At 32.4% G+C, this 67867-nt stretch overlaps 3 protein-coding genes and 1 non-coding gene across 6 annotated transcripts; 2 read left to right on the forward strand and 2 right to left on the reverse strand.

The window, feature by feature from the left end:
- Positions 1-5247: 5247 nt before the first annotated feature.
- On the reverse strand, positions 5248-11886 carry Gk1 (Glycerol kinase 1). 2 transcript variants are annotated; one of them, XM_013324121.1, is made up of 9 exons: positions 11748-11886; positions 10709-11038; positions 9685-9858; positions 9327-9474; positions 8747-8898; positions 7552-7800; positions 7046-7215; positions 6430-6565; positions 5248-5708 (listed from the first exon to the last, which is right to left on the reverse strand). In XM_013324121.1, the coding sequence occupies exons 2-9, from the start codon at positions 10967-10969 to the stop codon at positions 5436-5438; spliced, it is 1563 nt and encodes a 520-aa protein (XP_013179575.1). In that variant the 5' UTR covers positions 10970-11038; positions 11748-11886; the 3' UTR covers positions 5248-5435. The 2 variants fall into 2 exon arrangements, with proteins under 2 accessions (XP_013179575.1, XP_013179574.1); XM_013324120.1 differs by lacking the exon at positions 11748-11886 and having other exon boundaries at positions 10709-11435.
- Positions 11887-12655: 769 nt separating this feature from the next.
- Cyp305b1 (cytochrome P450 Cyp305B1) lies at positions 12656-28432 on the forward strand. Of its 2 annotated transcripts, none has more exons than XM_013324185.1 (8): positions 12656-12865; positions 21645-21899; positions 22329-22547; positions 23245-23426; positions 24026-24122; positions 25098-25275; positions 27088-27347; positions 28123-28432. In XM_013324185.1, exons 2-8 carry the CDS (start codon positions 21773-21775, stop codon positions 28305-28307), a joined length of 1248 nt encoding a protein of 415 aa, XP_013179639.1. In that variant the 5' UTR covers positions 12656-12865; positions 21645-21772; the 3' UTR covers positions 28308-28432. The 2 variants fall into 2 exon arrangements, with proteins under 2 accessions (XP_013179639.1, XP_013179638.1); XM_013324184.1 differs by lacking the exon at positions 12656-12865 and adding an exon at positions 18623-18826.
- Positions 28433-30551: 2119 nt separating this feature from the next.
- Positions 30552-56959, forward strand: LOC106126168 (sodium-dependent nutrient amino acid transporter 1). The gene is made up of 13 exons (XM_013323656.1): positions 30552-30709; positions 33250-33322; positions 33690-33810; positions 34257-34429; positions 34769-34947; positions 35504-35618; positions 36352-36483; positions 38818-39141; positions 41263-41382; positions 49985-50179; positions 50408-50551; positions 50915-51043; positions 56642-56959. The coding sequence occupies exons 2-13, from the start codon at positions 33272-33274 to the stop codon at positions 56801-56803; spliced, it is 1845 nt and encodes a 614-aa protein (XP_013179110.1). The 5' UTR covers positions 30552-30709; positions 33250-33271; the 3' UTR covers positions 56804-56959.
- On the reverse strand, positions 53311-53382 carry TRNAD-GUC (transfer RNA aspartic acid (anticodon GUC)). Its single transcript has one exon. It is a non-coding gene; the product is annotated as a tRNA-Asp (tRNA).
- Positions 56960-67867: the final 10908 nt, after the last annotated feature.

A 67867-nucleotide genomic window follows, 5' to 3' on the forward strand; every position in this document is an offset into this window, starting at 1 on the left:
ATTTTTAACCAATTTAATTTGCGCATCGTACTTTTTTTATAAGAGAAGGGGGCAAACGAGCAGCTTGAACACCAGGGTGTTCAAAGACGCCCATGGACATCAGCAATACCAGAGGAACCGCAGATGTGCATGATTGTTAAAATAACAAATCTTTAACCTATTGGTTAATTTTAATTATTAATAACTAACATCTATATACCATGAACAAAATCTGAGATGTCTTGAGAAATTAAATATTCAAGCAAAAATTGAATATTCAATTTCTCTTGAGCTTCAATTCCGATACTAAAGTTAGAATCGCTACTCTTGCAAATTAATAATTCTTTAAACAGAACTTAGCTTGTTCAACTTCTTATATTTATATGGTTTGTATTTCTAAAGACAAAAATAGCAAATGAGCCTTAAATAAGTCGTGTATCTTGCATTTTAATTATTAAAATTATTAAATAAGGACCTAACTACAATCGAGCCCAGATAAACGAAATCTGGATAAGTGAGAAACCTCTATAAGCGATAGTCATTGTCCCAACCCCATAAGGGAGAAACTCAGGTTAGAGAGAAACCTCTATAAGTGAGAATAACATCGCGGTATCTTGAATTATTGCTCACCCAGGTTCGAATGTATTAGAAAAAATCAAAGTATTTTTATTTAATAGAATACTTGTAATAATTTTATATCATAAGAAAATATACAAAATAGAGTGCATAAACGATTATTAAATAAAAGTTCAAACATAAAACGCAATCACGGTGGTACATTAACCGACAGGGGCAAATTAGGTCGGGACAGAACCGACATGCCATCGGGGGGATAAACAAACGTTCGAGCAGTCAATCAACAAAGCCACGATGGGAGGACTAATGGAAAATGATAATGCAGCGATGGCGTACAGCGGACGCACTGTGATTGTACACATTCGCCTTTAATGTCGTATGATTAAACATGAAGTGAGGACTTTATCAAATTTTGGCACGCGTTTACTCGCCAGGGTTGGGGCGGATGTTGTTTGAACGGCGCGCATGGAGTCTCCGCTTCCAGATAGAGCCGTCAATACGTCAAGCTGGCAACCCTGAGTGATTGCTCGATAAACAAGTTGTACTAAAAAATGTAGTACCATACTTTGTCTTTGCTAATATAGAAGCGATAGCGCTAAAACTTACCGTAGAATTCCACTGTCGTGGCACTTGTATTGTCCCAGTGTGAGTAGGTAATTTTAACTTTTGTTTATGTTACTCTGTGTTATAATTGGAACTTAAAGTTTAATTTATTTTCTTGTAGTTAATGAAGGCGAGAATAACGGTATCATTTTACTCATTAACATTGCATTTGAAAATGACAACTAACATTGAATCTTACTTTATTCAAAGCTAAAAAAGAACTCTGACAAGACGATTGTTTCGTTGCTAATCCATTATATTATTCATCGGAGTTTATATTACGCTATTATCTAGTTAGACTCTTGGAATAATATATGTCTCAAGAGGAATAACCGCTCAACAAAGAAATACTCTGCCAAGTTTTCTGCAAATTGGTCATCTACCACTTAAATTGAAGTCTTATTTCGGACCATAGGATGGCGTGTCACGCAGTCACGTCATGGCGCTCAGGGAACTGGGGACAATGAATTTGACCGAAAATAAGGAATACAAACAACAAGGTATGAATATGAATTTGGATATGGATGCGTTAAATAAATCTACTAATAATAAAAGCATCAATATAAAGATTCGGTTTATGTCAGTGTTGCAATTTACATTTTTTCTTTCCTGTTATCAATTTTTGGAGTTTACGTCTAGTTTTTTATTTATTCGAATAAGATGGATAAATCCTTTTAGATATGATGCGCTAGGAAATAGTTGAAATGGAGAAAAGAAATACATGCATTTTTATTTATCTCCTCCGCCTGATATTGGTACCAGTACGTAACGCATCCTTAATATATTTTCTTGCTGCCGATGTCCACTTTTCAAACGTATTCCATGAAGGAAAATACGCGTGAATAGACTCAAAGACCAATACTCATCCTACCCCCTTGTTCTTTTGCATATTTTTACACGCAGAACCGTTTCTGACTTTGAAATTTCGTGTATTTTCACATTATTACTAAACATAACTGATACTTTTCATGTTTACGGCGATGTTTAAAATCGAATTCTTGCCTTGAATTGAAAAGCTCAGAATGTTTTTTTTTTATATTTTAAACTTTACTAGGGCTATCAAAAGGGTAGTGATATGTCACATCCATTAAGTTTCGTGCTCATCTGTAGCATTCACATGGGCCGCGCAAGATGCGACGGCCCTCTGCTCCGCCATCCGTCAGACTGTCGGACCTGCGCCACTACACGGCAATGCACTTAACTTCACGCCGACCGTACATGTGTCTACTGAGGGGACTCCTACTTGTTAATAGTTATGAAGGGCCACGCGGAGTGGTCATCCCGCAACAGACAACCAATTATGAGCACCATCATGACAGATTGCGGCGATTTGAGCGTTTGACTATTAAATGGCCGGACTTGCCTGCATTGCCATATCAATTTAATTGTTCGTATTTAATAAGTTTTAACATTACTTGCTTTTGGGCTTTTGTTTATAAGTTTAGTCACTATAAGTTAATAAAACATAAGTGTAAGTATGATATACATATCTGTAATTGTCTTTTTATTTCCTCTCCGACAAAAAAGGCAGAATATATTTCGGATAAAGGCGCGGTGCGGTGACGCCTTGCTTAGTCCATATCTCTATAGTCAAAGTTAAGAGCCAATGCCGGGACTCGTACAGAAACAAATTTAGTTTCATTTCACTTGTTGATTGTATTGGAGTAAAGTGACGTTTATTATTTACGTAATAAAGAATATAAAAAATAGCCACTTCCTACTTCAGTTAAAAAGAAAAAAATCTTGTTAAATACTTTAAACTTTTTAGTAGAAAAAGTCTGAGTGCACTTTCTTCTTTATTACTTTTCGAATACCGTTACATTTAATTCATTTTGAATTTAATATTTTATGTTATGAATATGATTAGTTCAATTCAATGACATTAAATCTTTAATATTCTCCATAATTCTTAATATCGGTAGTTGTCATGTTGAAATTCCTACGTCTCTAGGCTCCAATATCCGCAATGCTCGACGTCTAGACAAAAGCGATTAAGCCGCATCCCTGCATGTGACGTCGTCTCAAATATTATTAGTAATCGATCCAAAGAACGGCTATGTTCACTCCATGATAAATACTGTCACACCTTAAAGTTTAGTGTTTACTGTACACACTTTACTAATATTATAAATTTGAATGTTTGGTGAGAACGTATCGTCAGAACAGTTGCATGGATCTCGCTGAAATTTGGTTTAGATGTAGTACATAGCCTGTAGGAACACATAGGCTGCTATATTTTTAACTACGCGTGGACAGATTCATAGGCGACAGCATGTTTAATAAAAGATTGACTCCCTAACCGTGGGTTACTGAGACTAAAATATGCGCTTAAAACATATTCTTGTCTCTGTTTTGTCAAACATAATGACAAGGATGACGATATGTTTTATACGGAGATTTTGGTCTCTGAAAAAAGAATAAAGGTTTTACTTATAGTCGGGTTTAACAAACACCTAGATATAAAATATTTGCACTTTGCATTACTAATTTAATTAGATTAATAATAAAAACACATTATACGGTTAAATAAAATATTTATTTTATAACATTTCAATCATAAGTAATAAGTTTCCAATCACAATACGCTTTAAGTACATCCTAAACAAAGCTGAACTATCATACATTATGTAAATTACACTATACACATAATATAAATGACCACATTGCCCCAATTCCAAAAAAAAAAGAAATAAAAAATAAAAATTGATACATAGGCCTATCATTCTTTTGCTATAAAATAAAAAGTAACTTAAAAATAGACGTAGGAGTAATATATCCTCTTTAAAGTAATGTTTCTATTCCAGGGTTGCCATCTACAAGTGGTCCCGATACCAAAAATTGAACCTAATTAGTCGCGACAGGCTAACACGCGCGTTTAACCGCGCAGTGGAAAAGTAGTCTAAATATTGTATGTTGACTATAACTTAAAGCTATGTAAACATAGAAAAACTATGACTAAGTTTTGTAGATAAATCTATAAATTTTTATATTGCACTTAAATATTATTAAACAAATTAGTTAACGATCTAAAAACGTTAATTCGAAAATTACATTTAACAATTTTGTACATTTTTAGAATATATGTTACATTTCCATTTTTTATAAAGATTAATTGACAATATCTAATAAATATAAGTATTTATCATCATCAGCTCACTACACGTCCCCACCGAGGGGCTCGGAGCCTACCGAAAGTTATAGATGATTAGGCCATAGTCAACCACGTTGGCCAAGTGCGGGTTGACTTCACACATATCTTTGAATTTCTTCTCAGATATGTGCAGGTTGCATCACGATGTTTTCCTTTTGTATTTGTATAATTATTTCCTTTCCAAATGTACATATGTAAATCGGAAATCGAAAAACATATTGGTACACGGCGGGATTCGAACTCAAACCTACAGATTGCAAGTCAAGTGCTTGAATCCTGAGCCACTGATGTTTAACGAATAACGTTTGTATTTATATAAATTATATGCTTTTATTACTTTTAAAAAAGCTACAAGAACAAACGCACTTTCTTATAGTGTCTATTTAAGAAAGATTAGTTTGGCAACTGACGCCTATAAAATATCGAATTAATTTTATATGAGGACTAACGTTGTATTTAATGGACGGTCGTCATATTGTCGGAGTGTCCGCGCATCACGAACAACTATGAACTATCGAGAATTGGTCCTGTAATAAAATAAATCGAAATAAATGGGTACTATAATTTAGGTATATTATAAATTTTTGAATTTATTACAGTCTATGTATCGCACAATTAATTAAAAAAAACCTAAATACACTTTTTTTTTATTTGTCAATATCTAAATTTGTGGTTAAATATTTTATTTTTATTGTTATTCAAAAACGCACAATTTTCGATTGCAAGTTCTATGAGAACAAGTATCGTAAATAGAAAATTTTCATAATCGATTTTAATCAACCCATCTCTAGTGAAATGTCAAATGAATTGTCAAACTTAATCTATCTTAAATAGACACACTATAGTAGATTATTTTAGAGAAGCATACGAATAAAAATAGTTGAAAAATATAACTATATTTTTTCAAATAGTACAAACTACGTACTATTAGAAATATATAAAAATTGTTTTATTAAAATTGTACAAAGATTTAAGGTAAGATAGATTGAAAGATTATTAAATTCAAGATTATGCATTGTTAAACTCTCATAAGCACTTTACATCTTAATTATTATTTTAGAAAATATTAAAAATGATTAAATTATAAAATTTACAATAGAAAAAAAAAAGCAAAGAATCTCCATAATTAATTTTGATCCCATCCAAGAGATCGATCGACAGCCATTATCCATTGTTTGTATCTCATATCGCGTTCATCTTCGGTAATACGAGGATTGTATGTAATACCAACATTCATGGGTATAGATTCACCATGTTTTGCACCATCGATGCCCCAATATGCAACTAACGCGGCCCCTAAAGCCGTACTCTCAGCGAAACCAGCTTTGATTACCTCTATACCTATTAAATCAGCTTGCATCTGCATGACCAAGGCATTCGATGTCATCCCACCATCAACCTTGAATCGAATTATACATTTATAATTATATAATTAAAATCACAAGGTCAATTGAAAGTTTGCACATGGCAATACTAACATAATATAACATTGTAGACCAAAATCTCTGTATAAAACATATCGTCATTCTTGTAACTATCATTCACAAAACACAGTTAACAATATATTTTAAACAGAGATTTTGGTCTCACAAACCAAGTAATATCTTGTAATACTAAATTATGACAGCTCACTAGCGCCCCTCTGTCAAAGTCAATTTATTTTCTTTTATGTAATTTTTGATGTCTAAGTAGGTTTTATATATATTCCGACAGAACTAACACTGGTAGTAGCGTCTCTCACCGGTTTAAATATCCTTGTTTAACTTAAGACGATCAGAAAGAACAGTTGTTAAACTTTGCGTATTATTGTTTGTCAAACAACTATTTGGAGCGGTCAAACTAAGAAATATGACTATGAGCTATGATCTCAATAAATGGATAGGCAATTGCTTAAAAAAGACATTTTACTTCGTTCCGATTTTAACGCGCCTGTTACTGTTACGTGTCAGTTAATTATATCTGTATTATTAGTTCGAATTCTGACCACCGTTACAAACCGCTACTACCATCAGCGTCAAAATGGCGATAATCAAATAGACACAGAATACTAAGTCTTACAGCCAGTCTATTTATAGAGGTCAGAGCTATGAGAGTAAAATAAATTGAATAAAATGTGTTACCTTAAGCAACTGAAGAGGAATTCCGCAGTCCTCATTCATAGCATCCAAAATATCTCGCACTTGGAAACAAACTGCTTCAAGAGCTGCTTTAATTATATGATGTGAATTTGTGTCTTTAGTTATACCGCAAATAACCCTGGAAATAGTAAAATATATTTGTAATATATTGTCTTTCCGTCGACTCCGTCCGCGCGGTATTAAAAAAAATCTTAATAAGTAGCCTATGTTTTTTTCCAGACTATGTTCTAAGTCTGTGCCAAATTTCATCAAGATCCGTTGACCCATTCCGGAGATATCTTTAAACAAACTTCCATCGATCCATCTAAACTTTCGCATTTATAATACTAGTCAGAATTAAGATTACATTTATGTGCTCTTTACTTCGCTATATAATACTAAGTTTCTTAGTTAATCAGAGTTAAGAGCATTGTAAATCTCTCCGGCACACTTTTTGAACATATTCCAACATTTCACTAAGTTTAATGTTGAAAACTTAAGAAAGTTTAATAATAATCATGTCCATTAGATCGCAATGCACAATCTTACGCGAGCAAAATTCAATAGAATTTTATTCTTTTAAATAATTCATTTAAATAACAACAAAAAGATCTCTTACCCTCTTGCATCTTGCCTCCAATGAGGCGCATATAAACCACTGAATGCTGGAACAAATATAACACTGCCATTTTCTGTTGCCATTTCAGCGAGAGTCTGAGACTCCTTGGCATCTTCTATCAGACCAATGTTGTCTTTGAGCCAGCCTAAAGCCGCACCGGCTACTGCTACCTGGAATAACATTTTAGATTTACCTAATTTTTTTTTTTATTATATAAACAAACTGTGTGGTATTAAAAGAAAAACTTAATTAGTAGCCTATTTGTTCTTCCTGTTCTACATCTATTAGAAATTTCAGCGAGATTCATACAACCATTCTGGAGATACCTTCTAACATCCATCTATCTAAAATTTCGCATTTCTAATATTAGTAAGACGTTAAACTCAAAAAAGACGTCAATCTTCAGTCAGACCATATGTTAAGCATTCTCTTTGAAATAAAAAAAAGATATCTCCCTTATATGGGAAAGTGTTTCTTGTGAAATACAAAAACAATCTTTAACATACCGATCCTTCTAAAGCATATGCGGGTTGACTTTTACTTCCCAATTGATATGCTACTGTAGTGAGTAAACCCCGACTTGAATTTACTCGGATATCTCCTGTATTGTATAAAACAAAGCATCCTGTACCATAAGTTGCCTTGGCTTGTCCTTTTTCTAAACACATCTGACCGACTAAGGCGGCTTGTTGATCACCGAGACATCCAGATATTGGTATACCCTGTAAGGGTCCATTTGCTATGTATCCATAAATCTGTGAACAAAGTTCAAATTAATTAATTTGTTTTTTTTTTATTTCTATAATTTGTAACTATTAAACAAAATGAGTTGTTTTTTTTCCAAATGTAGTTATCATTATCATTGAATTTTGGGACACACTGTATATATTGTATTTAAATTCAATGTATATATTGTGGAAATTAGCCTACCAAAACCAAAAATCACTGAATCTCTTCTAGCGATCATGATTATATGAATAGTAAACAAAAATGTTTACATTTTGTAAGTAAACAACTCGCAACACTAAAGGAATCCTACTAAAGTTACTAAGACTCCGGAAGTAACAGCCGATCTCCGAACCCTTGCTACAAAAGTCAGAAATCATGATATCTGTCATTTGACGAGGTCTTCAGAAGCAACACTTAATACAATAGTTAGTAAATACATGTAAATGACAACAGATAACATAAATAGTAAAAGAGTATATAATTAGTTTTACAAACAGGATATAATTACATCTTATCTCAATTGTGCATTGTACAACAGCGTGTAAGTAATTAAAAGTTCAAAGTACATTTGTTTCTCATTGATAATATAAAAGCATAAAGTAAATATAGTCTTGCAGTTTAGATAATGGAGAGATGAAATAAACAAGGTATTATTTTAATACAATATCTTTGTTCAAGTATTTAAATCAAAATGAGAACTTTTTTAAATTTTTTTGAAAATTATATATTTTTGAAAATTATATACTCCGTTAACTAAAAACAGACAACATAGCAGAGCTCTATGCTGTATAGAAGTGACAATAACTTTAGATAAACCACATGATCACCCGTCAGTTCTATACATTTTTGAAGTTCTTTATGGAATCGCTTTGGAGCGAATTCACTTTGTCTAGCCCCGCAGTACTTCAGCTGTCATATTTTACTTAACTACTATTTGAAAACGGAAAATATGCATAAAAATAGCAAATGTACCTCAGAACTGGATTTGATCTCTGGTAGAACTGATTTTGACACTTCAAAGAATTTGAGCAATAACGCGTCCCACTCCAAAGTTTCAATGTTCATCAACATTGTTCTTGATGCATTACTGACATCGGTAACATGTTTCCCACCATTTGCCCCTCCTGTAAATCAAACATTATACTAAAATAACTAAAAATATTTTATGATTATCATAAAGTAAACAAAAGTATCAGTGGTAGGCACAAACAATAATAACAGGCATGAAATGGAAGCCTAATTTTAGTCTTTTTCCCTTCCCTCCCTTTTCTTATTAGGAAAGAACGAGAAGAGGGAAGTGGATTTGACAGAGGGGAGAATGCATAAGTGGGAATCTTCTCTTTCTGTGCGTCCCCTCGTTTAAGGATAGGTAATACATCTACAATTATGGAAGTCCGTGGGCAGTGTATAATTCACTATTTGGGCGAATTGTGGTGGTCAAAATTAGACCTAAATGTTTTCCTTATAAACGTTTATGACTATTAATAGTAACTTCATAATAATAATTGCTGTTTACTTCTTAAAACTAGTAAGCTGGTAAAACATTATGTACCTGTTAAATTCCATATGATCCAAGTGTCCACAGTACCAAAGCAACAACTTCCTTTCTTCATAGCATTGTTAACTACATCAACCTTGTCACTAAGCCAACGGAGTTTAACTGCGCTGAAGTAGGGTGATAGAGGAAGACCACATAATGGCTGAAACCGATGATTTAAATCTGCATTGAAATACCATTCCAAAAATTTACTAAACAAAACTATAACAAGCATTGTAATTAGTAATAAAGTGTTTATAAAAAAATGAAAAAATATTGTATTTCTTGAATATCTTGACTACACAATTTAAAATAGTACATGCTCCATCTTACAAAAAGAAACACTCTATATCTAAATAAATAATAATATTACCTTCAAATAGTTCTTGTTTCTAGTTTTATTCGGTACATTGTCTAATAATTTATCTATTGTGGTTGTTGTTCTCATATCTAACCAAACTATGGCATTATGCAATGGCTTTCCTGTTTCTCTATCCCATACAATGGTTGTTTCTCTTTGGTTTGTTACACCTACAGCTACTATATCCTGGAATAATAAACACATAAATAATACTAAAATATTATTAAACCTATCATTGATATTAAAAAAAATAGCTATTAGATTTTCTATATCATTAACAAAAATAAAATTATATTCCTTTAATAAACAAGTCTTTTTTTATTGTACTTGTTCTTATTTACCAGTGTGTACCCAAATAGTACATTAAATTTTAATTGAATGTCCATGAAGTTATGGTAATTTATACAAATGAGAAATTTATCAAACACACAAGCAGCAAGTGACAATACAGGGTCAAAAAGGAAAAAAAGTACACTATTTTATTTACTTTGTTTTAATTATAAAAATAATATTCATGTCCATTGGCTCTATACATACAATTGAATAAAGATTGTCTTGTTTAATACAAACATATATGAATACAGTTGAACCCAGAAAAGGCGGAAACCTCTATAAACAATAGTCCTGACGGACAACAACTAAGGATTTTGTGGTCCACTCTTCCTTATCCAGGTCCAACTGTATATTAGTGTAAAATGAATTGTGACTATGTATACCATGTCTATGAAATAATTGGTTATGTAACCACAACAAACATGCTTATTTTTCTGATTATATAATAAGGAAATTCAACCTAATGTAGTGAATAAAAAAATATGTTTATATGCATTATGTTTTTGTTAACAACATTAATATCAGATGCTGTTGATAGATTTGAAAACTAATGAAACTTAATTAGAAGCTATAAAGAACATTCATTTTGTGAGACTGCAGAATTGAATTATCCACAAGATACAAAGGCAAACAAAGATACATCGACACTAATAAACTATAGTACAATATAGTGGTAATTAAATTAAAAGATATATAAACTCACCTTAGGACTTCCACCCAGAAGAACTAATTTTTCAACGGCTTTTTCAATACAGGTTGTCACAACCTCTAAAATATCGAGGGGGTCTTGTTCAACCCATCCTTCTTGAGGAAAGTGTTGTGTTAATTCCTTCTGGTGTAGAGCTATTACTTCAGATGAATTGGCTTTAAATATTATAAATCGTGCACTAGATGTTCCTTCATCAATAGCACCAACTAAAGGGCCAAATTTTCCAAAACCCTGTGTCATGTTGGTGTTACTCATTTCTTATTAAGGTCCTTTGTCTTAAGCCGTTGATCGATTATTTGCAAACTATTGTGTATTTTGCATAGCCTATTGTAAACAAAACAAATACGTTACGTATACGTTCACAGACTTGAAAATTGCGGACCAAGGTGAAGTTAGCACAGGAAACAAAACTCTTGTGAACACGCGTGATAAGTGATAACAATCAAATTAGATTTTATTTTTTTTAAGTTTAATTTTGTCGATAAACCATTGATAAATTTATTCGCTAAATTCTATTTTTTTAATAAGCACTACACAATATTGTTTCGTTCGTTTTAAAAAATTAATTCTATTTTGGATTAATGACTTTGTAATTACGAAGCGGTACTGCCGTACACAAACACGACCACTACACTACACAAGTGAAGTGCAATTAATTTCAATGATGATGAAATGAAAATACTCAGATTAAATAACTTCACGCTATTTCATCTCTGTGAACTATAATCAAGTATCGATACTAGACGAGTGGAAATCAGCTCTGAAGTTCAGGCCACATATACTTGAATCGTTCAGCTGTGGCTCAACAACTATATTGGCCACGCACGGCTCGTTGTGAAACAATATAACTATGTGAATCGACGAGCCTCGAGCCGAGTAACTCACAATTCGCAATTTGAAACTATGCAGGTACAAATTCAGCTTAACTACGGTCAGATTTACACATGTGAACCGTGAGCTGATCTGCAAGTCATCAATTTTATTCGAGACTAATCGATGTGCATTTGCCGATGTAAATAAAATATGTACCTACCGATTAGGAATACTCGTCAAAATTGGTTCAGTCGTTTAGGCGCTAGGCTCTCATAATGCACACAAATATACATACATAAAGACAAACTTTCTGTACAAGATCTTGACAATGTCATTCATTGCCGTTGATAAGGGGGTACTAATGAGCTGTCATAATTTAGTGTAACTTATGCCCACCAGTAGGGTTTGTCAAAAAGCATTTGCTTCGAGGCGATTTCTTAGCGAACTTCAAAAATGTATAGAGCTGGCAGACTGACTTTCGATAAGTCATGTGATTGACGCGTGTCAGTTACATACATTTTTGAAATTCGTTATAGAATCGCTTCGAGGCGAATGCTCTTTGTTTAACATCCACAGTTAGGATAGCCTTGTCGGTTTGTATTATATTATAATATATTTTATCATTTTATTAGATTTGAAGCTGTTTGTGTCAGACAGACCAATTGTCTGGTTCTTAAGTTGCCAAAGAACTAGAGTTGTCACGTCGGGCAGAAGAGTGCTGTTGTTCGCGACGTGCTAAATCAAATGATTGGTAATAATAATAATAAACTCATTTAATCCATTCAGTAGGCAATCAAACATTTAATAGATATAACAACTTTACACCAGGTAGTCTGACTAAAAATAAAAGTTTTAAACAAGTCCCAAAATGTCTGCTTCATACTCTTGTGAATGCTAGCAAATTCAATAATATAGGTATTTACCCTACCCATTTACACAGTTTCTTAGGTATATAAAAAAACAGTATAGGCCACCCGTTTCTAATTTACTTAGACAATTCGAGGGACCGACAAACCGACAGACACATGGTCGACCGAATTAATTCATAAAATAACGTACTAAATTACGACACTTTATGGGCTGCCATTTTCTATGCAGCCCATAAAGTTAAAAAATAAAAAGCGTTTCAAACATGGCGGCCGCCCCTGGCGTCGAAATTGAATACCAACGTTGCTGAATCAGCTGAGGGTCGAAACTCGCCAGTTGTAGCGTACCGTATTGGCATCGTGTTCATTTTGCGTCGAGTCGCAGTGCTGTTTGTATCATCGTCGCGTTTTTAAATACAACACGTGGTTTGATATAAACGAGACTATGTGTTGACATGGAGTAAGCCTACTGGTAAGTAGTTATTTTTGAATATTAATTTGGATCAATTAACTGATAAATTGTAGAATAACTAACTTCACAAGTTGCTGATTATTCAAAATTGGACTTTATGGGGTGCTGTTAAGACAATGAATTGTTTGAGTAGTCTTACTGTTAAATAAGTACGTTTTGTATGTAGACACGTAGGGTTTGAACATACACGAGTGCACGATAAAGAATAAAAGCCAAATAGCACAAAAATTAAGAATAAAAGCACTAAGTACGTAGGTACCTACTTATTTAATAATTTGTTATTGCCATTTATTTTGGTTTTAATAACATATTTTTTTAAACCTAAATAGTTTTTGGAATTTCTTATAATGTATGTAATTATCTAGTAAATACCTGTAAATATTTGTAAACGTAATTAGGTACGTTTATCGAATAAGTAATTTATAATCTTAATCGCTACAGATAGAGATTATTTTTATCCTAATAAACGTTTGACTCGTTTGAAGCGCTAGTTTACCCCACTTGCAATTTGATAAAACACAACACACGCTGCATAGAACACATTAGAGACTGGACGTAAAGGGACGCGGGGGAGGGCCATACCCTTACGCCCGCTTACATCTAACCGCTGTGAACCCCGGAACCCACTCGTGAAGAACAATATTATTCTCGCATCTCATCACCGGAACGGCTCAACGGATCTTGATGAAATTGCGCACAAATACATAGTCTGGAAGAACACATTTTTTTAATTCGATGTGCACGGCTTCGCGTGTGACAGCTCGTATTATATAAGTTAAGAATCATCTTGTATAAACAAAGTCGATGAGCAAGCTAATAGTTGGAATTGATAATCAAGTAAATTATAGAAAATGTAGATGTTTTGAGATTAGTATGTAATAATAGCAGTTTTATTTTAACCAAAAAAGTATTAATGCAGCAAGTACCAACCAATCATCATCCTTCATGGATAGGACACAACATGGGAGTAGAAGAAATAAAACTTCATTGTGAAAAAAACATTAGAATTCAAAGGAGTTAAAAATATATTGGAGAAGACGACGTACATAATCTTGTGGCTATATTGCCTGGGAGATAAAGTTTTTAAAACTACAGAAGGTAGACGGAAGGAAGCCCCAGGGGGTGACAAATAAAGTCCTAAAATCGTGTTTTTTCGTTCGCCACTTAGTCTCACGGGGTAATCAAACCTTTAATGGTATGGCAAGTTACTGGACTTCCTTTTTTTACAGGTACTACATCGCCACCAAGCAATTAGTCGCCTTATGTGAATCGTGAAACTCGAATTATCCTTTACAAATAAATACGTGTGAACGAAAACCATGTTTTTAATTTACATTCTTCTAATATTAATATTCCCTTATACCAATGTGGCAAATGAGCAAGTAAGCAGATCACCTGGTGTTATGTGTCTAGTGTTGCACACAGCACAGAGTCGTTGCCTCCCAAAATAGGTTACTTTCTTATGTTATACACACTTTACTAAAAAGTATGTGATAATATTGACGACAACTGTTTCAGTTTTGAAATATCATAGGTGGCTAATATCCCATTCGTTTTGGATAAATAACTCAAAGCGCCATCTTTTGGCAAACGTCCCAATTCATATGCTTCCCTGTATTCCCGTTGCGATACGAATACTGTAAATATTCCAGCGAAATTCCGTTAGAGGTCTCTGCCTGTGTGACTTGAAATTTTACACATTGGTTTTTGTTACTATGTCCCAAGAAAAGATTTTACGAAATTCATCCCCTTAAAGTGTAAAGACGTGGTCCAATCTGTATAAAATAACGATATTTCTACATAATACTACTACCAAAATGAAATAATCGTTTTTTAGAGCAAATTGAAAATTGAGATAAATGGTTTTCAGCAGAAAATTAACTACGTGTTTCAGGATTTTTTTGAAATTTATCATATAACAGTTCAAATAGGGTGTGGTTCCACTGTTGAACTCCACGTGGATGATGTATTCAGCTCCAATCAGCCTGTTTTGTCCTAAATGTAATGTTTAAGAACAAACGGATTACAAAAGAGGGTATGTTTTAAATTACCTCTTTCCTTAATAAACATTTCCCTTCAACTGTATAGCTGAAAACTGATTTTTTTTAGTATAAACGTCGATGACACTTTACTTATTATAACGCAGTAATTTTTTCAATTCTTTCGTAAATCAAACTAATGGATTGTTACGACCTTCCAGCCTTTTTGTCAAATCTGTTGAATAAAACCTTGACGTAAGCAAGAACTAGAACAGTTTGTTTTTGCTGTTTGTAATTTCGAATTCTAAAATGTTCGTGCAGATAATTTCTTTGATAAAGCATTACTAATAGTTTTAGCAGTAAATATATTAAGATAACCACTGCTTCCATTACGAACAAAGATAGACAGAACGTATTATCATATGGTATTTGACGTAGATAAGAATTTACTTATTTAAATTACAGACGAATATGTTTACTACAACAGCACAAGAATGATTGGTTAATTTTATAAAATGTACCAACATGTATGAAAAACTTTTTGGAATGTTCACATACATTAAATTATAATATGAGGAAATATTTTATTAAATCGTAACGAGGTCGTATCACACCACACTCCGTTGGGTAAAAATAACTTATTTACATATATACAGTGTTGTAGTTTTATGACCTTTTACCACTTTTACAATATTCTCAACCCACACAGAAGATATTCGCATAAAATGTTTATTTAAGTATACGCGAATGGTAAATAAATTAATATTATAAAGCTTGTATAACTCGTGTTCTTGAAAACATCTCGTAATACACATTTAACGCATGTTCCGAGAAATAAAATATTAACAGTTGTTGCTGGTTTTGCTACGGCTGTTAATATTTAATATGAAAAACAACGGTACTCATCGCAACAATTGAGGAGATAAAAGTCTTACCCACATATGAAAATAATTCTAGTAAAGGTTACCTGCTATGGATTAGGAGTGGTCTACGAAAGGCTTACGTAGACAGTTCGTAGACTGCCTGAAAACTTAATCGGTGAGATTATTATGCTATCCCAATAATAAACGGGGTGAAAGTTTTTGGTGTTACCTCCAAATAAAGGCTTCAAATGTTGTATAACACGATTATTAAGCGACTTAAACCACAAATGAGTTCACTCCTGGCGTAACGATTTCAATGAATCCTTTTTTTTTTAATTTTGTGCTAATCGCATTAAAGTCAACATAGTTTTTTTGACTAGTTATACCCTTCTTAAAAAAGGCTATCCAAATTTCAGATACTATTGGTTAAGTCTTTCGCATATCGTCGCGGGTATCGAGTAGTGCACGACCCGCGCACATTAAACAGAATCGTCGACGCGTGTCGCCTATTCGGTCAGCTTAAGAATAACGATTACACGGCTGATATGAATTTACAAAATGCCAACTGTAGATATTTACTAAGACATCTAGTAAATCGTAGCGACTTTTTAGCAACGTATATACTAACTAGATAATCAGCGAGCGACTGACTTCGGTGACGAATGTACAAAATATCAGTGATGCGTACGTATAAAACTCTATGATATTGTTTTCGGTAAGTCGCGTAGAGACTAAAGTCACCGAGTATCGGAGATTTAAGTATCGTTGTGGACTAAGAGCCCCAATGATGTAGAATATTCATCTAATGATATATGCCATTAGCAATAGCGTAGCATTAACAGTATAGTATGAACGTTATAGTGAATTAGTGCTTTGCCTTTTGTTGCCTTTTGTTTCTTTGGAACATTTTATCTCGCATTGTTAAATTTCTTAATGTAACGGCGCATTGTCGCTCATTCTGTCGCTGTCTCCCACTTTGCATAGCGATCATTTTGCGAGTGCAATTAATACTTTTTAGTAAGACTTTTTCGCGATGTAAGCGTAATGTAGTACAATATATTATCTATAGTATTAAAATACGATGTTTTTAGTATCACATTTATACGGTTACCACATCTTTTTCGTCCTTATACATGTTACGATTAGAAATGTATTTGCAAATATTTGATATGTTTTAATGAATTTATGTAGTGACCACATAGTTAACTCTTGCTAATTGATTTTCTTCCATTGCAGATGTTTTCTGGACAAAAAATATTTTTTACTGTATAAATATTCATAAAACTGGTGTATTCAAGGTAATTTGAGAAAATTGCTAAGAAGCGAGTGATTATCTTACTTGTTACAACCTTGAACCAGTTTTATACAAGCACCGCCGTGTTTGTTAAATACAATAGATTTTCTTACAAGCTTCTCCCTTAAGCTTGTTATTTTGCTATTAATTATTTTACAATAACTAAAGCTCCAAGCTGAGAGCTTGTGCGCTCGGATAAGTCTAGATTGCGCTTTTTACTTCACAATAATTGCTTCCGTTTTTTAATAATAATTATAACATTATATTATTTTAATAGTGTAAAAGTCCGTATAAGTACTGCCGCTATAATGAATAAAGCGAATGGTGTAATACCATGACGATGGAGAAGACAGGAGTGATTTAAAAGTAATTCTTCGTTTAATAGTGTATGTGCAAAGGGTCAAATTTTAGCCCTCTTCCCGTCCTCATTATTTTCTTTTTAGAAAAAGGAAGAGTGGGGAATCGTTTGGCGGTGAAAGGTTCCTCTGTAGAATAAAGGTAGGCAACGCACTTGCAACTCTTTAACTTCTCGGAGGTGTATATACACTGGTTAATTCTCTGCTACCAGTAAACCCTATTACTCGTAACTGAGGAACTTTCGATGCATCAATTATGTTCGACGATTTTTTAAATAGATAACTTTTGTTTGTATTCAACAGATCCCGAAGTAACTTTAGCTGTCGATAACAACGCCCGGTTTCAAACTTATTTCAAAAGTGCCAACTGCAATTGTGAATTATTTCGGACTTGCAGAAGTTGGACAAAGTTACCTATCCCCGAGAGAGAGACACGGCATTGTAAGGAAAATTTCCAAGCGAAATTTTCAACAGAATTACAACTGTTGTTGTCTTCTGAACTATTGCAAGTTAAGATAAATAAAATGTATTTTATTATTTAGTCATTATTGACTAATTTGAAAGTATCAATTGACTTAAAAATTCATCTTCATGTGTTCTTAATTCATCATTTTAGTTTTTAATCCCGTAATTACGCATAAAGGAATCATACCGACGGAAGTAAACCCATTGACTGCCATGGATACACATCACACTACACATCACACTGCAAACATGTTCCATGCAACTTATTATAGATGTAAACTGGCCTATCGTTGATGGTACTTAATGTGTAGGCTAGAAGTAACGAAAACCCAATGGATAGACAAAGGCTGCATCCAGGTTTCCAAGTCGCTATATCCTTACTATTAGTCTATTTGTCTGTGTCACTATGTAAAAGCCCGTTTGAAAATCAACTTTGAGTTTGACTATGGTGTAAAATATCTGTTACTAGATTTTTAGTGATTATGAAACACATATGCGTGACGTCGAAAAATGGGCGACAATTCTAATTAACGTATGACGGCAAATGATAGTGTCGCCAACAAATGGTATCAGACTTTGAAGAAACAAGCTAAAATTAAATAGTATTAACATATTTTTAATACCAATAAAACACAAAAGGATAGATATTGGATATTTATAACATTAAAGACGTCATCAGAAACAAATACGATACGTTGGAAAACTGTTAAACGAAATTTATTCAGATTTTATACAAACACAAATATTGTCCCCATTTGGTGTGGTTGACTTTATTCATAAAGGCTATAAGGATCGTTTAAAAGGGTTCGGACTGGATAAGCAACCATCAGTCTAACGGTGGACGTCTCAAGTGGCAACACGTCGAAACTCTGTCAATCGTAAATTGGACTCGCATGCAGATACGTCAGTGTTTACAATGATTCCATTGTCAGTTATATTACTGTTCATAATAATAGTTATTAGTGTCTTTAAAAGTGTCTTGAAGCCGAAAAACTACCCACCAGGTATGTATATTATTTGCAGTTTCACTGCAAATGGGGTGTTGAAAAAAAAACTCAAAATAAAGTGCATTAAAAAAAAATAGCAAAATATTAACAAAGTTAAGCTGAAATTCGTTCACATTTACGAAAGAAGCTTTTTATTTCATTGAGTGTTTGGAAACATTTTCGAATATTGATTCTATTCTAACATAGCACATGACAAATGGTCCGCTGAACACGAATTGTCAAGTTAAATTTAGAACAACAATGCCATTGGGAAATATAGTATGCTCTAATTTATTTTAGCATTAAAGTGAATAGTAATGGGGTATCTATGCACTCTAAACTACTATGTTTGTATCAACAAACATTGTAGTTATATTGTCTTACAACTCATGATAACAGTATCAGTTGTAAACACACAAATACAATATTTAAAATTTTTATACTGCTCATAGTGAGACGAGATTTTTTTTTATTAAATGTTAGGTTACTCCAATACCAAGTAATGAAAATAACAATATCATTTTGAAACTAAAAAAAATCTATAACATCAACACTTCAAAAAGTAGTGAAAAGTTAATAAAATTTTTGCTATTGTTGACAACAAGAATTTAAGTTTCAAATTCTCGGCAACAGTAATTTTTAGTCGACACTAAAAATGCAACGACAATTTTTACTATATCATTAGGTTATATTGTTGTAGTTCTGAATACACATAATTATATCTTTCGAGTAATAGGTAAAATGCAAACATATAATTTTTTTACAAAGGTGTTATATTACGTTACAAAAATAGTTGTCAAAGCATAATATTAGATTTAATTGTTTGCAAAATAGGTTCCGAAAGTACTGATCCGATATAAAAAAATTCTCGGTTTCAAAACTATACTATCCCCGGGCTAAATAGCCTAAGCTAAATGACATAGGCTGTATAAATAAACAGATTTTTTTTAATCCGTGCGGACGAAGTCGCGGGCAATTGTTCGTATTAAAACAGTAATATGATTCATAATTTAAAAACGTAACTAAGAATGAAATACCTACTATTATTTTAAAGGAATGGGTTTAATTACGTATGAATAACGTCATAACACGATAAATGTCATCTCACTACAATGGCTTGACAAGTCCGGGTTTCTGCATTATTAACCATACGTAGGTATTGCGCAGTAGTTGTGGTCAGTAGTTAATTCAAGTGTCAGTTGACAACGTCCCGCTATAGCATGTTAACATAATCATGATACGTAGAAAGCTATGCAAATGCTTGTGCACCCATAACTAGGATTACAAATAGAATAATGATTATACGAAGCTAATAAATGAAGCCTGCCTTATAGCTTATGATTGAAGGGAAATTAAGTCATAGAAGAAAAAACGAAAAATATTTTTAGGAGTTTTAAAGTGGCATCCTTAGATTGTCTTTCTACGGTTTCATAAATATCTCATCGTGATTTAAGAACGCATTTGGGATAAAAACACATTTTATTAATTAAAATAAAAAAAATGTACTAAAAAAAATATACTAAGTAAGCAATTACGCATAGACAACAGATTTTCGTTTGGCGCAAAATCATCGAACGGTGTGATAGATAAAAATAACCTAAATAGATATTTCAGTTCTTTTACATCTAAACATACACCAATAATAAAAAAAACATACAAACGAATTGAGAACCCCATCCTTTTGAAGTCGGTTAAAAACGAAGTAATAGTCAACATGGAAACGACCAAAATACTAAATTTCGCATAGAAGCAAGAATTTTTCCTATTAGAACTAAACGATGTTGGCAAATACTAGTTTTCATATCATATGAATTTGAAAATCGACCAAACCATTTTCATTACAGTAATAATAAAAACGTAAATACCTAATTATTTCTTTTTTGCTATGGAGTATCACTGGTTGAATTATTCAACGTAAAGGTTTCAATTCAATATCACGATAATAATAATAAAGTTATCTAGTATCTAGTATAAGTTTCTACAAAAGAATGTAGTTCAAAGGCATTGTACTTATTTTACCTCATTTTTATAAAAAAATATCCTATGAAACCCAATTTTATAGCATTATAAAAGCTTTTGTTTTTCGCACTAACGGTGATATTTCGCAGAATTTTATTGAAAATATGCCAAACATTATTCGATTCGTACCCAAAGTGTAAAGTGGTTTTACTAAAAATAATGTTTGCAAAATTCCAATAAATAGCCCTTGTAAAAATAATTTTGTTTGACAAAAATATAACCTTTTTTTTATTTGGCGAAAAAACTCAAAAACTATTTTATGGAAACTACTGGTGCCGAAAATGCTTTCACCATTAGACCCCTCCATTATTCCAGACTACCATAGGCTAATTTTATTCAAAAGCAAGATACAACGCAAATTCTTAGATGTTATTACATATTTTCATTACTATTGTGAAAAATTTACTAAAATATGTTTCTGTCTTGGTACCAATTATTACAAGTAGTCGACTTAATTAGGCGGTAAGGGTTTCTGTAGCCTAAGTATGTTTAATGTGGAATTATACTGACGCAAATTCCGTTGGAGTCTCCTGTGGCGTAAAAGGCAAAAACTATTTTGAGCTGTCATTCGATTCTTTCTCGGAATATTTTTGAGTACTTCGGGCATATTTATTTAATTGAAGAAATAAGTACTTTTTATTTTGGTTTTTGGCGATTCTGGGAAATGAATACACTATAATCAATTACAAACATACATAATTACACATTAACATTTTTTTCTTATATGTAATGAACATGTTTGCTATCAAGCTTGCTTCCCACAACACGTGTTCACTTAACTACGTGACACACGTTTTAATCGAAATATTTATTTTAGGCCCGAATTGGATACCATATTTTGGATGCAGTAATGTTGTGAACGACCTGACTAAGAAATACGGATCGCAATGGAAGGCTCTCTCAGTTTTAGCAAAGTCTTTCTCTACTTCTGTTTTGGGACTAAAAATGGGCACGGAAATGGTCGTTGTAGTTTATGGAGAGAAAAATATCCGGCAAATTTTCACCGATAAGGAATTTGAAGGCAGGCCCGATAATTTTTTCATACGACTACGTTGCCTTGGAAAGAGATTGGGTAAGCATTGCTGAAATTATGAAATCAATACAAAAACATTATTATGAGGGATCTAATATGTTTCAATGTACAGAATTGTACCGGTCGTCTGCAAATTCGACAACGGAAGTAATAAAAGTAGTCTACAATTTGCTTGTATGCAATGGCTAAGTTCTCGTCAAAGTCCCATCAAAATCAGTCCAGTCGTTCCGGAGATTACCTGGAACAAACACGCCTGTATGTCTGTCCACAAGGCTACGTTTGTTCCGGGTAATCTCCGAAACGGCTGGACCGATTTAACGGGATTGCACCTGGGCATTTCATAGGATACCTTTGTAATTCTGATGACTTTGACAATCACTTATTATTAATATGTATAGATTATTTGTTTATCTTAAAAAATACTTTTAAATGATTACTTGTAATCATGTACTCAATTGTCACATGTAGGTATAACATTTGCTGATGGACCTATGTGGAGGGAACAAAGATTGTTTGCGGTGAAGCAGCTAAGAAGCGGTGGTTTTGGGAAATCGCAAATGGAGAAGGAAATTCAGCAAGAGATGATGTATATATTGAGATATCTTAAGAGGTTGCGCGGATATCCTTGCGATCCTCAGCACGTGTTGGCTACATCCGTTATGAATATCCTTTGGACTTACATTGCTGGTAGCTTATCCTAATTTTTATTTCAATTGAATATTTCAAAACGTCTACTAATTACGTATTACCATCCAATAGCTTAATAATAGTAATTTAAATACAGGCTATTAATATATTAATTTGGTTGATATTTGGAGGCAAAAATATAAAAACCTACTTTTCCCTAGACGATTCATAATTAGTTCTCTCTAGGATAACTCATTAATTTTCTCGTCGTCCATGTATCAGGAGACTTGTAATTACGCAGCAATTGTTAACTGCAATATCCTTAAATAGACATAAATACTTGTTAAGCTTCTTATTCCTATTGTACCGAATGAAACAAGTGAATTTCAAACAATCCGATTATAATATTAACGCTTGCTTCGTGGAATAGTCTCATTGTTAAGATGTTACCGGATCTACACGTGCGATTACTACATAAAGTAACGACTTATTTAGACTTCCAAGGTTAAAAAAATGAATACTTATTGTATGCTATCTTTCAGCAAATCAAAGAGCAAGACGAAATCTTAATATCAGTTTTAGAATAGGTGTACGAAACGCTAGATATATCTCTTAATGTCATGTATCGCACGTGTTTGTATAAAAGTCTTTGGTTTGATAAATTGTATAATTGTAGCATTTTTTTCAAAATATTGCACCTTTTATTATATAGAAATTCTGTAAAAATGATATTAAATCTTTTTGGGAATTGGTGCAGGAGAGCGCATTGAAGAAAATCGTCTGAAGCATTTGCTGGATCTATTGAGTGCGCGATCCAAAGCGTTTTCGATTGCTGGAGGTTTGCTGAATCAGGTTCCGTGGTGCAGGTTCATATTTCCGGAGATGAGTGGTTATTCTCTCATACAAAGTATAAACGAGCAAATATCTGCTATTATCGAGGTAATTTACATTTACTGCAACTATCAATTCGTACTAATGGCTAATTAAAGTCAGAAGAGGCAATCAAAACTATCCAATCCAGTTAAATGTACGTACGGGAACAATTCCAAAATACGACATGTTATAATTTTTTTAAAGCTACGTAGAATAATTAAATGAGTGGCAATAATGTGATGATGGTATTTTAGAAAATATGAACTGTGAAGTTATCAAATACGACTTAATTGCATAAAATGTTTTTACGTATTCATCATCAACCTGCCCTTATCCCTATTGAGGGTCGGCACACTATGTACTACTCCTCTATACATCTCTATCAGCCGTCATATCCGAGTCTACCCCGTTCCTACGCATATCCTCTTTCACACAGTCATTCCATACTTTTTTGGTCTTCCTCTACCTTTGTAGCCATCCACATGCAATCTCATTACTTTTTTGCTTATATCATCATCATCCCTTCTCATAACATGTCCAACCCACGCTAATCTTTTACTCCTCAATTTCTCGATCACTGCGCTACTTTCAAATTTCCTCTAATATACATTTTAAGTTTATTTTTTACATTTTACGTATTATTATTAATAAAACATATTATTTAGGAACACATCGAAAAACATAAAAAGAGGTTGGTTGATGGAAACGATTTTATGTATTCGTTTATTGAAGAAATTGAGAATAAGAGAGAAGGCTTCACAGGTAAGCAAAAATCAAACGTTGTCAAATATTTAATATTGCGAAAAATAAAATGAAACTCCTAAAATAGCTTATGCTACGCGCCTGGTTAGTACTATCTGAGGTAAGGTTTCCTCTTCCGTAGCGGATAGAGTCCCCACGACACCTGTCGTTTGTGTTGACAGTATACGCGATTCCCCAAAAGTAAAAAAAATTACCGGAAATTTATTTTGGGTATAAATGTGGATAAAGTTATGTCTAATATTCGAATTAAAAAAGACTCCGAAAAATATTATTCCCAAATAGTCACCGTTGAAAAGGAAAAACATGTCTTATAAATTAAAAACAAAATAATTGAGATGAAAAGTTTGATTACTATTATTTTTATAGTCAGAACATTTTGGATAAAAGATGTTTATTTTAGCACTGGATAAATTGCTACCATTTTAATAAACGAGAAAGCGCTTAATTTTATTATTCGAGTATAAGATATTTTAAAATATTGGTACAAGATAAGTTGCAGCAGTCAATTAACAAGCAACGCTTTTGTTCTCCGCAGCACAATCTTACAATTGTGTTAAAATGATAGTTCAATTTATTTTCACAATATCAGACGTTTGTTTAATGGAATTTGCAATTGTTTAATAAACGTTAAAGGAAATATATAAGTATGGTCAAAAGAGATAATTACAAAAACCACCAATCTAACTCGTTGTCGGAGTATGCAATTCTAATTCACAACTTGCTTGTTTACCGACTGTTTCTATAAAAAGAGATTCTATTTAAAAAGATATGATTTAAAAAAGTACGCGTGGTTGCTTTCCATAACATTCATACATTCGTTTATACAGTTCGTTGATCGCAGCAATACTACATATTTCATGAGAGAATATGGACAACTCTGATAGCCGTTCCCTCGGGACGCGAAAACAACGGTCATTGTTCGATAAAATTGAAGTTAAACTCGATTACCGTAATTTATCTCAATTCTGTTTGCAGAGGAACAATTAAAAACTATATGTCTCGATATCCTTATCGCTGGATCACAGACAACGAGCAATGTACTCGGATTTGCTTTACTGACTGTATTGAGAAACAAAGTTATGCAACAAAAGATTTACGATGAAATAAATCAGATTTTGGGCGACGCGACACCAACTTGGACTGATATGAGCAGGTGAGTGTGCTGTATTGATGATATTATAATATTATATATTATCTCTAGATTTTGTCCTGACATGCGATTAATGAACACGGAAAGACACATGACTATTTCATTCTGCAAAGTAAAAAGTTGCGATTAAAAAAATAATGAGTTCAAAAAAGTTCCTATGACGCACTAGCGTTTCTCTAGGCTACAAAGTCATACGTCACTCGGTCACCAGTGACGACGCGATCGCACACTAATTGGAAGTTCGCAGTCACATGATAATAGCTAAGAAATAACGTAGTTTAAATTAATTGTATTTAACTCATAACGATGGTCTTAAAATGTTAGTTACGCCTTTAAAGACTGAAAAGTTTTCAAATCGGTTTTAGGTATATTTCTGAGACCAAAATCTTTGTTTAAAACGTATTGTAATCGCTGCGTATGGTAAGAGTCTTTTGCAATCCTCGGATCCACAAATATATGTATTTGGTGGAATGAACCGTTGTGTGAAAATATGTCACTGAGATGTTTGAATTTCAAATAAGTTTCCAAGTAGCTGGGATTACAAGAGATATCGTCTAAATATTGCATTATTTTCCATACAAAGCTAGTTCGATTATACATAACATAGCCAGTGGCCATGCAGTATAATATATGTTAATTTCTCGGCATAGATTTTTCGATTCGTAGCTGAAGTTGTTGATCGAACAAAGACGACCTCATTTTAGACGAATGTAAAACTATTCAATCTTTAAAACATCAAAAGCCTATTCCAAATCATGTTTTCAATCCTCCAGTTCCATAAATTTTATTGCGTTTGTTTACGCAACCGATATATATATACATGCTTCAGCAAAGCAATAGATATAAGTATAAAAAAAACGACGAAGTAAGTCTGAAAATGTTAGGTCACCGGTCATCAATCTACCAAGAAGAAAATTTTTACGTTACAATTCTTTATCATCTTTTCCTATCTTAACATTCCTTTGATTTTCATTTTACCCTATCCTAATGGGGTTGTAGGAACAATTCTAAGCAGTCTGTTTAATTTTTGTCAAGCCCTGATCAACGTTCATGTTACTATGAGAATATTTTGATTAATCCCTGGAACATATTCAATGCGACCGTTTGTAATATCTGCAGTGCAACATTAATTTATCAAAATGATTGGTACTCGTTATACTGCAGCTTACTTTAATTTATTTTGGTTTGAATTACATAATAATTCGTATAATTAATTAGTATAAAGTACATATTGTAATATACTTACAATTTCATAATTTCTTTACAATTTCATCATCATCATCAGCTCACTATACGTCCCCACCGAGGGTCTCGGAGCCTACCCTAAGTCTACTCCGAGTCAAACAAACTGTGACTGGTCTTTACAATTTACCATGAAGTAAATACTTCTAAAACTTTTGCAAATGCGCAATTATTACCAAATGCGTACATCTCCCACTTCATACCAACTAAAGTTATAGGTCCTAGGAACGCAAAATATCTGACCACCAAGTAAGAAACAATTATTAATTTTATTTGGACCTTAATCTCAAATTGAGACTGGTGTAAGCATCTCCTAGTTTCAGGCTCCTCGAGAATACGAATATAATAGTAAAAATATGTGATTATTCTTTAAAAATGTCACGGTACCCTCATCGTTATTGAACTCAAATATAAACGCCGTCTTCGGCAATTTGGTTCAATCCTTTATGGATTGCAATTCAAATATGGGTTCTTTGCTAAGTTAAGCTGAAGTAATTCAGATCCTTGTATACCCGAAAAATGATAGCCCCTACTAACCACATTTGTTAATAAATTCATGTTTTTTTTGCACAGACTCCTCTATACCAATGCATTCATTCAAGAAATCTACCGTTATTACACGATCGTACCTTTGATGGGTCCTCGGCGTACTCTTGATGATACATACATAGATGGGTACTTTATACCAAAAGAAACGACAGTACTCATGGCAGTTGGTGATTTACATGTTGACCCGAGGATATGGTGCGAGCCGAGAAAATTTAAGCCGGAAAGATTTATAGATCCACGAGGCACATTGAAAAATGTCGAACATTTGTATCCGTTTGGCTTAGGTGAGTTTCAATTTTTAACTTTCATTTGTGTTATACAGGAAATAGTATTTCAGTAAAATAAGGCTAATGAGGCTTTAAAGGTAAGTACACAAAGTGCGAAGAAAAATGTCAGTCTTGATAAAATGAATAATTTTAAACATAGTGCAAAGAATTATTTTCTTCACAGAATTTATCATCTGATAAAAATTCTAGCGACGCGAGTGTGGCTATGATTACTTTTGTTTATTTATAATATTCCTAATGATTTTGCTCTGCTGTGCGCTTTGCGGATTTAAAATAAGTGGAAGGCGAATTTCTATTTCATTTTTATCTTGAGCAATATTCGAAAAATTCTCCTAACCTATATCTGCTTAGTCTTCAATGCAAAAACGTTTTTACATCAAATCTTACTGCTACGTATGAATTTTAAAAGGATGAAATTTAAAAACATTACAAGTTACGCTGGTTTTTGTTTACTTTTAAAATGCTTTACACTCAGCTGTAGTGAAAAATTTCTGCAAATGCAATTTTTGTCGGAGTTTAGAAAGCGGTCAGATCGAGCCTTTTTTCTTTTTTTAAAGTTCATGAGCGCAAATTTAATTTGAAGTTTCGTGCATGTTTGCGATTTTTTCACATTTTTCCAGCAGTCGTTTTATGCAATTTTATAGGAGTTTTGAGTTCTTCATTTGACTTTTAGTCCTTACAGTTTTTACGGTGCTTATTTCCATTACTTTTAATGAAAATATTTTTTTATTTATATATGTGCCATCAATTTACTAAGATATTTTTTCAACAGGTCGCCGCCGTTGCCCTGGAGATACTTTGGCAAAGTCCTTTATTTTCATCGTCTTCGTTGGCATCCTGCAGAAGTTTAAAGTCGACCCCATCGAGGGCGTCTTCCCTTCGGCAGAACCGATAATCGGTTTGATTTCGGCTCCCAAGCCATATTCAGCTGTGTTCACTCCTCGCCGGAATGAATAAACTTTTTTTTTATCTTTTTTTTATGTATTAGTATCACTAAGATTTTCAATTTGTGTGGTTTTTCATGATTTATGTAATGTTTATTCAAACATTTTAGAAATATATTCCTTTTTTTGATTTTTGGATATCAATGTTTCATTTAGCAATCCTTAAAAATACGTATGTTTGTTAATTGATAAAGAAGAAGTAGCATAAAGTATAAGAACTCATGCCGTCATTCGCTGAAAATGTTAAAACAAGTTAGGAATGTAATACTTATCATTTTCAATGATGTTACTGTAGTGATATTATTTAACGATATCCAGCGCTATGGTATCATAGCCACTATTACCAAAAAAGGCTATTAAATATTTTTTGAGACTAGCCTATGTCCATATTGTATACTTTAACCTGTATGGAGTTTGTATTTTGCTCTTAAAAGGACAATAGAACATTTTCCTATATAAAATATGATTCAAGTTGAGAGAACAACGTCAACACATGCTATGCTACGGTAAGAGGCCACTGAAATCGAGTGCTTCTTGAACACAAACAAGAATACCCGAGAAAAATATTGTATTGATATTAAAATGACAATGCATTTACTAGAAGAGAAACGGGTACTGATCCTTTACACGTTGTGTAAAGTGGTCCCTTTTATAAAGATCCAAATTAGGTTTAATTATACGTATAAAGAGCGTTGATGGCTTATGGGTGTAACTCTTGACTTGTAATCTGCAGGTCGCGAGTTTGAATCCCACCAATGAGTTTTTCGTTTTTTTGATTAACATATGGACAGTTATCCGACGTTCTTACGGCGAAGGAGAACATCGTAATGCAATTGCACATCTCTGCGAAGAAATTCAAAGATATGTCTGAAGTCAACCAACCCGCACTTGGCCAGAGTAGTTGTTTATGGCCTAGTCACTTTTAAGTCTTACTTAAGCTCCGTGCTCCCTCAGTGTGGACGTACAGTGAGCAGATGATGACGATGATACAGTTACAGGTTAACTTATTTTGATTGGCTATTATATTTGCTATCTAAATTATAAAACAATTGAAAACTAGAGTGAAAAATCATGATGGATATAAATATTTTATAAACCATATAAAACTTTATTGTAATATAAATACTAAAATATCTTCCCCAAGCTTCACCTGGGTAGACAGCCGAATGTAATCCCGAATGCTGCATGCGATGCTACGGCACAAGAAGAAAAAAGTAAAGTTTCATATTTCAATCTGACATTCAAAGCAAAATGTTATTCAATCTGAAATACATTCTTATTTTACAACTCAAACCTTCTCTAGTCTTTATATCACCCTTCCTTTCATTTAATCTATACAGTGGTTTACGAATGCATAAGGCAGAAACACACACACATTGATTGTTAGGATTTTGACTGCAGTGACACTTGTACTTATGCATATTATCGTCTCTATTTAATCCAAAAGAATGAAAGAGATGATAGTATTTCTTAAAACCAGTGTCTACAGTGAAGTTCCACGGTCACTTATATAAAATAGTTTGGCAAGCTGACCTGACAAGCTGAAAGAGAGGCGCTGCTATCGCGTTTAGTTCTGTCAGAAAATACGTAAAATGTACATAGAATATAAAAGAGCAGAGATATATTAAAGAAGAAAAGTATTATTTGTTATGAAAATGGCAACATTAAAATTGCATCTGCCGCTTATTGGCCAAAATATGTCGCAGTCAAGATGACATTGTTAGTTTACTTATTATCCGACTGCGACAAGATCCTTATGAAACTTTTTGTTTAGGCAAGTAACCTGTGAAACTTTTTAGACGTTTATGAGGTCGCTAGGGAGCTATCATAATTTAGTTTGACTTATGCACACTGGATCAGATAACTTTTTGCTCCGTAAAAAAAGTCTACAGATTGTTTGCGCATTTTTAAAACGACTAACATAGCTTAATTATTAACTTATGCAATCCACCGTAGAAGCCACAAATCGTGGTATTTGCGTCTATATTTTTCATTTTGGTGCCGATGATAGCTAGTGGAATGGGTGGTGAGTATTGGAACTAAAAATATATAGATTTAACTGGTAACGCCAGGAGGAGTTTTTAAGTCATAATTAAGTCAAAGCTGTCGTTTCAAGCAACGACCTGTCCATACCTATAGTGGTCAATATTTATAATGTATGCATTTATAAAACTTTTTGAAACAAAAAAGAATGTCTATTGATCACAATTTGACAATGCCTGAATAAATATCATGACATTACATTGCGATATGTCAAAGCATTATTTTAGACGGTTAGTTATTAAAAATACTTGTTATGTTTAGAAAATATTTTATTACTTTCTTTGATGAATGTGTAAAGAATAATTCGAAGTTAAATTAAGTTTAAACTTCACGGCGTTTAATAAATATCAATAAAATACTATGTCGAATTAGGTAAGTATTTTATACAATTCATTTTCAATCGTAATCCTCCTACGAATATTTTGGAAAGTACATACTAAAGAAAGATAATTCTTTAAGAAGCTTCCGTACAAACTATTTGAGGAATAAAAATTGCTCAAAGTGGGGTTTTTTCTTACAAAATACAATTGCGTCTAAACCATATCATATACAGAGGAGGTAATTTGTAAGCCTTACACCTTCCACTTCACACATAAATTCACACATAAATACTATATTAAAGTTCAATGTGTACAAATATATTGTAAATAAACAGCGGCTACTAATATCCTTGTATACTGAACATCAAATACTTATAGATCGCCGACTTGAAGCTGCGAGTTTCGTTTTCTTGAAGTAGTCCGTGTATGTCAGCCCTTAGCCATAAGTCCAGAGAATCGAGCGCTGTATTTGAACTGATTCAAAAGCAAATATACTACAAGTAGAAAAATCGTTTGTTGTCAGGTAAAAAGTTTAATCTACGTCGTGAGTAATTCTAAAACAAAGAGATTATGTTGATTTTGTAATCAGATATGTTGAATAGGTCTTTTCAATAATAAAAAATATCTATATAAAATAAATTTACTGCAATATAAAGGTTAAATTAATATCAAAATATTTAAATAAATATAATAAGTCCCTTCATATTATATTCAAAAAACTACAACTGTATTTCAACTTCATTATCATTCAGTGAATGATTTTTCTTTTTTTTAATCTATTCTTTTGTGCTTAACGCCTTTATAATTAAGTTAATTGTTCTTATAAAAAAGTAGAACCTGCAAATTATCTGCTCCCTATAATTTGAAAACCTTTACTTTGCGTTCTTCGATCTTTGACTAAATACTCTTCTTATTACGTGTAACTTGTTTTTAATGTTGCTTTTATTTTTTTTTATAATAAAAAACATCATGGCTGAAATTTTTTTATAATTATAATTATTAGGCATCAGAAATAGAATATCCCGTATTTGAAATTCAACTAATTTCTCATATTTTAACGCATCAGCGTTTGTATACGCCTGAGGGGCTCGGAGGATTCAGGTGATCTTTAGGTGTGACAAGGCTATAGTCAATCACGGTGGCCCAGGGTAGGTTGGTTGACTTCACACATAGAGTTTCTTTGCCGAAATAAACAGGTCACATCATGATGTTTGCCTTCATCATAAGAACTCCGGATAAATGGACATAAGAAATTGAAAAGACATGTACATGGCGATAAACGAACCTGGACGTTTTAGATTAAAGTCCGGTCCGGTTAAGCAGCAGCACACATTTTAACACGTTTATTTAAAGTCTGTTTTGACCGATTCGAGACGAGAGGTTATAGTGGGGAATTTAACAACTTAAAATAACTTAATTATTGTTTATAATAAAATGACGACAAATATCACGTTACAAAATTAAAACTGCAAACCGCTTTATTAGGGTTATTCTCTTGAAAGAGCTTGCTTATAAAGTTTGACTTATTCAAGTCAACGATGTCATCGTCTAGAGATTGCTGAGAGCCCTACATTCAAGCATCTAAAGTTGTAGAATAAAATGAAGGTATGCACTCGGCAAGGAAGATAGAATTTTTAAAAATTCAAATCCGGAAGCACGGTGGCAAAAGCAAATATCTCATTGAAGGCGCGGTGCAATAGAATATTTCCGGAGCAAATATATCGTCCGGATTGCTGTCAATTCATGTGTATTTGAACTTGGTAGGCGCTCGTTGAGAGACGATTTGAAAAGAAACGTTCGCTTCGTTGAATTTAAAATATTTATATATTTAAACGTATTTATATTTATATACGCATACAATTGATGAAAGATGTTTACTTATTAATCTCTAAAATAATGTTTTTTTTTAACACAAACGAGAAGTACACAGCCATTGAAGTTAAGTGATTTATCTATTCGAAAAAGACAAAGAAATATGAGTATGACTTTTAGGCACTTTCGAAACAATTTTAGTCTACTTCGTATCTTTATAACAATGTCGTAGTACTTATATTAGTTACTCTAATTAGTAGAGTTAGATTTAATTGGTAGGAAAATATATAACTCAATTTTCATGGTTAGTTTATGATATTTTGGTGTGGAAATATCAATGCAAAATTCCCTCGTATTCTCTCGTTTCCTCTAACTCGATGCAGACTCGAATTTGAAGCAAACATTTGCATGCTACTGATTGGTATGTGCTTACATATTGATATTTCGAATTCACCTTTGCTATTTAATTAAGGCAACGAACTCTGAAATACATTTGATATTAAATGTGATGTTATTGGCCTCGAGTTTTGTCTTAATTTTACTAAGAAAATTATTTAAGCAATGTAAAGTGTTTCTCAGAAGCTTATTTCAGGGCATCTCGTTTGAAACATTTTCCTAACTAATGATTAATAATATAAATTAAATCATTTCACATTACCTTTCTGTTTTATATTTATAAGGCTAATTGATAACTAAATTTACGCACGAGTTACGATACGTGTAAACCATAATTTACTGTGAGAGATAAGCAGAATAGTAAAGACTTTTTTTTTTTTACAGAGTACCTGATAATTTTGCAGATATGACCGGTGCTGATTTACACATAAGTACTTCTTCTGTACACGATAAAAGCGTAAGTTTATAGTCCAATGCCCTTTCATCTAAGCTAGTTCTAGTTGGGGGTATCAGTAAAAAATATTTCTGTTTATTCCAAAGCTTATCAATCTATTGTCCAATTTTTTTATTAAAATACTGGCAAGTAGTGTTTTGATTTATCTATGGCTGGTTTTTGGTATCATTAAGAGTTTAAATTTTAGAATAGATAATTCTAAATTCAAATTATAAAAATGCGTGAAAAGTAGAGCAATTAGGCATATTCGTCCTTACGTGGTTGAAGAAATGGGAATTATCGACAAAACCAGTTTTGGAGCATTTGAAAAAATCAAGATACGCCCTCGCTGCCTGACTGTTAAGAATTGACTGTATCATATTATTTACAGGACAGCTATGTACACAAACATTTTCGATGGGACAGTATAAAACAATTCGTTTTCCTTGCGTTTTCGGTTGCTTCTTCAAGTTATAATTTTGATATATTCTCAAAAGTGTTATACGATCGAGGTACGTGTTCCTTATTTTATAAAACTAATGATTGCATTACTAGACAAAAAAAATCATTGCGAACTGATGAAAGTAACTTTCTAGTAGCAAAGTATAATGATTTCAGTAGGTCTAAATACGGGATAAGCAACATTTTTATTTTCTGCTATAACAATATTACTGTGTTAATATTATAAGAAAATCCCACCGTTTTTCTTATAAGGAAAGGTGGGGAAGTGAAAGTGGACTTTCCGGATCAGAGGATGCATGGAAAGGGAAGATATTTTCTCTCTGTGCATCCTCTCCTCCGTCGATTAAAGGCAGGCAACGTATAGGCAATTGCGTATGTCTATGGGCAACGGTCACTTCGCTATTTCAGCGATTTCAGGTGGCCGCTCGCTCGTTTGCCACCTTATATTATATAATAAAAAAAATATATGCTAAGAATAATAAACCTGGACTTTCAGTTAAAATTGTCGATTTCATATTTCTGGAAATAACAATGGGTATAACTTATATGTTTATGGATTTATTCATCAAGCAATATACAAGAAGAATCGATTGTTATCAATATTTGAACCCTTTATTGAGGGGTATTCATATGGGCTGTGTGCTGCAATCACTGCTTTGGAATATTATTGTAAGCCTTACATTTAACTTGAAATATTTTTTGAAACCACACCAATGAAGGATCTGATTGTTGGAAGTGTTGGTATGGTACAGTTAAAAGATTATCATACATGTGATCTTAGTTTTATCAGACATATATATAAATAGAGAATAAGAGAGAGAGAGAGAGAGAGAGAGAGAGAGGAAAAGAGAACAAGAGGGAGAAAGAGATTATGGCATTATAATTTTCTCAATGCTATGAGAGGTTTCTTTTAAGTCTCATAGTTGCGGAGTAAAGATTTTGTAGAAGCAGCTTACCTCCTCGTTTGTCGTTTTTATTATTCGACTTTAATTGTTGATTAATGTTTAGTTAGCAGGTGACTTAGCAGATGCAATACGTTATTTCTTCGCCGGGTTCCACTTTATCCCGCCATGGTCAAAGTGCAACAAACACCATCGGATTTGTGTGCCTACCGTTAATATTATTCTCAATTGTAGAATGAATAACCAGACAAACTTAAACGAAACGTCTGCCAGTGTCAATTATCAGTAAGTTTTTTATATGTAAAGCAAATAACGTCCCAATGAGTTGTACAAAATTAAGGGGCGCGTTTTAAGGTGTTTGCTTCTCTGGACCAGCACGGTCGACAACCACGGACATTAAATATTTCAGCTCAAAGTTCAAAACTAAGTCGGTATGCATCGTATTCATTGTCTTCGTCTGTCCACAGAATCACGCACCGTGGAAACGAGCAATAATGTTCCTTTCGTTATAATAATTTGTCATTTCTAACTTTTACTTTGTACCCATCCTTTGATCTTTACGGATCATATTATATTTTGTGAATTAACTTTCTAAGAAACTTTTGAAGGTTCTTCTTAAACGTGAAAATAACTTTTATTGATATGGAAATGTTTGACATTTATTTATCATTTGATATGTAACTGAGGTGTTTTCTATATAATATGTCAAAGTTATTGGATATTACGATTAAAGAGCTATGTTAATTATATCCAAGTTTTCGTGAATTTAAGAATTCTTATTATGGTGAATGATGATTTCATTTTGTTTTCTTCTGATCATTATTATAATTCAATGTTTCAGCGATTCGTATTTTAATTCCGACAAACATGAATTAACTTCAAGACTGTTTGTTATAACTCTTGTTTGGATCATAAATTTTTTTTTAGCCACTATGACAGACACAACTCTTATTAAGGTAACTTTTTTCAGGTTTACGTTCTTTAATTAATTAATTAATCTGAATAAGATAATACGTTATTCTACGTTGGTTTCTGAGACAAAAATATCAGTCATTATAAAAAACAAAGCATGTTTTAAAGGGCATTTTGGTCTTAGGAACTCAAATAGTAAAGTTTTAAAACTATGTTGGTTTATTAAATTGATGTCATGAATACACTATTTTCATATAGTATTATACTAATACTCATGCCTTATGTATTATACTAGCTGTCGCCCGCGACGCTATCCGTGTGGATATATAAAAAAACTTAATTAGTGTACCCCACCCAGCCATCCATCCACATCACATCCATCTAAACATTCGCATTTATAATATTAGTAAGTTAAATAAAAAGCAACTCTTCAAGGCATAAATTCGAAAATAAAAGGAATAAAATCCTATGTCCGTCTCCTGGCTCTAAATTACCTTCTCCCCAATTTTCAGCCATATCGGTAAAGCCGTTCTTGAGTTATAAATAGTGTAACTAACACGACTTTCGATTATATAGATATATAGATTTTTTTCCAAAATTTGTTTGTGGGTGTACACATTTTTTTAATTTAAATTGCATTAAAATTGTCATAAAGGAAATAGAGTTATAGACTCGCATACTCAACATAAAAATAGTTTAGCAAAGACGTGGACAAAGTTAATAGAAAAACACTGAATATGAGCTAACCGTGAAATAAAGTTTGTTTGCTCATTCCAGCTCGTCAGAATATCAACGCTATGGAGGACATTCTCAACAGTTTTCGTTCTATTATTCACGTTATTTTATACGGAATACTTTTTCACGAATGCCATTAGTCAAATGTTTGATGCCACAGCGCCTCGAGTATACGTAAGTCATTTTACTGAATAGGAATTGTTATTATTTTATTTATGATAAGAAATATATTTATTTGCGTACATCGTTTTAATGTATTCATTGTATAGATATTCTTGTAACATCATAGTCCTTTTTTTAAAAGAAATGTAAAGTTGTATTTTTAATGCGATGTCAAGTACGAAATTGTTTTAAAAAAGACGATTGAACATGCGACGCAACTGTATTTTGTTAATTTATATTAATATATTATATTCTTATTTCATCTAATTAAATATAATATTATAGTCAAATGGTAAGTCACAATGCAATAGTCAATTTAAAAGGAATTAAATAATTCACTATTACAAATGAAAAATCGTTGAAGCGACTTTCCGTGAAGTAGGGAAACGTTCATCCTTCTTTGTGATTTAAAAGGACCGTTTCTATCTACGGCACAATTCATTCTGGAGTGCAATGTACTCGAGTCTGAATTCGTCGCCTTGTAATTCACATTTCTCTGTGCTAGTTTGCGTCAGATCCGTTCCATTGCCTATATCTACAGTCGCCTCATTTTGTGTTGATTCTGCATCGTCTTATACTGAATTCAAATCTCTCAATTGCTGTCCATTTTAGTGTAGTTTGTGTGATCTGAATCTCTTTTGATTTATGTAAAACTAGCTATCACCTGCGACTCTGTCCGCGCGGGGTTAAAAAACTTAATTCGTAGTCTATGTGTTCTTTTAGACTATATTCTATATCTATTTCAGCGCCAAATTTCAGCGATATCCATGTAATGTAATGAAATTTGGCACAGATGTAGAACTTAGTGTGGAAGTACACATAGGCTAGGTATTAAGGTTTTTTTTGGTCGGACGCGGCCGAAAGCTACTAAGGGAACGTACCCATAGTACGTGACCCGTTACAATACTACGGTCAGTCGGTGGGGGTGGGGCTCAGGTTTTTGTCACGTAGTCGTTAGTTGTTATTTTTCATAATACATAATTCACTAGTAATTTAAATAGGCATGCAGTCTTATGCTATAAAGAAGAGTATGAGCCAGATTATTTATCAATTTTTGCCTGTGACATGATTAAAAATCATAATTATGAATTACTACGAAAAAAGTAAAGGGGGTCTTGGCACTTACTACGAGTGGTCACCGAGGGGAGGGAGAGGTCAAAATAACTAAAAAAATAGGTCATGTAGTATGGGTATGTTCCCTAATGTACAAGCACATAAAACTAAAGTATCTTCAAACTTACAATTGCATTATTTGTTTAAAAATTATTCCTTATTTAGTTGTGATTTACTATAAGTAACACCATTAATTGAATTATTAAGACATTTCACTCAACTTTAATTATTTAGATGAAGTTAAAGTGCTCGTTGCAGACGTTGAAGGTAAAATATATCAGAATGTTTATTAATACTATGAAATTGATATCTACGCCCGTTTCCGTGCTCAAAGAGAATCTAATAAGCGTCGTTTATGCGAACTTCTTCAATCAAAGCGCTGTTTATAATAAAATAATTGTAATTGACAGTTGTATAATCATTAAAGTTTTCATTTAAAATGAAATTAAATGGAATCTATCAACTAGCTGTAGCCCGCGACTCCGTCTACGCGTATTTAAAAATACTTAATTATTAGACTATGTGTTTTTCCAGACTATGTTCTATATGTATGCCAAATTTCATCTAGATCTGTTCAGTCGTTCTGGAGTTACTTTCAGACAGACAAACTTTTCTACTATCTCTAATCTGTTGAAAAATTTTGCTTTTATGCCTTTATATTTTAAAATAAAACCAAAAGAAAACTTGTTTATAGCATTTTATTTAACCAACATTTACTTCAAAAGATACGTCGAGCTTCAACGTCTGCGAAGTACCGGCTAACGCAAATTTTCCGCATAAATCCAAGTAAACTCGATTTATGTGATATAAGTTGCACAAACGATCATAGTCGCTTTGCTGCATTTTGATATTGCGGCTTTTAGTTTTCATTTCGTACGATTTTATAATTTTATTTTATACAATAATAAAACTTGGTAACTAATACATTGATTTTATCTTTGTTTTGTATACCCGGTCGAAACTTGTAACTTCTCTGTTATAAATCTTGTTGTATTTAGGAAATGAAACTAAGCATTTCATACATTTTCTTTATTGTATTATTGTACTAGCCCGCGACTCATATTAGCGTTCTTCCAAGCTATGTACATCTATGCCAAATTTCAACTTCATGCAGCCATTCTGGAGATACCTTCCAACAAACATCTATACATCCAAACATTCGTATTTTGTAATATTAGTTAGAAGTAAGATAATATTAGTAAGATTTATTAACGAGGCCAATCTCCTTTTCAGACGTCAGCGATCGACCGCATAACATTTGCGTTTGGCATTGGACTGGTCGGTGTTTACGATTTTGGCACTATGTCCCCTCACACTATGATCGATAATGCTGTGGTGATATTTGGAATAATTTTCACAACGTTCGCTTTAGCAAGATCTATTATAGTACGTGTACTGTATCAGGCATTGACTGTATGTATTAGAGATAACACAGAGATCACATCCCACTATCTACTGTTTGTTGTACTACCACTGAGTTCAGAATTTTTGCATGTGCAAAAAGTTTTTACAATCTACATATTCCTCAGTGTAATGTGCTCATTAAGCGCCTATTTGGTAAGTTTCATCTTAATCTTAGTAATAATTTAAAATTTAATATAGAGGTGATGAGAGATGGATGATGATGATATAAGCAAAAAAGTAATGAGAATTTGGGTGGCTACAAAGGTAGAGGAAGACCAAAAAAAATATGGAATGACTGTGTGAAGATATGACGGCTGATAGAGATGTATGGTGGAGTAGTACATACTGTGCCGACCCTCAATAGGGATAAGGGCAGGTTGATAATGACAGTACCACGGTAGTAGCCTAAAATTGTGTTCTATTTATAGCGTTTAATTATTTATGTCTGTTGTTGATGTATTTTTATATTCTAGATTGTATTTAAAATTCCTTTCGAGTAGGGTTGGCGGCAGGCAGGTGACCGGCCATAGCAAAAAGCCAAAATCTTAAGGTTTTTAAAAATCTTGTGCCAACCCACATGACTGGGTTGAGGCCAATAAGAAATAGCAATTTAACATTTCTATTAAAAACTAGCTGTAGCTCGCGACTCCGTCCGCGTGGATATATAAAAAAACTTAATAAGTGTAGCCCACCCATCCATCCACATCACATCCATATAAACATTCGCATTTATAATATTAGTAAGTTAAATAAAAAGCAGCTCTTTGAGGCATAAATTCGAAAAGAAGGGATAAATTATAGATGGTTTTAATAGTAATTTTTCTAAACGATGGTAACTAATTGTATAATTTACCATTAACCTTATCAGTGACAGCATTGAATTAATTTTCTTTGTAGTTTCCATAGAGCATTTTCTTTCTTTCTAGCGATAAATAAATGTCGTTAGACAATAATGTATACTCGGCTATTAAGTGAAACACAAAAGAGGTCATCGTACATTGGGCTATCTTCTTTTACAACGAACTATATAGTTCCTATTATTGTCAGTCTCGGCCCCTCTTCTAGTAGCAGAGTTAATTTTAAAATTGTCCCTCTTCCATCATTCATACTTTGTAAGATCCATTGTAACACAAAGCTCTTATTAAGCTGACAATAAAAGTTTATTTAAAACTAGAAGCCGATTGCATTTTTATATAAAAGTGCTAAAGGCTTTCATTGTAAGTTAAATAATATCTATATTTAATATTTATAATAAGTAAATAAATATAGTAAATATAAATTAAGTAATATTGTACTTTAGGAAATACTAGTTGTCGCCCTTAGATCCGTCCGCTGGTAATTAATAAAAATAATAGCCTATGTGTTCTTCCAGACTATCTTTTCTATCTATGCCAAGTTTCATCAAGATCCGTTGAGCCGTTTCGGAGATGCCTTCTAACAAACATCCATCTGTCCATCCGTCAAAATAAACTTTCGCATTTATGATATTAGTAAATATTTCTTAATCCATCCATAAATTTGATACGATATGCGATAACCACCCATGGTTATTTACATGTGCACGTGCATTTATATGTTTATTACAAGTAAATAAAGAAAAAATAAATGAAACAATAGTTTTTGTAAGTTACCGAATCGTTTTGTTGCCTCTTACTACATCCCTTGGGGGTCTTCTGTCCACTGTACTCAACGTATTAAGCTATTGAACAAAACAAATATACGTTTTATTTCAATACCCAAGGGATGAGACTGGCAGCTATCAAATGCGAATTATTAAATAACCTCAATAAAATATTTTTATTTATTTAATTAGATATAATGTAAAAGTCTGATAAAACGGAATGATATATAGTTTTTTTTGTGTAATCAAAAATTAGAGATTTAGAATCTTTTCTTTGAGTATCCGGGAGAAATTTTCAAAAGTGTACCCTGCCTTTGCGAGGGAAAGACAGGGTTATGTGAAATTTCTTTTCACTAAAACCCCCTCGATGACCATCGTCAAGTGACTGTAAGGGTCCCGAGATCTCCAATGGAACGAACCGGGACCCCTACATCAATGTATGGGGTCCCGGTAAGGAAATCTGTTTCCTCATACCTTCAAACAATATAGTAACCCGGGACCACGCTATGTTGTCATCTTCCCCGGAAGAGATTTCGAACCTAGGACTTCTGATATAAGTTTAACTGTAAAAATAGTTTGTTTATCTAGGACGCGTTAGTGCCCCCACCACTTTAATTAATATTTGATTTAAAACTGACGATTATTTTTTTCAGGCAATTTTGACGCTGACGATATCGAAGCTTTTGCATAATGAATTTCGTTCAGTGAAAGTGGTGTACATGGTGGGAATATTATGTTTTTGTTGTTGCAACCTCTCGTATCCTGTGGCTATGGTAAATATTTAATTAGATTATAAATAGTTCTTGGTAAAGTACTAGCTTACTGAAAAAAAAACCAGTGCTTTAAAATTGAATACATAATTGTTTACAGTCGGTAGACAGTGCACTTGTTAGCGTGCATACGCGAGTGCTAGGGTTTGTTCCATGTTCAGTAAAATAGAAACAATGTGAAGGTACCTCGTTGAGCTAATTAACGAAAACTATACGACTCATCCACTCGACCAACTTTTGTGAAGAGTCAACTCGGTCGTGCAATTATTTTACACAACAATTTACGCCACTACGGTCCGTGTATGCACTATTAAATGCTTATAAGTTAGCTAGTTTCGCTTCCACGCTTAAATCTAAAATGTTAACGTCCAATTTAATATGTTGCTGCTATTATGTTATATCAGTTTTTCAGTTATTCTGTGATAATCTCGCTTCTTACTAATATTATAAATGTGAATGTTTATATGTATGGATAGATGGATAGATGTTAGAAGGTATAGACAGAACGACTCCATAATTCTCGCTGAAATTATGTAGGTATAGATGTAGAACATAGCCTGGAATAATACGTAGGATACTAAATAAGTTTTTTTAAATACCGCTCGGATGGAGTCGCGCGGGATGGCTAGTTGTGTGATAAAATGAAGGTGATTTTGTGATATAAAATACATAATTTTATTTTGTAATTTACCAACTTTTTTTGGTATTGAGCAGTTTGTTTACGGTCAAGGGTTTGAATTGGAAGGAGGCATAAGTGTATGTTATCTTATTGAGAACATATTAATATTCTGCTCATTACTAAGCACTTTGGATTTACGATATTGATAAGCCAGGTAAATCCCCTAAAGGACACAAAAGAGTCCTACTTATATTAAGAGTCCTTTACCTATTTGGTTGTACCGTATGTCAACGTACTTATTATTCCAATATAATTAATTATTTAAACACTAGTTGACGCCCGCGCCACTGTCCGTGCAGAATTAAAAAAACTTAATTAGTAGCCTATGTTTTCTTTTATAGTATGCTCTACATCTATGCCAAATTTCAGCGAGATCCATGGAGCCGTTCTGGAGATACCATCTTACAAACATCCATCCATGCATACATCCAAAAATTTGTTTTTATAATATTTGTAAGAATTTCGACTAGCGATTAAGAAAATGGGTATACTAATTAAATTAGCTAAACTTATTTTAAAATAATGCGAAGAATATACGTAAGTGTGTTAATTTGGAATGTTGACGGAAATATTGTCAAGCAACGTTAAGAAATTCTCGGACCTGGTTTATTTCATTTTCATAATAAACTATGTTGTAAGTAAATTTTAATGTATCATGTCTTCGTAATTATTTGGTATGCTGCGGTTTTCTACTGTTTTACTAGTAAATTTGATTTGTTTCATTTTGTGCGTATTATAAAAAAAATATATGTAATTTATTTTAAATATCTATAGTTATAACATGTATATTTTTTTCATATAGTAACTCATTCATATGACAAATATAAAAATAACTATTTTGTTGCACTGGAGTTTTTAAGGTTTGAAATAAAATGTAACCAAAATTTTTACCTTTGAATCTTTGAAATCAGAGATTTGAATAGCACAGGAAATGCATTTGCAAAAATCCAAGTCTGAACTAAGTTGATTCGATCGCTTGATTTGCATCAAGATCCGACATCCGACATTCTGATTGCAACACGATATTCTACAAAGAGATTCTTATATTATGCGATCTTCATAGTATAAAATGACGGTAAAAATCAAAGGTCAGCATAATTTTCCACCGGCTAGTATTGAGAGCAATATAGAGGTTTCAAGTTGCACCACGAGGAACATTAATAAAAAAATAACGAGCTTCTACTGAGACTCGCTTCTAACATAAAACAGCCTTTCAAACACGCGCGCGTACGTACCTTTTGACTTTTTCATTTCAATACTTATATGAAAATCCTCTCAATAGAATATGAATGAATAAAAAATCTCTACAATTCATCAATTTCATAGAAAAAAAACAGAATATTTTTCACTTTTGGCATAAAGTGATATGAAGATCAACACTCGAATTTCATCTGAAATTAAATAGATTTAACTAGTATTGCTATTATAAATGTGAAAAGGCAAAGTAAATATTTTGCTGCATGACTTTTATATTTCATTTATGACAAGTTCGCCGAAAAAGAAAGCAACGCAACACAGCGGAGGCGTAAGCTTTGCGTTAGCTTTTCCATGCTGCGTAGATAAAGACAATATGCCACATAACCTCAAAGTTACGTGCGTTGGAGGTACACGTACAACAGCCAGAGAAATTAAGACGTAAATAGTTTTATGTGATGCAATGCCGAGCGACAAAACATCATGTTTTATTTTAAAGTTAAGCACGACTCTATTCTTATTGTTCAAAGTTCTCAGAGAGCGATGAATCTTCGCAGAGATGTCTATTAAGTGCTATTTGTTTTTTTGTCATCGCTATGGTATCGTTATCGACAACATTTGTATTAAAATTTGTGCAGCGCCCCTATCGGGCGTAAAGAACAACATAAATCTCATACTAATTCTAACATAATTGGCGATAACGCCCACTTATGTCCTGAGAACTTTTGTACGCTAACATTAAAATGTATTTACCGTGTTTATTGAATACGTAATATATTAAATTATAAAGTTAAAGGAACGAGCTCGGCTTCGTATGTGTATTAGAACTGGAACCGTTTCCTCTAAACAAGTCAACTCGCTTTAATAATTCAAGGGCTTTGCGAAAAATTCATTGCGCCAGCGTGTAGCTGAAGGTCGAACATTTTACATGCAAAAGGGAATGGTGTTGCTATAATTTACGATTTCTTGTTTCTCAACACATTTGATTAATTAAATTTGCATAAGTTAAAGTGCTTTAAAGCGCTTCTGCTTTAAATGACGGGTTACGGTGACAACTGTATATACTTGCTTTCGCCCGCGACTCCATCCGCGCGGAATTAAAATAAAGATAGTAGCTGATTCGCAGACCTGCTTAGCATGTATATAAAAAGTTTCGAAAGAGTATGGTAACTAACATTGTGATATGAGAATCTTATATATAATACTAGCTGTCGCCCGCAACTCCATCCGTGCGGAATTAAAAAAAACTTTATAAATAGCCTATGTGTTCTCCCAGACTATGTTTTCGTATGTTTCATATGTCATCAAAATTCGTTGAGCCGTTCCGGATATAACTTCAAACAAACATTCAACCAAACATTCGCATTTATAATATTAAGTAACAAGTAAGATTTATAAGCACAAAAAATATAATGTACATACGTAGCAAAACGTAGCATATATATGCTTATGTATAAGTCTATCTTAGCTTTGACTGTTATATCACTCCCTCATAATATTAAATTGTTTAATCTTTCGCAATACATTATTACAAACTAATTAAAAACGCCTAACGCTCTGGTATAGTTAAAAGGAAACTTTTATAATGTTTCAACTCAAACTATAATAAAAGTTAAAACAACAATTGAACTTCAACGTTCTTAATTAATTAACTTAACCATCTTACTACTTATATTTATAACTTAACAGAAATACGTTATAATGTTGTATTAAGTTTATAATTAAATTCCCTGTAGTATAATGATGTTGGTATAAGTTTCAATGTTGCATCGATAAACAAGAGCATTGTCAACAAACATTGGCCGGGCAGGGTAAATGTTATCTCACAAGACAAAGGCAGACATCCGGTCGATTGTGACCTTTGCCTTCATCGCTCACACGCTACGGGTAACCTCACCCGGGATTTATACAACAAAAATAAAGCACTATTCCAGTAAAAGCAGACCACCGGAGACTTTTTGGCGGCATAGTAGTTGTTTTCATTTCCCTATAACGAACTATATTCATTTCTCTCGTTTATTCACCTTTGTGACTTGATTAATAGTGTTCGCCTATTGGTTGAAATTTTACCATTATTCATAATTTTTTTTTTCATTTGTGATTAATAGCTTTATGCACTTTTTCACCACCTGTACCTTTTACCTTATCAAATTTTACGTTTATCTGTTCGTGCAATTCCATTAAAATGGGTACACAATTATCTTCACTGATATATAAATTTTTCGTGTCACAAATTTTCGTTCCCATACTCTTCCGAAACGGCTTGACCGATTCTCATGAAATTTTGTGAGCATATTAAGCAGGTCTGAGAATCGGCCAACATCTATTTTTAATCCCGCTCGGACGGAGTCGCGGGCGACAGCTAGTTATATATAAAATTGTCGTGTCACAATGATAGTTATCATACTCCTTTGAAACTGCTTGACAGATTTTTATGAAATTTTATATGCATATTCAGTAAGTCTGAGAATCGGCTACTATCTATTTTTTAAGCGCGGACGGAGTCGCGGGCAAAAGCAAGGGTGCACATGGATTTCTTTCTTTTAATTTAACTAAATAATAACATTCAATATTTAAAAAATATAAGAATGTTTCAAATATAAAAAAAATATTAAAAATATCTGATGTGTATGAGAAATTGTAAATACATAAATGGTGTATGTTCGGAAACATGGTTACCTCATTAAAGGTCAATGTCAAGGTTACCTCGAGTACAATCACAGTAAAACCTCGTTTTATTTTACAACACTTTACCCGAAATTCTTGATGGTTTTATTCTTTATTTCTTGAATGAGCTCAGTAAAAATAGATCAATCAAAATAACCCTGTCGGCAATTCGAATTGCTCTTAAGCAAATTAAAATGTTTACCCTGAAATAATTAACTACAGAGGTTCGTTTGTTTGAGCGCGATTTACCTTTTCTTATATCTATTGTTTTTCTTTTAATAATTGTTATCAGACAATGTTATTATACATTTATTGTTTTATTTTTCTATTGTTATATTTCATTTATGAACAGTATTGTATGAAAGGTAATTGTTATTTATATAATACCAGGTTCTCTTATTACAAATAGTATATACGAATTGAACTTTGACCCCCAAAATATATTTTTGTATATACGTTTCAAAGTGGGAAATCAATCGTTCTGATATAAATGTCTTTTACATGTGGTATTCTATAGATTGCTTTTATATTTATTTCTTTACATATTCAATTAAGACTCTTGTTCATTAAATAATAATAGTAATAAATATTGCATATAAAAAAATTAGGCACCATCGGTTGCGGTATCACTTGACTCAAGCAAACAGCAGTCAGTGCTGGCGAGACTGAGACCTTCTCACTATGCGTGCGGTTTCTAAAATTACCGCCTTTTGTATCGGACGCTTAATCCAACTTTTTAGCGAGAGCTTCTTAGGATGTTGGTCGAATCTTTTCGCTGTCAGTCAATTCGCCGATACGACTATCGGAATAATGGTAGTCGATTTCATACGCTGTACGCGTAAACTGTTATTTCTTTTATTGTTTTGCTTTAAAAAGTTTCAGTGCAGATATGATAGGTAAATGAATAAAAACATACAGTCTGATATATGCATGTTACGTTGCGTCGTCTTCTCAAATAGGTCACAGCGTTGCGAGTAAATTTCCACAGGCATTAATATGAGGCGTGATGTTAGCGAGGCTACAAACTGCACAACTTAGTACGATTCAATTTGAATATCATCTCATATTTATAGAGGAAAATAACTGTCAACTGAAGACTGACACACTTACGTCCGAATACTGAAATGGTCATTTAAATATGTTGCAGCTTCACAAACGATTGAGCCTCGCTTAAAACGGTCATTGACTTCAATTTCACAATAACTCCAGATAAATAACAAATTCGTTATCTTCCAATTTCCAAGTCCACTTTCGTACTATTATTGAATTAAATTTAAAAATATCTAGACCACTTGATAAAAATATAGCATATATGTGGTTACTTCGTGTCATTTTGCAGTTAAATGAACTGTTAATCACTCATATTGGGTTAGGAATTTATTTCTAAATAAATTATTATTGTATTCAAAGTCTGAATGTAATTCGAAATATGTTTTGTCTAGTCCTGTCTTAATTAAAACATACATTACTTAGTGTCTTCATAGTTAGGGCTTAGTTTAGTTTTACCTAAAACTTAAGCTGCGATGTATAGTTGTGTATAATTAAACAAAAATTATATTTGGGTTGTGATCGTTAGGCGTTTAGAAAATTTATAGTTGTGTTCCGAAGTAAAATATTTCCAAGATCGATGGAGTTGGACATTTTTGTTGGAGCAGTTAAAAATTGGCCGACACCCAATATTCTCAAACGTAGCTATAAAAATACATATATCACCTGGCTTTCAGAAAAGTTTATAATTATGGAAAGCTATACTTTTTTACATACTGTATATCAACAATGATTGCTACAAAAAAAATATATTTCATATAGATGCTTCAAAAATATTAATCTGGATAAAATAAAAAGTCGCGTGAATTTTTAATATTTTAAAATCAGAGTTTTTAAACAACATGGAATGTTTTAATTTTGTTATATAAAATGAATTTAAAGGTCATAGTGCATCTTGATGTTTAAAAAACTTGACCCAGTTCGTACACTCACCAAAACGTTACAACGATTTTATAATAATAACCTGCAAATGTTCTGACGACTATTAAAAAAAATGTAGTTGCGTGTACATTTTAGATTACGAAAGTGCAAAGCCTCATCAATATAGATAAGGATCCAAGATTTCTATAGAAAAGTTATTTCTTAGTCATATTATTAGCTCACTATACGTCCCCACTGAAGGGCACGGAGTCTACCCTAATTTAGGGGTGACTAGCCCATAGTCAACCACGCTGGCCAAGTGCGGGTTAGTTGACTTCACACATATCTTTGATTTCCTTTGCAAATATGTGCAGGTTGCATCACGATGTTTTCCTTTACCGAAAGAATGTCGGATAAATGTACGTATGTTAATTAGAAAATTGAAAAACACATTGGTACATGGCGAGATTCGAACCCAGGACCGGCAGATTACAAGTCAAGTACTTAAACCCCTGAGCCACCGACGCTCTTTATTTCTTAGTTATTATGAGAAAATTTCAATATAATTTACTAAGCTTTGTTTGTAAGACGTTAACAAGTATCTGATTTCTTAATTACGTTTCGAGATTGTATTACATTTTCATTTCAACTAAATAATTGACATTGAGAAATTTGAATAAGATACTTTGGATAGAGTTTGAGTAAGTTTTAATAATACTGAAATTGATACCAACTATATCAAATTAATTCATATCTATTTTGTATTTGATCAAGTTTAACATCTTAACGAAATATACAGTACTTTTTAGGGTTCCGTACCTCACAAGAAAAAAACGGAACCCTTATAGGATCATTGTCCGTCCATCTGTCTGAAGATTTTTTTAACGAATTCAAACTTGAACATAACATGTAAATCTATGAATGTTATTTTTTACTGTATACAGGTGTTACTTTATATTATGTATTATGTAATTATTTATATTAGCAATTCGATGAATTAGCTATCCATCAATTTTCTAATTCTCGAAAATCTATTTAAATGGAGGTGTAGTGGTATCGTAGCAAGTTAGCGGATTTCAGAATTATTGAAGTTGTTTGTCGATGAATTTCGGAAACCTATTTATATATTTGAAGTTTTCAAAGTTTCCTTGAGATTTTCAGAATTTTAACATTACTTTTAATAGATGGCGTAAGGATAATGAACTCGAAGAAAATGTATATTTTAAATTTGAATTACTATTTCAAAATTGGTACTCCTAAATAATCAATATGTGCGTCGGTGGCTCAGTGGTCACTTGACTTGCAATCTGCAGATCCTGGGTTCGAATCCCGCCATGTACCAATGTGTTTTTCGATTTACGATTTACATATGTTCATTTATCCGAGGTTCTTACGGTGAAGGAAAACATCGTGATGCATCCTGCACATATCTGAGAAGAAATTCAAAGATATGTGTGAAGTCAATCAATCCGCACTTGGCCAGCGTGGTTGACTATGGCCTAATCACCCTTAACTTAGGGTAGGCTCCGAGCCCCTCGGTGGGGACGTATAGTGAGCTGATGATGATGAAATAATCAAAAATAATATGAAATATAATATAACAAAAACTAGAATAGTTTAATATTCACGTAGTAATATATATATTTTTTAATATTAGCAGTTTTTTTTGTAAATTTAATAATATTTCTTTCACCATTCCAAGTAAGCTCTAATGCTAGGGATATGGTTTATGACAATAGTCGAATGGCGAGATTCGAACCCCCGACCTCGTGATCGGAAATCCGTATCCTTGACCATTAGGCTAGTGACGCTTTTTAAATTGTCACAAAATTGTTAGTTTAGTGCGCAACATTTTGTTAATTATATTGGATGTTATGAGAGCTAGGCTTCAATAAATAAACATACAAAATTCATGAACAAAACTATGTAATAGTTGGGATTATTCTAATTTTAACCCTTATGTTCATTTTGTATAGTATACCATACATACAACTTTATAAAAATATACGATCACTACAAAATAATTTTTAACTCAGTTTTTTTTTTACATTTTTTTTTTTTGCTTTTCTTTAAAAAAAGAAATCTTGCCACAATAAGGGTTAATGAAAAACTAATTTATTATGTTCTTTTTAATTGAATGTATTTAGTCTTTTTCAGCTTTCGAAACATAAACTAATAGGATTAATACAAGGGATAAACTTCACCGTGTTGTATCTAGGTGGTTTTAAAGTTGCCATTGTTATGTGGTTGTATGGTATTGGAAAGCTTTCAACTGATATTCAATTTTCACTGGGTTTTAAGCCTACACAATTTTGGACTACATGTTGGGCTATGCATCCCATTTTGACGTTTGTAAGTTTTGTATTTATTAAAGTGAATGAAAGAGATGAAAATATAGTGTGTTTGGGCCGATGATCAATATCCCATCGGCCCAACGGGAAACCCACAATATGTTTAATTGAATGAGTTATTTTTGTGGAATTCTATTATATTGTTACCATGTTGTTCGAGTTTAATATAAAATGTTTTAGCGTAACATTATTTTAAATTTGTTTTAATTTTACTCTTATTTATTTCCAGTTGTTCATTGTCCACAAATTATATGTTTTAATACATTTAACGGAAAAAGTGCAAATGATATTGGCCAGTACATGGATCCTATTCTCCTTTTGTTTTGTGACAATAATTCAAATCAAAACTATAGCTAAATTTATCGTTCGAAATGTGAGTATAATTATATTGGAAATTCATCATTTTGTATGATGGAAATTAAAGATTTCCAACCTCTGGTCGTCAGGTACATATTTTCGTTTTTACGGACCACTGGTGGTACACGGCCCACTGGTTGAGAACCATTGATGTAAATAAATCTTAAATTAAACACTACTACAGGAGTACAGCGTATCCCTCTCACTCTACTAGAAAATAAAAGAGAAAACAATATAATTACGTGTTTAATAATTTGTCGATTTTTTAATTCGTGTTTTTTTTTTTAAATAAAAATTATTCTATTTAGACCTTAGACCAGCAAGAAGTCAGTCTAGTGCGTAAGAAATATTAATTCTTGATAACAATTGTGCTTTCCAGAATCTGGTGGGAGTTTTAAAACCTAGACCGAAGTATGGACCTCCTGAACCCGAGGACAGAGCTCGAAGGCGAAAATTTGACGTATCAACATTACATCAATATTGTGTTCACCGCTGCTTGATAAATGAAGTGAGTAGTAAATATTGGAATCTATCTTTCAAGAATAGACTACTAAAATATGCTTTTACTAAAGAAAAGTTAAGTAAGTATTTTTTATAATAATTGCGGCTGTTTCGTGCCTTAAAATATGTATAAAATAAAATATAAACTTTTTAAATCAAACGTTCGCTCGTACAATAAAATTAGTTGAATTGATTATTTTAAACTATTGGGAAACCCAACGCATGCCGGGTTCAGATAGTATGCTATAAAAAGATTATGACAGCCATTGGAGTGCTTTAAATCAATTTCATTTTAAGCCGGCTTTAAATGTGACGTCCGGGTTAAATACGTTTGCATGTCCGTTTTTAATCTGTTTGTTTTTTTCCTGCAAAATTTTAATAAAGGTTAAAAGCAGACTACAAAAATAATTAAGGCTTTAAGAGTTAATAACCGAGCTGGTTTATTAAATTTAATGATCTCCAATCTCTGTTCCAAGCAAGTTTTATACAGCTTATAGCTAATTTATTAATTCTACCTTCAAATTAAAACAAATGAAAATATAACAGAAGCTATTCCGGTATTTATTTACTTAAGTAACAATGAACAGAGCATCTTTCCGTAGAAAAATCTATCAATTTCTTTAAACATATATGCCAAAATAAATTTTATGGCGCCTACGTAAATTATCTTTGAAACGCAAATTTTCCAAGAGTAATTTTTAAAAATAAATACGATTGATCAAAACGCATCAAACATAAACATAAATAGACAACTAAAATCTATTTTCTTATTCTTTATAACGTTACTTTAAAAATGTGTATAATATAAATTTTAAATATTTTCTTTCTGTGCATCCTCTCCTCCATCGATTAAAGGTAGCCAACGCATATGCAATAGCATATGTCTATGGGCAACGGTCACTTCGCTATTTCAGCGATTTCAAGTGGCCCATTTCTCGTTTGCCACCTTATGATAAAAAAATTCAAGTTAATTTAAAACACAAAATTGTGTATTCCAATGGTTACATAGGAGCCATCGAAATATGTCTTTTATTTGCACGTAAAATTCTACGTATACGTGGAACTAGACCGCAGTGTTAATATTTGTTAAAAAAATGTTGCAGCTGCGGCATGTTTTTTAATTCGGTTTACTTTCAGGTTTCGAACGGTGGTAGATATAATCCAATTTTGTGTAGAACTAAGATCCTTTCACGGTAGGACCGGTCTATTTATTTATTACTGTTAGAATTAAATTTAAGTTACCCTTTCTTACTTACATTGGCTTAGAGCATAGAATTACACAGAATATTATGTTCAAGAAGTTTATTAATGTAATATTAATATTTAGAGCCATATTTAGGGAATTATTACTGAATACATATTCGAGTTTTGCTACGAAATTATTCGTCGATGAATTTTTCACTCAAAACACATTGTAGATGGACTAAAATATAAAGAATATAATTATAGGAAAGTCTAAGAATTGGCTTTAAATTGTTTGTAATAATAACAAAACAATCAACGAATTTTTGTTATGCATTTGGAGTTATTCCGGTAAGTTAGTGAGATTACACGGAACAAACACGGATTTGCGGACAGATATAAACAGGCAGAGAAATAAAAATTGGTCATTATCAGCTACGTATATACATTATGTCTACGAAATACATTTTTTTATTAGATATAACATACAGACACTTTAATTTTATTACTATGTAGAGATTAACAAAATTCTTATTAATAAAAGATTACGTAAAATATTATTTAAGCATTAGAATGTATATTTAATCGTTTATTTAATATTAAATTCAGGGGTAAAGATGCATTTTAATATAAACGTTAAGAGCAAGATGTTATATGATAGCCGTTGCTCTTGAACGCACTTGTAGCTTGTGTAAGAGATATCGCGTAGCGTCTCTCTACTTATAGCGTTATTACTTTTTTTTAAGAATGTTTATTGTTGTTAATATAACCGAGGTACACCGACTTGTACAGTTTTCCCTTAATGTATGTTTTCAATAAAGAAATGAATCTTGTAAGTCTATAGAAAAGTAAAATATGAAATTTACAAGTAAAATCTTTGGTAACTGATTTTCAAATTTTCTTCGTAGATGAAAACTCTTCATATGATTAATAAAACGTAGTATACGTATTCACTACTTGTCTAGTCAAATTTTCTATTCGAAAATTTACCTTCGACCCTCGCTGGAATAATATGGTGGGGTGTTTTCCAAAATTACCGAACAATATCTAAAAAATAAAACAATTTCTTGAAAAAAAAAAGGATAAAAAGTTCTCTTCGGCGGGGAATCGAACCCCGGTCTCCCGCGTGACAGGCGGGGATACTGACCACTATACTACCGAAGACTTGAAAGATATGGCAAATAACTGAAACGTATGAATCTTATTTCGTGATATAATAATGTTTTAAAAATTATTTAAGCACGGACGGCTTCCGTCTTTGGGTAGAATAGAAACATTACTAAAGGGTCCTTACATTGGCAAGGTAATCTTAAAACTGCTTGAGATTAATTTTCTTTTTTACAGAAATAATGTCAACGCATAGTCAGTCTTCTAGGTAGAAGTGTTATATATTTTGTTTGGTATAGTAATTAATATATTTCCGCTTTTTCTAACATGTACTGATCGAAGTTGATTGAAGCGCTCTATCGAACAGTGTCTCAGGGAGTTGTGTATTTTTTGCTAGACTTTCAATGCTTAAATCGCGTAATATATGTTTAATTATATATAAATATATTTATATATAAACCAAACAAACCACATATGTACATTATAGCTAAAAAATTAAACTCTGTAATAGAATCATTGGTTTAAATTAAGTCGTAAGTTATATCGTATAAAGAAAACAAAGAAGGAATATCGTATGTCTTATTATTCGTAGTTGTGTTATAAAGCTTTTAGGATTATTTTATTACTTTACACATTTTTAAAATTGATTGTAATTTATTAAAATAGTCGTTGATAAAAAATACCAATAATCCCGACTAACTTGAATACACTTCCAATAGATATGTTTTATTCCTTTTCATTTTGTGTTTTAGCGTTATTGAAGTTTGTTTACTAAAGAAATAACCGTAAAATAAAATTTTGATGCATTTTATATGAAACATTAATTTCTTTTTGCACGATGTTCATTTTCCTTTCGCGTAAAGTTCCCGTCTCGAAGCACTCTCCAGTAATGCACGTCATACGTTGTAAAGGCTTTGATGACTTGGACCCTTAGACTATAAAGAAATGGATAAGGCAAATATATATCTGTGAATTTTCGTGGCGGTTGAGGTAATGATTACACAAGTCAATGTTATGCTGGCATTTGACATTAATTTGAAATTTAAACACAGACTATGTCTAAAATTAATATACACAAAACGTGCACACAAGAAAGTTGCATGCTTGATAGGTCCAGTCTCTTAAAAGTCAAAGCTAGGACCTAAATAGGGCAAACCGTGTTTTATTTGTCTATCAAAGCTTGTTACTATAGTCACTTGTTTCATTTTAACCTCTGCCATGATTCCTTTGTCGAATAGTCTGACGAGTTTTTGATCAAATTTTGCTTGCTTTTCATTCGAGTTTTTGAGAGAACAGAGATACTAGGTAACTGTGGGTTTCCATTGTTAAAACTTGGATAAAAAGATAGAATCATTATCATTCTTTTAGTCATCCTTGTCGTCATTATTTAAAAAATCATTCTAAATAAGTATACACGTGTTATTATGAGAAAAAATATTTATTATACTATGTCTATATTTATGTACTACAATGTTTTTACAAATTCAATCGTTAATACAAATATTTATTTTTGTCTATAAACTAATAATTCCAATATTATTTTATTTTTGTAATAAATAAAACACAAAAGTATAACACTAAAAGCACATCATTCGGGAGCTTTAAATCGATTTTGTTGAAAGCCTACTTGGAATCGGTACGTTCGAGTTACATGCATTTTCATGGAAATTCAAACGACACGCGGACCGCGAACGACATGCACTCATGTCAAAACTCAAGTGAACTACAAACAGCCATCGGTGAGCTCTTTTCGATAGCGATCCAAAATGTTTTCGTTGCGTGATATCAAATTATCATTCAAATATTTATTTGAAAGATTATTAAAAATAATATTTAAACTATTTTACATTCCCTATAAATACTTTATTTAGATAAAAACATAATTTTTATTTAATTTTCAAGGTTTATTTTTATTGCAACTTAAGAAGACCTTATCGAATTTTTATTACAATTCATATTATTGAAGATAACATTCGTAATATACTAATAAATAGTACAAACTTTGATTTTTTTTATAACTTCGATAAAATAATACATATATAACGAACAAGAATTTTCTACTTTAGTTATAAAATATAATAACCGAGTAAACAAGAACAAGGTTGTGGTTATAAGATTCTTTAGATTCAATACAATTTAATGCAAGCATAGATTATTGTGGAACTAACGAGTCGATTCAACCGACTATTTCTCTTACATTCTCTCTATAAAAGAAGGTAAAGCAACCGCAAACATGTTTATTTATTGAGATGCCTGTGATTTTAATGATAATTTCTGTAAACTTACCTTCATTCCAATGATACTACAATTTAATTTATAAAATAATTTTAATTTAACGACGTTATGCAATATTTGAACTAGAAATTTACTCGTGTTCAAATAGATTAATTAGTAAAATTCTATCATAAACATTGTAAAGTAATAATAATTGCAAGCTGGCGGCATTCTATTGACGCTCTCTGACCTACTACAATCAAGGTATTACGTCAATATTTTAAAATTAGAAAAAAGATAGCGTTTTTTATTTTTTCATCTATTTTTCGAAAAATTCTTTATTTAACAAAATTATAAATAAAAAGGAAATAACAAATTGTACTATTGAAACTGTTTTAATGATTTCGAAAACTCCAACTGACGATATTGGTCGTGCAATTGTCGAACTGGAGTGAAACTTGACCTGACTGATGTCTGTTGTATGATAGATCGTCGGGTACCGCAGAAATGCTCGATTACTTCCAAATTGAAGACTTCAGAGCGCTGTGAACATTTTATGAAACAAAAGAATGATGGAAAAATTACTGGTTGGATTATTATACTCGTAACTATGAGCTTCCATTGATGTAACATTTGTACGGAAACAATTTTTATCTCTGTTTTTATCAAATAAATATAAGAGATGACAATATGTTCTTGTACAAATTATTCCATAGTGGAGATTCATAGTTAGACATACAATAGAAGAAAATACGAGTATAAATCTTGGTCTGGCAGTTGTGAAAAATCAGTAATGTGTGGAATTCGTAATTATTAAAAATATATTAGTCTGCTTGTTTACGTATTGCTGGATGTGACGTCATAAGTGTGTTGTCGCGGCAATCACCTTATTTTACGGCCAAGGCACGCCAATAGTTATTTCGCTTCGAAATATAAAATAAATTATTATCAAACGTAATATGGAATTACGATGTTCTTTGAGTTTCATGTCTTTGTATGTTCATATTATGATAGATTAGATCATAATTGTTAGTCGCCAAAGATGATTGTTGACGTAACATTTCATTATGAATAAAATTAACCCTATTTTTTCTGTTTCCAGGAGTGCTATGAATGCAATCACATGCCATTGATATTCAAAAGGAAGTCAAGAGTTGAATCCATGTCCGACGCAGATACATCTCTGACGAATATATTCGAATCAGGGGTTGTAGCGAAAAAATCATCTATCGTAATGGATAGCTCACAAATGCACTTTAACTAAAATGTTTTATTCAAATTAGATAAAAAAATAGAATAATAATATTCCTAATGGGAACACGAAATAGCAATTTTATTTTCAGCAAAACGATAAGCGGCCCTTGAAAATTTAAGTTTTGTGTAGGAGTAAACGAGTAAATGCTTTCCTTTTATGTACATTTTACGATATATTAAGGTAATAGACATTTACATGGAAAAATACTATACTTTTATTTGTCTTTGTACGTTATAATTATTAAGAAATACGAATTTATACGTGACATATAAATACAATGTAAAATATTTCGCGTTACTTATACAATGTAACAAAAGACTATAAAAATTGCGAACAAAATTATTGTTTAAAAATATAATAGTTACAGTGCTTGTTGTCTGTAGAAACAACGGTAGCGGCAACTGAGTTTAAAGGCCGTCAGCCAGTTATCAAATATAAAGTTAACTGCAGTGTGGTGGTTCGCGCGTGATTAAATTTATTACTTTTAACTTTTGCTTTAAAAACAAATTCGTTGTAATAAATATACAGTTTTGTAACTTCTCGTAGTTTAAAATAATTATAAAGCTTTAAAATGAGGTAATTTTGCATTCTAAACTACGGATAGTAAAGCTTTCACAGTAAAGTGGTGAAATATAATGCAAACTTTTAAAGTTGTTAAAGTTGTTAAGGGATTTTCTATTTCATTAATTAATTTCACGTAATGAGTTTTACCAAAAAAAAAAACTTAAAAATCTCTCTGGCGGTCTTCTTTAAGAGAAAGAAAACAAACAAAGTGAAATTCAATTTTTTGTTGAAATAAAACTAACTTTATTCATTTCTGTACCCCTGGTGGTTTGATAATTGTATATATATTATACAAAAAAACTTATAAATTTAAGTATTCGAAATTCAGAAACATGTGAAATAAAAAATATCTTCTTCTTCTTCCTGGCCTTATCCTACTCATGTAGGGTCGGCGCATAAGGTTTTTATAAACTTTATGGTTTTGGCTTATTTTTTTATGGCATGCATCTTGCCTGATGCCACCCCTACTTGGGAGGAATATTAAATACAATATAAAATAACTTATAAAATAAAAATATTAAACACTATAAATAGAACAAAAAACTATATAAGAAATTGTTCTTATAAATTTTACGACACTTGACTATCTAGACAGAAACTGTTAGCACTTCCAGAGTCTGGCGAAGACGGAACTTAATGACTTTTATAATTACAACCTTCACGCTAAAATTTAAAACGCTTTTTAAAATTAAATTAACGATTAAAAATTTAAAATTAATAAAACATAACTGGCATAATGCATGGAATTATGCTATTAAACTTTTAAATAAAATAATGCATCAGTAAAATATTTCACATTAGAGTTTCCTGTAAAAAATCCTTTTATACACAACATTATGTTTGTAGAAAACTTTTGCACCAGCGAAAACTGCAGCTTTCAAAGGGCTTTTAAATAATTGCAGGAACATAAAGTTTTATCAAAGCCGCTAACTCGTGTATAGTGCTTATTAAAGTAAAATAACATCGCACATCTTTTTAATTAGTGTGGGAGAGTTAAGTGTACATTGCATTTTTCAGTAATGGCTGAAAATTTGTATACTTGTATATTATGAATAAACTCTACTTGGCTGAATTCAAATATTCATTTAAAATAAGATGCATTACTGAATTACATAGTCTATATTAATAACTAGATTTTTTAATTCTACGTAGATGAAATATCGGGCAAAAGCCAGTCTCTTATATAATCATTGAAGCGTCAATAGTCTAATGGTTTAGAGTATGAATTTCCGATCACGAAGTCGTGGGTTCGAATCCCGCCATTCGACTATTATCGTAAACCACGTACTACCACAGGCATAGAGCTTAGTTGGAATGGTAAAAGAAACAACAAATTAACAAAAATCTGCTACTATTAACGAAAAAAAAATGGAAATGCCTAAAAAGATCTGAATAAATTGGTAACGTGTTTGAGTGGCATTCATTCGGTGTTGTGTTAACACCATGTCATTTCAGTCTATTCGACAAACGCTCTAAACATCGCTTTGGGCTTACTACAACTGTCAGTGTAGTTACAATGTTACAATGAACAAAGGCATAGCTTTGTATCGGAATGCAACGTTCGATTTACGCTTAATTGATTGACAATCAGGGCGTCGGTGGCTCAGCGGTCAAGCACTTTACTTGCAATCTGCAGGTCCTGGGTTCGAGTCCCGCCATGTACCAATGTGTTTTTCGATTTTCGATTTACATACGTACATTTATCCGACGTTCCTAAAGTGAAGGAAAACATCGTGATGCAACCTGTACATGTCTAAGAAGAAATTCAAAGATATGTGTGAAGTCAACCAACCCGCCCTTGCCAGCGTGATTGACTATGGCCTAGTCACCCGTAACTTAGGGTAGGCTCCGAGCCCCTCAGTGGGGACGTATAGTGAGCTGATGATGATGATGATTGACAATCACAGTATATATGTTACAAAAGCTGGCATTTAGCTGTCGCAATGTTTGATTTACAAGTGATTCTTAGAACTATTATATTTATTTTCTTATGAATTCCTTTTTGAATTGTCGTTCGTTGGAATTTGTGAATACATGTTTATGAAGCTTTTTCGCTATAAATGAAGAAATGTTTATCGTCAAAAAAAATCTTTTTTGTATAAAAAAAAACAAATATAAAATTGTTAAAAATGCGCAAACAGTTCTAACAACGCTAAAAGATGGAGGCTACTTTAGACGAAGATAATTCTACAAATATGAAACAAATTTATGATTGAAAAAATTATATTTTCCCATCGAGACTAAATAATCCTACTTGTGTTATTTGATGATTCTGATACGTATTTTTGTTTTTATCATTTATTTCTTATGAAAATATTAGAATCATAAAGATTTTTATATGATAAATAAGGTAGTAAAATTTTAGTAAACATATAGCTCTATTAAATGAGTTGTGTTAAACTTAGTAGAAAAAAATCTTCGTTTTAGGATTTTTCAAGAGAACATAAGGTGAAGTTAAATTTAAAAAAAAAAAACTCATTAATAGCCTATGTGTTCTTCCAGACTATGCTCATACTCATTATGCAGATACCTTCAAATAAACATGCATCCGTTTAAAAATTCACATTTATAATGTTTATAAGATGTTTAGCATTAACAATAGGTTTAATAAGTCGAATGTTAGCTTCGTCGTATTTATAGTCCAAAATGAGGCAGATTGTTAGTACAAGAGTAACTGAAGTTAAAACGCACAGTAATAATAAGTTAAATTTGTACCAATAAATGTTAAATATAATTATATAAAATAAATGAAACATCGAAATATCATCAATGACACTGAGGGAAATTTGATCTGAGGCTACGCTACATTTCGCTGTCGACGCTAATTAATAAGATTAAATGAAATTCCATCAGATTTCGTTTTTCCCGCTGCGGTAACGGAATATTAATTTACATGTTACCCGATGTTCAGATATTCTTTTATAAAATACAATTATACTATACTAATTCCCGTGACTTCATCTGTGCTTTTTTTAATAAGAGTAAAGGGCAAATGAGGTTCCAGAACACCGAGATGTTCATCGACGCCCATGGACATCTCCAAGACCACAGGAATCGCAGAAGCGTTGCCGGTCTTTGTGATGCTGATACGCGTGCTTCTACAAGTCCTGAGTCGTAGCGGTTTTAAAATACAGAAATTTGTCTCTTCCATCCACATTTGTTTATACGCCGTTGTTTCAGCCAACAAATATATTAATCTTTTCTCTATAGGTATTATATAAATCCTACGACACAGAATTAAAAAAGCAAGAAGAAGCAAGCAATAGCAGAAGATGACAAGAACAAACGAGACACTATAGCACATAAATGGCAAATACATTTTTTTAATAGGTCACTCGTATCTCTGGCAATCAATAAACTAGAGGAAAGCGAACGTAATACAAGATGTAATGGAAAGTTATCATTGTTGTTGTGTGCTCGACACACAAAGTGGCCAGTGTATGCGGACGTATTACGTTAGCGGTCAGGCGGCCTCAGACGGCGGTCTTCCTGGACAAGCTCATAGAACATTGACTTTGACCTACTTAATGTACTGCCGTATAGGGCGTTGACGTTTTATTGAACGCTGTCTATTATGACCCACTCTCGATAATTGAAAACAGATGCCGCATGCGGTGGTCTTGTTTACGTCTGCCGTTACCGGTACTAGGTTTTTTATCAGCTCATGCTTCATTAATTGTTATATTGCCTCATTCTTTGCATTCTCTGAACTAAGTAAAATAAAAGTACCTTTTAACTTAATTATATTTATAATGTGAATGTGGTGGTTTTGCGTTCTAACTTCGTCATTCGAATTTAGTCGTAAATCTTATCCTAACCCGAGCTTAGAGCTTAGTTGGAATGCTACAGGAAATATTAGTAAATTAACAAATATCCACAAATAAAAGATACGAAAGAAGAATATAAATATTATATACGTAATCTAGGTTTATAGCTATTAAAACAAAAATAATAAGGAAAAATATAAGTTACTGTTACTGTTATAACAGAGAAATTCACGAATATCGAAAATAAAAAAATATATTTCAATCGACTCAATTCCTCTAATTATATCATGTTGAAACAAAATAACACTAACAAAAAATAATTCCACTTTGTATAAGCTTTGGTAATACATCTATATTGTAATTCTAAAAACATTTCGATTAAATTCTGCGGATTTATACATAAATAATTTTCGTGAAATGTTAATTAAGCAAATGAATGAAGCAAATGATAAATTTAACATGAATATTAATAAATAATAGTGCATGCAAAACACGCAACAAAGTTGTATTTGAACATAGCGTTGTTGTTTCAGAGCTTAGGCAAACTGACGCTACCAACTTTACCTACCTGTGGTGCATCATACAAATTTACAAATGAAACTATGTCGCCAACGGACGCTTAATAGGCTTTATCTATGCCTAAATATGTTTGAGCAATGTTGAAAACTTTCAACTCTCGGCGAAATGTTTATTATGAATGAACCGAAGGTTTTTGAGAAACTAGTTGAAAAAATAGCGGATATCGTTCTTCCAGGTGGTAAATCATCATCAAACAACTTTAAGAACGTGTCTTCTGTGCCAAATTTCAGCAAGAGCCATAAAGCTGTTCTGAAGATACCTCCTAACATATATCGATCTATCCAAATATTCGCATTTCTAATATTCGTTAGATAAAATGGTGACTTAATAGTGAACTTCGTCCAAATATTGTTATTTTTTTCCACTTTCTTCCTATGTTGCTTGTATTTTCTTCTTTAAAGCAAAAGTGAAAAACTGTGGTATATTAAATATAAAAATTTACTTCCATCTCGTATATGTTAAGATCTGGTCTAATCTATTTTGCCAGTTATTTGAAGTAATTAAAAAATTCATTATAATTATCGCGGTAATTAAACTTTTAAACTTTTGGTTTGTCTATTCAAAAAGGACTCAAAGAAGGCTCAATACAAATGAGAGGAGGCTCTTTAGTTCATCATATAATAGCACCCGCATCGTACCATGACAAGTGCTAATTGGATGAGTGAAAGTAATTTAAAGTGCCTTGGCTCCAGGTCACGGTAAAATGTTTTTATTGTTCTTTATTTAGCATATTTCTAAACAAAAAAAAGCAATTCATATTTTAACTTAAAATATTTAATGTACTTTCAAATATATTGCTATTTTTTCTTCGAATTACCATAAAAATGCATTTATACTGATGAAAAAGTCTGTCATAATTTTTATAGAAATTATTTTTTAATTTAAATATTGTAAAACTTAAATAATTTGTACGATTATGTTACAAAACAATTAGATAATACCATGAGAGAAACTTTAGCAACCATCTTGAGGAAAACAATAGAAGTTTCTTGTTTCGTATGTTATTTTAACGAGGTTCTACAAGGCATAGTTAACTAAACAATGCTCATCAACCTTTTTTCTTGAACAATAGCCATCAAGTTAAAAATAACTACGATCGTTAACGCATATATGTAATTTAGCGTTCTCATATAAATTGCGACTGTGTAAATGTCGTGAATAATTTATAAATATTTTGTACAGTCAGCTGCAAATATGTATGCAATTATAAAGCTACAAAAACTTGTGTACGGTTTTGGTTTTACGTTTTTTATTTGGTTCATGAGTACAAATTCTTGACAAATATGTAAGTATTTTAGAAACCAACGACCTATGTATACAAATTTCAAAAGATTTGTGCTTGTATATATATTTATGTAGCTGACTGTACAATTATGTTTGTACTTGTATGCTCGAAACGAAAGCACAATCAAACAAGCCTTTCTTGAAACGATTTGCCCTTTTTGATATGTTTATAACTTTCTGGTAAAAAATGTTACAGTACAATATTATACGAATTAAAATATTTCGTTTTTGAGTACACTATTTAGATTTACACTATAACTATTCTTTCACTAGGATGGTTTCTTGTAATTTGTACGAAATAATATGAGAAGCTTATTGATACAAGTGTCTAGTTTATTCAAGAGATCCCACAACTTTCTGTTGTTGAATTTCATAATTATATTAATAATCAAGTACGAAAGTGAACGTGCATTTATTTACTAGAAAAAATAAGCTATGTTTATTTATTGTTAGATTGCCACGTGAATTCAATGCAAATATTATTCTCTATTACTGTCGAACATCTAAGAGAAGACTACGCGTGGAACAGCTATTTGCAGTCAACACTTGATTTTAATTGGTTCGGTTTCCACGAAGGTTTGAAGTGAGGTTTCTAGCATATTCATATGTATATTGAATGTAATCGTTCGAATACTCTAATATTGTTTTGTGAATGATTAATATGTCAAATAACATTGTATAAAACAGTTTATTTATAAATTGTGATATTAGCATAACTAACAGAGGTCTAATAAAGATTGTTCCAAATTGAATAAAAAAAACAGGTGAAAGAAAGGATGCGGTAATGGTAGCATAAAAATATACTATTTTCTGTTTATGGTAATGTAGGCAACGCATTGTTAACTTGTCTCTACACGAGTAGTGTGATAAATAAATGTCTTGGTGTCCTAAATAATCGTCACGTGTTAGTGTTTATTTTGTAATGACATACCCACATACACATTACTTCGTTACACCTGCCGTCGGTCGCCGGGCGCTAGCAATTAGAGCGCCGACTCACCCCCGGACGAATTCGTGTACAATACCGGCAATCAAACACAATGTGCACCCTAAATAACCTGCAGTTTAAAATAGTCGCTCGGACTCGTCGCAGAAATTTATTAAAAGACATTGTAATTGGACGATATAAAATTAGTGTAGTGTAGAGAAAGCGTTTGATCGCGATTACTTGACATTTTTAAACCAGCTACACACTTTCAGGTTTAATTGTACAGTCGGACTGTTCAGTTCAGTTTAGTTCAGTGTTCAGCAAAAACTGAACTGCAAAGTTTATCTGTCAGCTACACACTTTCAGGTTGAATTGTACAGTCGGACTGTTCAGTTCAGTTTAATTCGGTGTTCAGCAAAAACTGAAATGCAAAGTTTATCTGTCAGCTACACACTTTCAGGTTGAATTGTACAGTCGGACTGTTCAGTTCAGTTTAATTCAGTGTTCAGCAAAAACTGAACTGCACAGTTTATTTGTCAGTTACACAACTTCAGATTGAATTGTACAGTCGGACTGTTCAGTTCAGTTTAATTCAGTGTTCAGCAAAAACTAAAAATGTGTACTTTGTACGACATTATGAAATTTCATTGAGATACATGCAGCTGTTTCGGAGATACCTTCTAAAAAAATCCATCCATCCATCCATTACTGAAACATTCCCATTAATAATATAAGTAAGACGTAAAATAACTAGTAAAAGCATTTAATACTCAGCTTCACTAAGTTGTGAGATGAACGTAGTAAATGTATTTGGAACTAAATCCAAATATTGATTTTAACAGCACGTAAGCGGTCTTGATTAAGACATTCAGTTTGTCGTCAAACACTGAGCGTTGAACTTGAAAGTCTTACCTCAAACGCTCTCACTGATCTGCTACGGGAACCTCGACCTTGACCTTTGTTTCTCAGCAAATTATTATCTTAGAGGATTGAGAAAAGCTTTATAGTTGAAATAAACTACCTTATTATTTCTTCCGCTTTCATCCGCTCGCGCCGGCCGCATCTTTGTGCAGACTTTTATAAAACAATTTGTAATAGGAACCTTCAGTAAAACAATTCTTGGTAATATTTAAAAAATATAAAAATACTGGAAAAGCATAGGTTTGGACTGAGACTTCACACATTAAAATTGATCAAGATATTTGAATTATAGACGGTATAGTGAAACACATGTACGATTTTTTTTTCTCATTTTGAATTAGACAACATACATATATTAGAATGTTAACGGTTAGTACATAAGCTAATATTAATGTTACGAATACACACACTAAGTGCTTGTTCATACTTAGTGCGTTCATACTATGAGGCGGGAGCGGGCGCGGACACTGTCACGGGTACGTGCTTATACTAGCCGCCAGCGGTTGGCCGGTTTAAACTGGTTTAAACTTGCTTAATGCATGGGACTAGCCAGAATATTTGCTATAATCACCTTCGTATAGTCATAGTTAATTACGTCAAAATTAGTACGACATTTTTGGTGTACTTTACTCCCGTTATTAGTCAAAGCACTAAATTTTAATAAAAAAAATCGTCAACAACGCATGCTGGATCCTGTGAACACTCCCATGTATTCATATGTTCAAAATTGTCACCAGCGCGGCGCGTGCGACTGTCAATATTTCGCCGAGCCCGCGCCCGCGCCCGCGCCCGTACCAGGTATGAAACAACGCTAAGTTTTTTTTGTAATAATTTCCGTTTTCATATTAAATTGCTTCGTCTACTGTTTAATGTACACACTAAGTCTGACTTTATTGCTTGTTCTGCTATCGCGGGTTGGTATAGAAAATTTCAATATGAAATAGGTTGTATCCTTGTACAAACATTTCCAGTTATGATACGCTACGTTTATTCAATGTCAGTACAAACTTAATAAGTTATTATTATTATTTCATATTAGATATTTTATTTATATAACAATATGTTGTACTTCTTATTATTTATTTCTGTATGAAAAAATATAAAGTCTATTTGACACAACAGATAGAAACAGTGTGTTTTCGTCAGCTTTAACACGTCTCCACTCTTTGGGTTCAAGCCTACGCCGTAACCGCTGGCCCAGTGCAGATATGTTGTTTTCTACATCCCTTAATTTCACTTTCGATTTTTTTCTTCTTGAATGTATTATTTAGCTAAAGTAACTCCTTGCGTAGTTATTATATTAAAAAAAATTACCTCGGCTTATTGTCTACGAAATCTGTAACACGAACTGCTACAATCGAATTAAATTCGATATTCGGCCACTACGTAATTTAATATCTTCAATGAAGGCTGTCGACTTAGTTGGAATAGATAATGGACATTGGTAATACCGTTCGCTACTAGTTTCCATGACAGATGGATTTAGCACTTAGTAAGTCAACTAGGATTTTGATATCCAATTTAATATTCTATAGATTTTACAAAATATAAATTTATAAAATTGTTTTGTCCATTTACCATTGGATTATACCAAGCTTATATATCCCTATTTAGTGATATACTTATATACTTAAACTTCATACATATACATTAGCTACTACCAGATTTGGATCCAGGATTATCATCAACTAAATGAGTTTGACTCCGCCATGCGGTGTCCTTGACCTTTCGGTACTGTTTATAAAAGGTGTTAATGGGGTTTCTTTGTCCAGAGTGTAATTCAGACTAAAGAATGTAAGGATAACATTCAAAATCAGAGAAGAATTGTATTGACTTTTTCTTGAGTCCTTTAAAGCCCCTGAAACCTACTCTACTCCAAGTGCTAAGTCAACCGTATTTGGTCAATAATCATAGTCAACTTGTAGAGATGTAAAATTCGGAATGGGTTTGAATTTTATGCCTGTAAATTCGTAGGTATATCATGTACATACGTAACTTCATGCCTTGGAACGCTCACGGTGTTGGCAGCGTGCCAAAAGTTCCAGAGGCCATACAGCGTACTCTCTGTTATATATGTACCAACACTACTGTAATTAGCCGAATAATTCTTAACTTTATTTATTTAACGTGACATTAAAAAAATTAAATGGCATATTAAAAGTAAAACATGTGTAACTGGCCGTTACATAGAATATCTGACCTAATAATGTAAGACATTGCTTTAATAAAATCCGTTACATACTGACGATAAAAAACTTCGCCATTGCGGTTTAGATTTTTAAAATAAATAAAATAAATAAGTAGAACAAAAAATAATTGAACATCACAAACATTATTTTTTAGATTTAGGGCAAATATCATCTTAAGCTCCTTGTCGGAATTTTACCGAATTCGCCAGTGGTGTCATTCAGATGATAAAAAAGATCATTACTTTTTGTTTCTTTTTATAAAGCAACATTTAATTCCTGGCCATTGCAATTATATGGGCCCGAAAAAAAAATCTCCATTATTGGTAACATCATAACTTTTGCTAGCATAGTTGTTTTCAAGATTGCGAACGCTTTATCACAGCCACTGTGTGGCCGCAATATAAAAAAAGCAACGACCGAATTCCATGTGAACTTAAATGCCGTTCAGTTCTAAGATTGGAAACAAGAAATCTTACTAAATTCTCGCATCTTAAATGAAAATTGTACGCAACGTACATCCCAAGACATATCAAAAACTAACAAAACTGTAAAAAAAAGTTTAACATTAAAAGACAAACGAAATTTACAGCTTTTTTAGTTAAACGGGAAAATTGCCTCGCATAAATATTACTACATTTATGTGAAAATTTCGACGCGCTTCAAAAGCATTTGAGTATAAAATTTCACATATTTCACACGCTAGTATTGGCCTCTTATTAATACCATCGGCCCGTGATAAGCTTTTAAATGAGTACATACAAAAACAATTGTAAATTTAAGTCGTTTTTGACATCTTTGTACTGATAAAAGTAACGGAAACCGACCGTTAAGTTTGTAAAAG

The sequence above is a fragment of the Papilio xuthus genome, unplaced genomic scaffold (assembly GCF_000836235.2).
Source record: "Papilio xuthus unplaced genomic scaffold, Pxut_1.1 DF825017.1, whole genome shotgun sequence".
NCBI classification, from domain to species: Eukaryota; Metazoa; Arthropoda; class Insecta; order Lepidoptera; family Papilionidae; genus Papilio; species Papilio xuthus.

Coding starts and splice junctions, on each gene's coding strand:
- LOC106126168 (XM_013323656.1), top strand. CDS start 33,272: ATGACCGGTGCTGATTTACACATAAGTACTTCTTCTGTACACGATAAA. Junction 33,811..34,256: donor AAAAGTGTTATACGATCGAG/GTACGTGTTCCT, acceptor CTGGACTTTCAG/TTAAAATTGTCGATTTCATA. Junction 36,484..38,817: donor CCACAGCGCCTCGAGTATAC/GTAAGTCATTTT, acceptor TCTCCTTTTCAG/ACGTCAGCGATCGACCGCAT.
- Gk1 (XM_013324121.1), bottom strand. CDS start 10,969: ATGAGTAACACCAACATGACACAGGGTTTTGGAAAATTTGGCCCTTTA. Junction 7,801..8,746: donor AGATCAAATCCAGTTCTGAG/GTACATTTGCTA, acceptor CTTTGTTCACAG/ATTTATGGATACATAGCAAA. Junction 6,566..7,045: donor TGGAGGCAAGATGCAAGAGG/GTAAGAGATCTT, acceptor TACTATTTCCAG/GGTTATTTGCGGTATAACTA.
- Cyp305b1 (XM_013324184.1), top strand. CDS start 18,739: ATGATTCCATTGTCAGTTATATTACTGTTCATAATAATAGTTATTAGT. Junction 18,827..21,644: donor GCCGAAAAACTACCCACCAG/GTATGTATATTA, acceptor TATTTATTTTAG/GCCCGAATTGGATACCATAT. Junction 21,900..22,328: donor TTGCCTTGGAAAGAGATTGG/GTAAGCATTGCT, acceptor TGTCACATGTAG/GTATAACATTTGCTGATGGA.